The sequence below is a fragment of the Moschus berezovskii genome, chromosome 28 (genome assembly GCF_049115385.1).
Source record: "Moschus berezovskii isolate FMDL1 chromosome 28, NW_MosBer_1.0, whole genome shotgun sequence".
NCBI classification, from domain to species: domain Eukaryota; kingdom Metazoa; phylum Chordata; class Mammalia; order Artiodactyla; family Moschidae; genus Moschus; species Moschus berezovskii.
Genome location: NC_142487.1, coordinates 13,616,779 through 13,688,867, shown reverse-complemented (window position 1 = coordinate 13,688,867; position 72,089 = coordinate 13,616,779).

Below are 72,089 nucleotides of genomic sequence, written 5' to 3'. Positions count from 1 at the left end.
TTCCCTAGTCTGAAGGTAGCCTGTAGTAGGATCAGAGATCTTAACACATCTAAGGCTAAAATCTCTAAATCTTAGTTTATTGTCTCTCACATTGCCCACAGACCCATTTCCCTCTTCTACCAATAAAAATAATAAGAGATAGCATTTACTGAGCATATTCCATGAGCAAAACACTCCTCTTAGCACTATATGAAAAGTGAAAGTGAAGTATATGTGTAAATGTATATGTGAAAAGTGAAAGTGAAGTCACTCAGTTGTATCTGACTCTTTTTGATCCCAGGGACTGCCAGGCTCCTCGGTCCGTGGGATTCTCCAGGCAAGAATACTGGAGTAGGTTGCCATTTCCTTCTAAAAAGGGAGTCTTCCCAATCCAAGGATTGAACCCGGGTCTCCTGCATTGCAGGTAGACTGTTTACCATCTGAGCCACTAGGGAATATATGTCTCACCCAACATGATTTTACAAATGAACCAAGCAAAGTACAGAAATATTAATTGAGTCCCCTATTGTCACACAACATGTATATAATGGAGCAGGACTTGGAATGGGAGCCCACCTGTGAACCACTAAGGTGCACTCAGTATCATAAGGACTTTGTCACTCCCTAAGTGTTCCCTTGGAGAAGGCAATGGCACCCCACTGCAGTACTCATGCCTGGAAAATCCCACGGATGGAGGAGCCTGGTAGGCTGCAATCCTTGGGGTCGCTAAGAGCTGGACACGACTGAGCGACTTCACTTTCACTCTTCACTATCATGCACTGGAGAAGGAAATGGCAACCCACTCCAGCGTTCTTGCCTGGAGAATCCCAGGGACGGGGGAGCCTGGTGGGCTTCCATCTGTGGGGTCTCACAGAGTCGGACACGACTGAAGCGACTTAGCAGCAGCAGCAAGTATTCCCTATTTGAAGACATCCATGATTCGTTTTACATATCCCTAGCTGGTCTCCAGCATCAATGGCTTATTTCATTTCTGTTCCCTTCTTCAGGCCCAATCCCTCCTTTCCTGAGACTTGGCCTCTGAACAGTCTGCCGCTGTCTCCCCACCTCAGCTTTCTCGACTTTCTTAGTCCCTTGCTAGGCACAATGGCCAGATCAGTTCTGCTAAAATACTGCTTTGCTTGTGACACTTCCTCATGCAAACATTCAACCTTGGGATTGTTGTTGGGCTTAATCAGAAAATCCTAATAGTTCCTAATGCTGAGAGCAGTGACTGTCAGCCAGATGTGTGCACATCAGATTTACCCAAAGAGTCATTCACATGCATGGAATCTGAATATTCAGTGTGAGGCCAGGCATTGAGATTTAAAAAAGAAAACACCACAAACTATGAGTCTTTCACTAATCTTTACTCAGCAATCCCCAGATCCTATATGGCAGAGTGGTTAGGAGTCCAGAAACTGTAGACACCCTGCTGAGGTCCAAAGCCTGACTGCCACTTATTTGCTGGAAGATTTGGGGCAAGTCTCCTAACCTCTTTGTGCCCCGTTCCCTCTTCCATAAAATGGCGATAAGCATATGGGGATAATTGAGATAAAGTATTTAGGGTTCAGTTCAATTCAGTTCAGTCGCTTAGTCGTGTCCGACTCTCCGCGACCCCATGAATCACAGCACGCCAGGCCTCCCTGTCCATCACCAACTCCCGGAGTTCACTCAAACTCATGTCCACAGAGTCAGTGATGCCATCCAGCCATCTCATTCTCAGTCGTCCCCTTCTCCTCCCGCCCCCAACCTTTCCCAGCATCAGAGTCTTTTCCAGTGAGTCAACTCGTTGCATGAGGTTGCCAAAATATTGCAGTTTCAGCTTTAGCATCTAAATCACAAACTGTGTAAATGTCCTGACACTGTTACCAGGTGATGTTTCAGTTCCTTTGCTTGGCACTCGAGGTTCCCTACCACTGGTTCTGACTTTTTACTTCAATTTTCAGTGTTGCTACTCACCACCGTGGACCTTCCACCATATATTTACTTCTACTTTTTAATTCCATGGGGTCACAAAAGAATCAGGTGTGACTTAGGGACTAAACAACAATAAACAAAAAGTCCAGCACCTACAATGCTTTTTCACTTTTCTTGCTCTAGCTTTCTGTGCATGCATGCATGCTAAGTCACTTCAATCGTGTCTGACTCTTTGGACGGTAGCCTGCCAGGCTCCTCTGTCCATGGCATTCTCCAGGCAAGATACTGGAGTGGGTTGCTGTGCCCTCTTCCAGGGCATCTTCCCAACCCAGGGATCGAAACTGTATCTCTATGTCTCTTGCACTGGCAGATGGGTTCTTTACCATTAGTACCCCTAACTTTCTGAGTAGACACCAAATCTGAGTCTTCTATATGTTTTCTCAATACCTTCCAAGTGTCTGAAGCTGGCAGACACATAGCAATAATCTGTTCAAACCTCACATGTGGGCTTGTGGACTTCCCCTTCTGGGTCAGTAGCCATCGCCCCAGATCTCCCTAAGCTAACATGCAGTGCCAAGGAAAAGACCACTGTCTCTTTCATGCTATGTGTTTATGAAAGTCAAAGTGTTAGTTGCTCCATTGTGTCTGACTCTTTGCCACTCCATGGACTTTAGCCCACCAGGCTCACCTGTCCACAGAGTTCTCCAGGCAAGAATACTGGAGTGGTTTTCATGCCCTTCTCCAAGGCATCTTCCCAACACAGGGACTGAACCTGGGTCTCCTGCATGGCAGGCAGATTCTTTACCAGCTGAACCACCCCTGGTGTGGAATTCCATGTGCCTATAAGCCTCCTCAATGGAACCCTCAAGTCAACTTGCTGGTAATCAGCCTACTGGATTCTACTATCCTCTTTGATTCTTCCTGCAAGAGCTGACCTTCCTCTGCTTTAATAACTGCCTGAGTATAGTATCATGTCATCTGCAAACAGTGACAGTTTTTATTCCTCTTTTCCAATTTGGATTCCTTTCTCTTCTTTTTCTTCTCTGATTGCCATGGCCAGGACTCCCACAACTATGTTGAATAATGGCGGTAAGAGTGGAGGAACTTGTCTTGTTTCTGATCTTAGAGGAAGTGCTTTCATTTTTTTGCCATTGAGAATTATGTTTGTTGTGGGTTTGTTGTATATGGCCTTTATTACGTTGAGGTAGGTTCCCTCTGTGCCCACTTTCTGGAGAGTTTTTATCATAAATGATTGTTGCCTTTTGTTAAAACTATTTCTGCATCTTACATCATATTGATAGATTTAAATATGTTGAAAAATCCTTGCATCCCTGGGATAAATCCCACCTGATCATAGTAGATGACTATTTTAATGTGCTATTGAGTTTGGTTTGCTAGTATTTTGTTGAGGATTTTTGTGCCTATATTCATTAATGATATTGGCCTGTAATTTTCTTTTTTGTGTTATTTTTGTCTGGTTTAGGTACCAGGTGGCCGCATAGAATGAGGTTGGGAGTGTTCCTAGGACCTAACTAAACTTAAAACTTTTGCACAGCAAAGGAAACCATAAAGTAGAAAAAAAGACAGCCCTTAGAATGATAGAAAATATTTACAAATGAAGCAACTAACAAGGAATTAATCTCCAAAAATATGCAAACAATTCATGAATCTCAATATAAAAAAAAGAAAAAACTTATAACCCAATCAAAACATGGGTAGAAGACCTAAGTAGACATTTCTTGAAAGAAGACATACAAGTGGCCAACAGACACATGAAAGGATGCTTAACATCACTAATTATTAGACAAATGGAAATCAAAACTACAATGAGTTATTACCTCACTTCAGTCAAAATGCCCACCATCAAAAAAATCTACAAATGATAAATGGAGGAGAGGGCACAGAGAAAAGGGAAACCTCCTAAATAGACACTTTGCTAAATAGTAGAAACTGACAAAGCAGTGTAAAGCAAGGCTACTCTAATAAAAAATATAAATAACTGCCTGACCCTCTCCGACTGGCAAATCTTTAGATCCTTACCCAGGTCTTTTTGTCACCCCCAGGTCAGCAGGACACTTCTCTGCACACATCTTCAAAGTGGAGTTGGCTTTCTATTTCTATGACTTGAACTCTAGCAACAGTCTTTACACTCCCTCCGAGCTACTGCTGTGGTCATCCCATGCTCCACAGCAGTCTCCTTGAGTGTGGAGGTTGTTCCCTTCCAGAGAACTATATGATCACATTTCTTACTGTTACATGCAGGGACACAGTGCACATGTCAGTTATATCTACATATGTTAAGTTATTGATTATATTCTTTTAGTATGTATGTCTGAGGTATTTCATTTAGAATGAGTAAACGATAAAATAAAAACAAATGCTCTGAGCACCTCTATTATCAGGTTCTCTGCATGAGCAGATACTTGGCTGCAAAGAAAAGAGCGCTGGACAGGGAGCAACCCCTCACTGGGCTATGAAGAACCCAGAGATTGATGCTGAACACCTGGGTTCATCCACCTTCGTATCGGTCTCCTCACCTGTACAGTGGGAATCATGGCGTCCCCCGTATTCACAGGGTGGCTATGAAAATCAGATGAGATGAGAATTCTTAAAGTGCTTCTGAGAATTATGGTCACCCGTGTTAAGAGGAGCCTGGAGGCCAGTGGGAGGAGAGAGGTTTGAAAGTGTCCATTTGGAGAGGCATTTCAAGGAATAGAGGATGTTCCTTCTGGAATAAGGAAGCCTCCAAAATGACGTGATCATGGTTTCAAAATTTTGGAACATCTGTTCACGTCACATACCTTATTCTGTGTCGGTCCAGAGGGCAGAACCTGGACACAGGGGTAGATGTTTCTGGTTGGAGAAATTCATTGACATATGGAGGGAGGAAGAAATTCCTACTAAAAAAAAAAATCTCTCAACCACTTGATCAGGAAGCTCCAAAATGTATGCTGAACTCTACCTGTCAGAAAAAAGTACTTGGAGAACAGGCCAGGGTGAAGTACATGACCTCTAAGTGCCTTGCAAATCAGTCCCTTGTTCAGTGGTCCTAACACTCTGAAATGCCTCCTTGTGTGATCACAGTTATAGAAACCCTAAAATAACCGAACCACTCAAATGACGTCAAGAACTGATAGGAAACAAACAGATGGCCTCGGTGGCATTTTAAAGTGTTGTGTTTTTGCTATGTTCAGAACTAGGGAAAAAATTCTGAGTATAAATCATAAATATTAGCTTGAGTTAACTAATTATTTTTATAATGAAATTATTATTTGGCCATCTGGATGAAATGCTACTGCAAGGGATGTCAAGGTAACCTGAGAGAAAGAGGAGGCGGCAGAAGCAACAGCTCGAAGGAAGATCACCTCCCAGATTCCAGCACGCGAGTGCCCTCCCTCTTGGCAACCTGTGAATAAGGAAAGAAAGGCACGTGACCGGAGAGACAACCTCCCCAGAGACAAGATGTGTGGCAGCTACGCAGCATGTATGACACAGTGGTGCGTGAAGCCCTTTCAAACACTTTCCTTCTTCCTCTATCGATTCCCCAAATGTCCCCATTCCAGAGACAGTATAATGGAAGAGTGACAGCTCTACACTCAGACTACATGGGTTCAAATCGCCAGTTAATAGGTGATCTTCTTGGCCAAGTTACTAATATTCTTTTAGCCTTTATTTCTTCATCTGCAAAATGGGGGTTTTAGGTGGGAAAACACTCACATACATGTGTATGTGCAAACACACACACAGAGCTCAGCAGATAGTAAGGCCCCGTTAAGCATTTGCTATAATGATCAAAGCCCAATTCCTCCAGCTTTCTCCAGTGTTACAAGTTTTCAACAACTGTCCTTATTCCAACATGAATGATCAAAGGATGTCCTTATCCTGAGGGTAGGTTTTCACAGGAAGTAGACTATGAAGGGCCTTCCTAAGTGGTGCTAGTGGTAAAGAATCCACCTGCCAACGCAGCATTCGCAGGAGATGTGATTGGATCCCTGGGTTGGGAAGATCCCCTGGAGTAGGAAATGGCAACCCACTCCAGTATTCTTACCTGGAAAATTCCATGGACAGAGGAGCCTAGTGGGTTACAGTCCATGGAGTTGCAAGAGTTGGACACGACTGAGTGACTAAACCACCATCACCATCAGACTATGAAGGGACAGACCTGGTTGAGGAAGGGAGAGAGAATCAAAGTGGGAGGCTGGAAGAAGCTGGGTCCTCTTGACAGCCTGAATATAGCTGAAGTTCAGCCCTTGGAAGGGCTGTTGTGTTGTTTGCTTCTGATTTTATGAACTTCTCCCAGGGTCAGCCCTCCTTGGATGGGTTTTCAGGATGAGGATTCTGAAACTTGCAAGAGAATGGAGTCAAAGAAAGCAAAAGAAGAAATATTTTCCGTTGCAACCAAATCCAGAAGGAATCTCTTATCTCCCAAAGTACGGACCATGAGCCCAGAACATTCTTGATCTGGCCTGGTGGCTTTTGTTCTCCTTCCATTTAGCCTTCCAGTGGTAGAGAGGGGTTACTTAAGAAGCAAGAAGAACATGAGAACAGATGGCTCTTGGGGCCTCTAGAAACAAGTATATGAGCAAGTTCCTGCTATGGAAGAAATCACTTATCCTTAGAAAAAGATCTTAGATGCCATTCAGACCAAACTTTTATTTTATATGTGAAAATCTGGTTCCCAAGAGGGTGCAGTGGCTTTTCTGCAAGTCTCTCACTAACCTTGTGGCAGAGCTAGAATGAGACCCTGGGGCCCCTTACCCTCAGGTCTGTACTATTTCTACTGAAGAAATGTTGGCAAACTATGGCCATTGGCCAAATCACAAGCTAAGAATTGTTCTTACACTTTTTAATGGTTGAAAAATTAAAATAGTACTTCATGTCATGTTAAAATTATATGAAATTCAAATTTCCACATCCATCAATAAGTTCTATTGGAACACAGCCACCAGTCCATCTATGGATTGCTTGCAGCTGCTTTTGTGCTCTAAGAGCAGGACTGAGCTGCTGGGACAGAGGCTGAAGGGCCCACCATCACCTGAAATATTTAGCACTCGGCCCTTTACAGGATATGTTTGCAGGTATCTGCACTAATGCATGCCATTCCTATGCATCGGGAATTGGATTAGAGTTGAAAAGAGGAAAAGAAAATATTTTTAAAGTACATCGTTTTAGAAGTTCCTCCGTGTCCTGTGGACTAGTTTGTTCAGAAAATCTCCACTGTGCTTCTTGCTCATTCCAGTGGGGCAGCTACTATAGTAATGAAAGTGTTCATTGTGTTCATGACCAGGGCCTCGTGATGGGCACAGAAAGGCTGGAAGGAAGATACGACTGTCCTTATGGCCAGGGAAAACCGAGGATCCTGAAAGCCCCAGGCCCTTTTTCGCTGAAAGGATCCTGATCAAATGTTATTGGATATTAAATATGCATTACTGAAAGCATTAATTGAGGATTTAATATGCTCCTTAATTAAAATTTGGTAGAGAGAAGTTCATCATATTTAGAAACACAATATTAAGAATCCTCAGAAACTTAATAAAATTATAAATCGGAATATCTTCTCTGAAATTAATGAGCCAAAATATTATCGCCAAGCAGGAGTTAGCTGTGTCTAAAATTCTGAAGGTCACATGGAGTCATAAAAATGCAGTTTTCAGTTTTACGGTTTCTGAACAATAATAAGGTTGAGGGGAAAGCTGGCAGGAAAAAAAAATCATCTCGGCGACACACAGCAATTAATATAATAAGAAACCCTAAGCTGGTGACTTAGGCAGAGAAGCGGGCATAATTTAGAGTTCTAAATTTCAAGTAGTGGGTGTAAGTGTGTTAAGTGCTGGGGTCAGGTAGGTCTGGAGCAGTGCATGGTCGGTTGGAGGGAGAAGGTTGTGATGGACGAGGGAGACCTTGAGAAGAGAGAGCATCAGAAAGTCGGGGGGAGAAAGCCCTGATAATGAAACACATCCAGAGAGGAACAAGGGCTTCAGGAAGCAGTGGCTTCTCAGTCGCTAGAAGAATTCAAGTCGAGGCTACTTAGAATCTTGAGGTAGAGATTCCTACCATGGGTGGAAGTAAGACTAGATGACATCCAAGTGCACCTCAAGAGTAAGAGTCTGAAATTCTGTGACCTTTGAAGAACACGTTCAGCTGGGAAGCGGTGATGACATTAAATAGTCTGCCGACCTGACAGCCTGGAGTGCCCTGAGGAGGGGCAGGGACCTCAGACACCTTCCTTACCGCATGCTCACTAACCACTGCAGCCTGTCTCCCCACCTCCATGCTCTTTCCTGCCCCTCACTCAGACCTTGCTGTTGCTCCTGAAATGCTTTGGCCTCCTCCACTCCATCCCTCCCTGGAGCCACTTCTGTCTCCAGCAGATCAGCCCTTTCCCAGCTCCTGTGCCAGGTCAGGTGGGAAGTATTTGACCATGAAGACTATTTGTGAAATGACTCCCAGGGGTGGTTTCTGCCTCTCAGTCTCTGCCTGACTCCCCGAGGGCCAGGAAACACACGTGTTCTCTAACAGGGCATGCCTTGGTCCGTGATAGTGTGCTAATGAGTGTGCTAATCCACATTCCTAAATGAAATAAGGAACAGGAGCCTTTACCCAGAGGTGGTTCTTGAACTTCGTGAGCCTCAGAGTCCTTCTCTTCAGCAACTGAATCCACTGAGACCCTATCCTAAGTGTCACCTATGGCTCAGGGGCCCAGGGGAGCACCTGTAGTGAAGCCACTCTCTTTCCTTCGGCACTCAGCACCCTGTCTCCTCATTGGCTCCCAACACCAAGTATAGATTTTTCATTTACTGCCTGAAGAATGATCACCCCCTTCCAACATGCAGACCAACTATCACCGAAGGTTTGCATTTTAAGAAAAGTTCCAAAGCCATAAGCTAAATGCCGCTGAAGGGTGCTTTCCTGGCAGTCCAGTGGTTGAGACTCCATCCTTCCAATATTTGATCTTTGGTCAGAGAGCTAAGATCCCACATGCCACACAGTGTGGCCAAAAAATAATGAAAAATAATAAAATAAAATACAGCTTCCAGAAGATTTGTTCAATCATTGACTAACTCACCAAACATTTTAATAAATAAATAGGGATTTCCCTGGTGGTCCAGTGGTTAGGGCTATGCTTCCACTGCAGGGAAATGGGTTTGATCCCTGGTTGGGGAACTAAGATCCTGCATGCCTTGGAGCCAATAAACAAATAAATAAATATACTAAAATAAATAAAAATAACAAAAATAAATGCTGTGAAAATGGCAGAGTAGTTGGAAGAGCCCAAATAATACTATTTGTACTTTTCTCCCCACTCCAGTACTCTTGCCTGGAAAATGCCATGGATGGAGGAGCCTGGTAGGCTGCAGTCCATGGGGTTGCTAAGAGTTGGACACGACTGAGCGACTTCACTTTCACTTTTCACTTTCATGCATTGGAGAAGGAAATGGCAACCCACTCCAGTGTTCTTGCCTGGAGAATCCCAGGGACAGGGGAGCCTGGTGAGCTGACGTCTATGGGGTCGCACAGAGTCGGACATGACTGAAGTGACTTAGCAGTAGCAGTAGCAGCATGTGTTTGTGAAGAAAATATTTATGTACATATTGAAATCTCCTTGAAATAACTCCTCCATCTTCCCAGGGGTCAGTGGCCCACAGGTTGAAAAGCTATTCTGCATCATTAAATTTTCATTTGCAGAGAAAAATAAAACCCCGAATAATCTGATCTCTGGGTCATCTTTTCCGTGGGTCAGGATGTCAAGTAATTAGAAAAGCATTTCAGTTATTAAATAATTATCACGTCTTCTTAATTCTGCAGTTTGCAAGAAACTGGGCTACCTGCTGGAGGAGCAGGGAGATTACAAGTGTAAGACACAGGCCTTGGTGGAAACCCAGCCAGACACACCTACAGCATAAACCAAATGCATCTATGGGGAGGGACAAAAGACCAGCACTGGAGAAACTGTGCTGTTCAGAGGTCATGTGAGGCCGTCCCTGCTGACCAGAAAGAGCAGAGAAGGCGCCCTAGAGGCTCTGAGAGGACAGTCTTCTGATGTAATTAGCATATTTTATACATTACTGATAAAAGGGGAAAGAAAAAGGAAAAGCATCCCAAGTTCTGAAGAGGTGGGTTTCTTCAACCCTGTTTTTTTTTTTTCAAATTGTTTACCAAATAGGCATTTTAAATTATAATAACCATAGTCAAACTGGTATGTCATCAGCATCTTTGAACAGACAGGGCCAATGTGTCTATTGCTATAGCACATGGAAGGCTTTCAAGGACAATGCACATTTACTGTCATGTGCGTGGGGATGGATATAGCATGAACTGGTGGGGACAGCCAAACCTTACTCCAACATGAGTGTGATGGACTACCTTTTTGGTATAAAATGGAATCTTGATCTTTTAGGGAAAGGGAAGAAAAAAGAAACAATAATCGCACACTGGGAACAGATACATTTATTAAAGCAGCACTGTCTGTTAAAAACACACACTATTCAACTAACCTATAAACTGATTTGCCACAGTAGTTCTGCAGTGGCAAATGCAGAACTATGACATTCCACATCCATCGGTAAAAGGACACAAGGAATTATGGAAGAGGACAGAGCTGTCCCCTCATTTGGCACATCCTGGATGCAAATCTAGGCTGTATACATACCATGGTGATGCGAGCATCAGCCAGCATTGATGGTCTCCAGAAACATCCCCTGCCTCTCCCAAGATCTCTATCCTTGGGAACTTTAATGAAAGTCCCTTGATCCACAGTGACCTTGGATCCTGGCTTTGTTATCTGCCAACCAAAGTTGGCTTTTATCCGTAGTTACCCAGGGCTGACTCCTATAGGAAAGGTCTTTCTGAGGAACTATTTTTGTAATTTGCTTGACCAGTTAATGCAGACAGGACATTGATCGCTTACTGCTTTATACTTGTGATAACAGTTTCATCCATATGTATTTTATAAGTAAAGATTGCTTCTAAAATATCTTAGGCTTCCCACTGTGGCTTGTACTAGGATGAGCATATGAGGTTACAATGAATATTATTTTCTTTCAATCATAGAAGTTGAGTTTCTTTAGGCTATAGAAAGAAAACCTTAACTGAGGATTGATAACCAAAGAATGGATAACTAAAGAAGAAATAAAGGATGTCTCTATCCTTAGACAATGTCAGGAAGCCAGACATCTTATAAGGATTAGGTATTGTGATGGGAAAAGAGCCCTGGGACTCAGACAAGGAAACTTGGGACCTCAGTTTATAACTTTCTAAGAGAATTTGAACAAAGATACTGTCCCTCTTTGGGCTACAAAATCCTCATCAGTTGAATGAAATCAGGGGAAAAGCTGTCCAATAAGGTTTATACTACTGGTGATCTGATAATTCTGATACCCAGCTGCCTCCAAGCAGCAGTCTAGACCAACCCTTTACTTATTGGAACTCTTGGCAGCTAGAGACGTTGCCATTTAAAAACAAGCCTGCTAGGGATCAACCAAACTATCTCCAGTCAGTTCCCTACCCTGGCCGCATTCAGGATGGAGAGCCCAGAGTGAAGTGACATTTCTCAGAGACGCCAAGCATGGACTTGATCTTCTCCCTGGAACCCCATCTCCTGCGTAGATCAAGAGATGGCAGACACAAACACAGATGATAAGCATACTGGGCAGAGAGAGGAAATACCAAATGGGGTGGCTTTGCAAGAACTGCAGGAACCCAAGGCAGGGAAAGAGACCTCAGGGCTGGCACTGAGAGAAAGTCTTCAGAGGCAGGAGGCCATGAATTCAGAGGAGGGCCTGACCTGGAAAAAGCAGAGGCTGACTGTAGGATGGGAAAACATTATAAGTAAGAGTAAATTCTCATGGTGATGAGAATGTTTGCAGCACATTCAGGGAGTAGTAAACTGACCAATTTGGCTCGAACAGAAATTTCTAGGGAGGAGGAGTGGGAGACTATTCACGGTACAAAATCATTCCAACCAACCACTTGGCATTATGGAGCTGAAGCAACCTGGTCTTTGAATTACATTTTCCTCTTTTGAAGCTGTTGTTTTGGCTTATAGCTTCACCACACAAACCAGTTTGATTGAATGAAGTGAAAGCAAAATTTCTGAAATCAGTCATAAATTCTCTGAGCCAAGTGCAGGCACAAATGTAGAGGTCTTTGATGCCAAGAACCAGTTTATCCTAGTTTATCTCAACAACTCCCTCCCTGAAAATAGGTTAGTTGGGCCTCTGGGCAGACGTGCCTGGTTCTGTGGATGGGAGAGCCTTTGGTTCTTCCAGATAGGACAAGTAGGACAGCCTGCTTTTGCTACCTCCGGGAAACCTGAGTTGTTTTCATTCAAGAATAGTGACCTCCTTACCACCCAGCATGAAACTCACTGGGGACAAGACAGGTCAGGTGCAGCAAATAATTTTCTTGAGATAGAGATGGGAACCATGGGGTCAGTATTAAGGGTTCCAGTCCTGACTCTTCTACTGACACTAGTACGTGACCCTGGGCAAGTCCATTCACTTCACTGAGACCCTGCTTCCCACTCTCTAAAATGGGATAATATTATTCATCCTGCCTACCTTACAAAATTTTGAAGATGTTTTATAAATCGTGAAGTATACTAGGAATAATGATCATTGAGCCCAGCCATCAGACAGAGGATTTGCTTATGAAGGAAATCACATTACCTACCTGTCATTGATCCCAATTCCTATTTATCCTTCAAGGCCCAGATAATAAACCACCCACAACAGCATAACCTCCCCTTTCTGTTGGTCATGCAGTGCTTGCTCTGTTACAGCAGAGATGTTCAGGCACACACCTGTCTCCTTTACCGGGGTGTCAGACTTGAAAGAGAGAAGCCTGAGGTGGAGAGGACAGGCTGAGTCAGAAAGCGTTCAGATCTTGGGTCTGCCTTGCACTAGCTGTGTAATTTTAAAGGAAGGCACTAACTTGTCTATGCCTCCTTTTTGCCATCTGTAAAACGGGAATAATAATAGTACTTAGTGCAGAGATGCTCTGAGAATTCACCATATTCATGTATATAAAATGTTTAAAACAGTGCCTGGTCCATAGGGCAAAAATAATGTTGGCTATTAACTGTTCTTACTTATTAAAGGAAGGGAGAATTGTGTTTTGTTTTAATCTTCATCTCTTCTGTGCCATCAAGACTAATTTGATGTTATCAGGAAGTGGAGTCTTTAGGAGGTGATTCGGCCATCTTCCTGGTGGCTCAGATGGTAAAGCGCTGTCTACAATGCGGGACACCCCGGTTTGATCCCTGGGTGGCGAAGATGTCCTGGAGAAGGAAATGGCAACCCACTTCAGTATTCTTGCCAGGAAGATCCCATGGATGGAGGAGCCTGGTAGATAATGTAAGGTCAAAACGACCCCATGATGTTAGGTAAAAACGACTCAGGCACCAGGAAGATGGCATAGCAGGCTTTTAATGGCGAAGCACTTTTGGGCGGGGTTCCCAGACCCAAGCAAGAGAGGTCGAGGAAGTCCGCGCCCAAACAAAGACAAAAGACAATTTATATAGCTTTACAGTAGGAAATAGCAAAGTATTTCCCGAGTAAGGCAAAGTTTGGAATAGTGGTCCCTCATAGGTCAATTAGCTGGGGTGGCAAGACCGGGTTGGTTGCCCGATCTGCTCAAGGTTGTGCTGACACAGTGGAATAGTTCTTGCTGTTTCTGGGCAGGATGCTGTTTCTGGACAGGAGGTTAGGAGGGGGAGGTTAGGAGAGGGTTGATTTCTGCCAGGGACCAGTATATCAAAGACACTCCAGCAGTGGGGGAGGGAATGAGGGAACAGAGCACAATAGTCAGAGTTCTGCCGGGACTTTTCCCCGCCAGCGGGAAAGGCGGGGGAGGAGGAGAGGCCAAATGGCCACGGAGGCCCGACCTTACAGGTTATACAGTCCATGGGGTGGCAGAGAGTCCATGACTGAGCTTTCACTTTCACTTTCCAGGCCATAAGGGTGGAGTCCTTGGGAATAGAATTAGTGACCTTGTAAAAGTGTCTGCAGAAGCTCTCCAGTCCCTTCTACTTTGTGAGGACACAGCAAGAAGGTGCTGGCTATGGGCGGGTAGCAGAACATTTCACCCCCAAATATACTGCTTTGATATATGGATTATTTTATCTGTTGGCTCTTGAAAAGCGGTAAATACAGGGAGTATTTGTATTCCAAAAAATTTCCTTTAATCCACCTAAAGACTAATCCTCCTAAAGGAACTCAGTTGTCATAGATACCACCCCAGGAATTCCATCAACCAGGGAGGATGTATCCTATCACAGGGAAAGAGACTAGAAGTCAATGCCACACCCAGACACACTGTCACAAACTATCACACCTCCTATCACTTCTTCTGAGGGCCCATTCATCTTTCCTAAAAAGCATTTACTCTCGCCTAAGACACCTACATCTCCCTTCCTCCTTCCCTATTAAGATGCTATTTAATTCTGAATTCTAAGCCACCTGGGGAGCTACTCATTTTTCCCTGAGTATCTCCCATGTATATGCAAGATACACATGGCAATAACTTTTGTTTGTTTTTCACTTGTTAATCTGTCTTTTATTACAGGGTCTCAGCCAAGAACTCAGAAGATAGAGGGAAATTACATTTCCTCGCGTATTCTATGAACCAGGAAGAGGTCCCTCACTCCCCTATGCTGGCACCTTGACCTTGAACTTCTCAGCCTCCAGAAGCATGAGCAATAAATTCTTGTTTATAAGCCACTGGTCTGGGGTATTTTGTTACCACAGCCTGAATGGACTAAGGCCAGTAATGAATAAACATTTTGTGATTAAATAATGAATGACTAAGCACAGTACTATCATTAGTTTCTGATTAAATGGGAAAGAAATTATATAGTTTCTTGTGACTTGAATTTAGGAGGGTTCAGTAGAACAAAATATTGGTTAGTTTCAGAGATCTAGAGACAGATACAGGAGACTCTGCCAGTTAACTTGCTGTGCAAACTTGAGCAAAGTACTTAACCTCTCTGGGCCTTAGTCCCCTCAGCTGGGAAATGAATATACCACAGTCCTTAATTCACTAGTTACATTGAAAATGGAAGGAGAAAGTAACCTACAACACACAGGAAGCTGCAGGTCCTCAGAAAGGGTCCTTGCAATGAGACAAGGACAACAGCGAGAGGAACAAAGCAAGGCCACACAGGACTATCTTGTCTCTTCACACCACAGTGCTGGCTTCTCAAATGTGTGCAGGTCAAAACCTTGAGAGCCTGGCCTCCAAAGGAACTCTCATTAGGATTATGTACTTACCTTTCTTCCTCTTGAAAATACATTAAGCAAAACTACAAACCTAATTACCAGCGAAATAGCTAAACTTAGCTAAAGATAGTTAAACCAAGAAACCATTCCCTACACAGCTTTATGCAAGCCTCAAGCATTAGCAGGCACTGGGACTGACTCAGAAGACAGGCCATGGACAAAAGTATTGCAAAAAAGCCTCTCTTTGGCTAGGACTTTAGACAAGAAAAAGGCAGTAGAGGGGATTTTGCACTGCTGCCTTTTTCCTCAGCTACATTTTAGAGTAGAGTGTGTGCTCATATGCGAGTGTGTATGTGTGTATGTGTGCACACGCACACACATGGGCATCCCTGACTTTCTTGCAATCTAATCTAATCATAATAATAGTGAAGACCACAAGAAGACGACGGTCAGCCTGGCTTGCAAAGAGCTGCTTCCTAATTCCCTGTCTCTATAAAGAATATTAGGCATTTGCACAGAATGCTGGAAACCCTCTACAGAGAAAGTGCTTCTCTTGTACTTGTGGCAGCTTGATGTCACCAGCCCGGCCAGGAGCACTCCACTGTATTTGCTGGTGTCTGTATTGAGAACCGAGAAATCTCCCAGTGATCATGGTCTTTTCAGAAGCTAGGCTGAATGCTTTATCTCTTTTACTGAATTTCTAATGTGTCAAAGAATCCAATTTTCAAAACAAAGCTACCTTGTAGCCTGAAGGCTTATCTGGGGCTTCATCAGTCACTCTGGTTTTTTATAACTAAACAATGTGTCTTCAACCAACAGGTCAAGTAACTTAGATTCAAGGCTGTGTCTTTTAAAACTTGGAGGATTGTTTTTGAGTTGAGATTGAGAAAGACATCATTGTATAAAAAGCAAGGAAACCTGGTTGTCAGGGTATAAGATCCCCCACTCCTTCTGTGGAATTAGGTCAGAGAATACCTTCTCCTTCTCTCCCAGAGAACCACACAAGAGACTGACTTTGGGAGAGATTTAAATTGGGCATTTTTATTTAAATTTTAGTTTTCATAATTAAAATGCTGTTAAAATACAATCAAACATTTATGTGATGTTTGATCACGTGCTAATCTCCTTTGAAAGCCAGCAGGCAAATGGTCTGTGATCAGGTTTACTATCTAAACAAGAGGAAGATAACTGAAGCTACAAGGGATAAGGGCTGGGGAATAGAAGGTGGAGCAGGAAATGGCAACCCACTCCAGTGTTTTTGCCTGGAGAATCAAAGGGATGGGGGAGCCTGGTGGGCTTCCATCTATGGGGTCGCACAGAGTCGGACACGACTGGTGACTTAGCAGCAGCAGCAGCAGGCCTCAGGAAATGAAAATTCTATTTAAAATTGTTTGGTCAGTAGAGAACAAACGGGTCTTAACATCATACTTGCTCTTGATGTTGCCCTTGGGTAAGTACAGCCCAGACTCCCGGGTAGATTTCTGCACACTATGCTGTCATATTTCTATCAGGAGGAAAACAAAACAAACAAACCACTTTAAATAAATGGGTATTTCATTAGCCTTTCCTCGAAGTAACAGTAACAAGCAATGCTCTGGGTGACCTGCTTTCACAGGGCTGCTCCACCAATTACAGGGACGTCTCCACAGACAAATGGTTCTAGGACATATCTCCCTAAATCTTAAATGATCTCTCCTGCTACTTTATAGAGAATGATGTGAGGAATAAAAGAAATGATGCATATGTCCAGTTAAATCAATAAATATTCAGTAGATATTATATTATGATTATAGGTTTTTCATGCCTCTAACTGTGGCTTAAGTAAATTTATCTTTGAAGGATTTTCCCACTTTTAAAATGGAGACACAGGCATAGAGTATAAAATGCCTCTTTGTCTTTAAAGTGAACTTGTTTTGACCTTTTGAATGAGTGGCTTGTCACATTTTATCTGTGTCCTAAATGGGATTGTAAACTCTTTCCTTCAGGGTGATGCTCAGGCCCAGCAACCACACCATCCAGTCAGTCCCATGAACTGAGCACCTGTTATACACAGAAACTCTTAACCTGGACTCCTAACCTGAGCCAAGATGGAGCTATTTGTCCAGTAAGAGGGTGTCTCTGATCTTTTGGGGGGCTGACACTAACATGTAATTAACAAAGTTTACAAAATGTACCTTTGTGGGCAACCCCATTGTATACTTCCAAATAGTACTGTTGGGTCAAGAGAGTAGCTAATTTTACTCCCATTTCATAGATAAAACAACTGAGACTCAAGAAAGTTCAGTTCAGTTCAGTTCAGTCACTCAGTCGTGTCCAACTCTTTGCGACCCCATGAACTGTAGCACGCCAGGCCTCCCTGTCCATCACCAACTCCCGGAGTTTTCCTTCTGCCCTGTCTTTCCCAGCATTAGGGTCTTTTCCAATGAGTTAGCTCTTCTCATCAGGTGACCAAAGTATTGGCGTTTTGGCTTCAACATCAGTCCTTCCAATGAACACCCAGGACTGATCTCCTTTAGGATGGACTGGTTGGATCTCCTTGCAGTCCAAGGGACTCTCAGGAGTCTTCTCCAACACCACAGTCCAAAAGCATCAATTCTTTGGCTCTCAGCTTTCTTCACAGTCCAACTCTCACATCCATACATGACTACTGGAAAAACCACAGCCTTGACTAGATGGACCTTTGTTGACAAAGTAATGTCTCTGCTTTTTAATATGCTGTCTAGGTTGGTCATAACTTTCCTTCCAAGGAGTAAGCGTCTTTTAATTGCATGGCTGCAATCACCAGTGACCTATCCCAAATCCATAGCAAGCAGGTAATGGAGCAGGAAGTAGAATAAAGCCTTCCTTGAACCCAGCTGTCTCTCCCACTGTAGGTAACTTCCACATGAAACACACTGGCCTGATGTACTGCCCTGATCATGGTTACCAACAAAACAGTCGAATCCACGTTCATCTTTAGAGAATGCAGGATTCAAATGCCATCCTGGCTAAGAATCCTACTAAAGGATGCTGATCAAATCTGCCCTGAGTTGATGTCAGCTCTTCAGCTGATCTCAATTATGAAGCTAAGCTGTAATTAATACATAAAAGGTGATGACTACACTGAATTAGACAACATATCAAGAGAAAACACTGTTTTAGACTGTCTTTAAGTAGCTGATGCACCTTTAAGAAATACAACCTTCTATCAAGGCATTATTATTGGGTTACTGGACTATCTAAATGTCACTCATGGTCCCTGGCATTGATTGTTATTGCCCGATATCATTCTTCTTTCCCTTTCCAATGAAACCATTTCCTATTCATCTTTCCACATTCTTTTCTTCTTCCAGTGCTGTAGTTGCATTGTTTTCTTCCATAGGGGAGCCTGTAACTTTAAATCAAAATAAGAGGCAGAATAATAGAGGGTCTCACATCTGCCTTCCTTAGAATCAAAATATCTTACAAGGTCTCAAAAAGAAGCTATCAAAAAGGCATCAAGGAAACAATAAACATGAAAAGAACAATAGGATATTTGAAAAGGAGAAAAATATCTCAGCCAACAGAGACGGACACTTTTATGATGATTCCCTTGGGAAAAATACATTCAGAAAAGAAGTTGTCTTAGGTCTCTCTCTAAACTGAGGAAAGGGGGGCCTCCACTTTTCAGAAGCACCGCTCCCTCACAGCCCCTGAACACAGAGCCTGGAGACCATCTCCTGCTATTGATGGGTCCAGAGAGGCGGTCAGAGCAGCTGAGCAGGCGACGCGGCCACTGGCACTGATGGACCCAAGAGCGGGATCTCAGTGGTGAGCCGACTACCTGCTCCGCGCGCAGTTCGCGGTGGCCACCCAGAAGCGCGGCGGGGCCGAGACACGGGCTGAACCAGTCCTGAGACGCCAGACGAAACCCTCCTGACTGATGCTCTAGGTAGTTAGCTGCTTCTCTCAACTGGCTGTCTAATTACACCACAAGTTAACTGCCTCTGTTCAGCAACAAAGTTACAGGATCCTTGGAAGACAAAGATTGTTTTCCCCATGTTTATCCACGCTTACTCCTTGGAAGGAAAGTTATGACCAACCTTGATAGTATATTAAAAAGCAGAGACATTACTTTGCCAACCAAGGTCCGTCTAGTCAAGGCTATGGTTTTTCCTGTGGTCATGTATGATGTGAGAGTTGGACTGTGAAGAAAGCTGATTGCCGAAGAATTGATGCTTTTGAACTGTGGTGCTGGAGAAGACTCTTGAAAGTCCCTTGGACTGCAAGGAGATCCAACCAGTCCATCCTAAAGGAAATCAGTCCTGGGTGTTTATTGGAAGGACTGATGCTAAAGCTGAAACTCTAATACTTTGGCCACCTCATGTGACGAGTTGACTCACTGGAAAAGATTCTGATGCTGGGAGGGATTGGGGGTGGGAGGAGAAGGGGACGACAGAGAATGAGATGGCTGGATGGCATCACCGACTTGGATGTGAGTTTGAGTGAACTCTGGGAGTTGGTGATGGACAGGGAGGCCTGGCATGCTGTGATTCATGGGTTCGCAAAGAGTCGGACACGACTGAGCGACTGAACTGAACTGAACTGATCCCTATCCCACCCAAACCCAGAACCTAACATGGGACTGAACACATAGTGAACCCTGAGGTCTTGACTCTACAGCGCTGCTCTTGGAGGCAAGATTCCTTCCTAATTACCTTTATTCTCCTAGAGCCCTGAGCAAAGCCTTGCGCTTAATGGGCATTTAACAAATATTTGCTGAATGACCTGTCTAGTGCTTACTAAAGCCTTGTTCAATTCAAACAGAAGGTGAGACTTCAAAAATTAATTCCAAACCTGCCTCTGATAAACAGTGTTTAAGAAATAGTACAACAGCTTACATTTTTTCAGTACTTAACTTCATGCTAGACTTTCCTCTGTTACCTTATTTATACTCTCAAAAGCCCCCTGAGATCAATATTACCTATTCCCATTCTGCAGATGGGCAATCTTAGAGATGAACTTCATAGCTCATGGTTATATAGCTAAAGTCAGGACCTAACACAGTGTTTTTATGATAAAACACACCAGAGAGGAAAGGTGTAAATCTGGTGTTTCCGTCTCTCCACTGGTCCCTCAAGATAGTTCCCATGACCAACACGATTGATGGTGCAGAAATCAGTTATCAAGGCAAAAAGGCAGGCTGCAGATAGATAAGGCCTGTAAAAACGGACAGAACACGACATGCCTCACTGGGAGGACTGATGGAAAGGATTGGGATTGCGTCCGAGAAGTGTGCTGATTCTTATCCCACAGTGATCGTGTTCTGACCTTTTCTAAGGAAACAAATCTAGGAAAGTGTTTGTAACGGACTCTCTCCTAGTTCTCTTCAGACGTAGGAAGCTGCAGCTATGGAAAGGATGCACAGTTTCTTGAAGATAATCTTGCAAAGCTGCTTAACAACAATCTGCTAGTGTACCCACCCTGGGCACACTTGAAATCATTCTCAACTTACCTCTATTAACATTTGAAAAATTCCTCTGCAGAAGCCTTTAGCTTACTAGGCACTTCAGAATTTCATAGGATCAAGGCATTCTGTGTTGCATGTTAGTTACCTTTCAGACATTCCTTCCAGAAATTTCTACAATATCTATATAGCTCTACATGATGATTGAAGAGAATGCAAAACAAGTAACAGCTTGTTCCGGTCCCCAAACATCTTACAATTGCAGAGGAATGGTCACTCTAGTATTCAGTTCAATTCAGTTCAGTCGCTCAGTCGTGTCCGACTCTCCGCGACCCCATGAATCACAGCACGCCAGGCCTCCCTGTTCATCACCAACTCCCGGAGTTCACTCAGACTCATGTCCACACAGTCGGTGATGCCATCCAGCCATCTCATTCTCGGTCGTCCCCTTCTCCTCCCGCCCCCAACCTTTCCCAGCATCAGAGTCTTTTCCAGTGAGTCAACTTGTTGCATGAGGTGGCCACAGTATTGCAGTTTCAGCTTTAGCATCAGTCCTTCCAATGAACACCCAGGATTGATCTCCTTTAGAATGGACTGGTTGGATCTCCTTGCCGTCCAAGGGACTCTCAAGAGTATTAAGAGTACTAATATAAATCCACATCCTGCCTTAGCAAAAGATAGGAAAAGTGCATGGTGAGTTCGGTAGAAAGAAATGGTATTTGGAAGTAAAGAAAAACAAATTAGGCCATATCCTATGGCATAGAATAGAAGTTTCTTCCTTGAGTAAATATCTAGTAACTTCTTGATGACTCACTTAGGTGGACAGAAGGAAAAAAAAAAACCAGGAATGATTTTTGAGGTTTTGACAAATGTTTAAATTTCTGAAAAATGTGAGGATTCTCATTCTATGTGGTGGCATTCTTTGATAAATAATTGCTTATCTGGAAATGGTAAACACAATGACCCTTTGGGGACTAGGACAGCATCTGTTTCTTCCACCAAAGATGCAGCTGAGGGTAAACTTGTTCCTCGATCAGACTCACTTTCTTTAAATTCCTTCATCCCAGCAAACCCCTCTGGCCTCAGCACCTCACCTGGGCTTCCTCTTGGCCTCCCCTAGCTTGCAACTCCTCCCACCAGTCTCAGATTGAATGGCCGTCTCCAGAGGGCTGTGCTTGATCCTTCCAGTCTAAATCAGGCACTTCCCTTGTCTCTCTCATCATTTCTGAGCATTATAATTGCATATAAATACTTAAAAATATGTCTTTCCCATTAGATTAGGCTTCATGAAGACAGGGGCCATGTCTATTATGTTAATCACTTTATCCCTACCACCTAGAATACTTCCTGGTATACTCAGTAAATATTTGATGAATGAACACATTAATGAATAAATAAATGGACAGATAAAAATTAGAATACCAAACTAAAAACTGAGATGTGGTTATAAACTTATACACCTGAATTCACGCTTTTAAGTGCCCTGTCTGTCAAAAAATTTTCACCATGGGAAATTGTCTGTTAAATAATGTAATCACTGCTTAAAATATGTTTGATGCGGGTGGTTTAGTTGCTAAGTCGTGTCTGACTCTTTGCAACCCCACAGACTGAAACCCACCAGGCTCCTCTGTCCATGGGATTTCCCAGGCAAGATCCTGGAGTGGTTTGCCATTTCCTTCTTCAGAGGCTCTTCCCAACCTAGGGATTGATCCCAGGTCTCCTGCATTGTAGGCAGATTCTTAATCGACTAAAGCATCAGGAAACCCTAAAATACTTTTAGAATTCCACTTTTGGAAGAGTGCTTCATGCCTGATTCAGGGTGCCTGACTTCATGAAACAGCCAAAAATTGTTCAGAACTAACTCTGGAGAGCTTGGAGGAAATGGAGTCATATGTTGGGGAATAAGTATCAAAGCTCATCATTTGGTTTTAAAGACTATTTTCAAACTGGAAATTCACTAATACCACACATCATATTATCATTGGGATCCTTGAGGGACCACTGGGGATGTTGATTAAAGGGGCGATGTTAACTTGAATATTGATTTAAAAAATGAATCCAATGGCTTTAAAATTTTACTTCCTAATTACGAGGTTAATGAAACAACATAAAAAAAAAAAAAAAGATAACTGACTCAACTGAGGAGAAACCACCCAACGTCCTCAATGGTTTCTAACTGCACAGGCAACAAGTAGGCTAATCCAGCATGTCCCATCACCAACAAGGTTTCTTAAAGTCATTGTTCCAAGGGAGTTGTCAATATCCCTTAGAACTAATTTGGGGGACCTTATTTCAGGATAGAGAATAATGATTGAATGGCATAATGGAGATTCATCTGGTTCAGTACAATTGCCCCCACAACCCGCTCCTTTCTTGCCCCATAATGAGATCGTGTGAAAGCCTAAATTATGTAAATGAAAAGGCTCCACTAAGACCGCTGAAATATTCCTGGAGTGTTACACTTGACAACCTCAAAGTACATTTCACACTGCTAATGACTTCATCACTAACACAACTGCCATGAGTCAAGCAGTTTCCATGGCAACGCCCTAGTACAGCTGTTTACCCATATAAAGTATTGCACCTACTTAGTTACATATACAGACAGATCACTAGATTCCTAGGTACTGAAATTGAAATAATTCAATTTTCAATGTCTCTCTTTATGAAGTGATTCTGCCAGCTATAGGGATTAGCATATCAATGTGACTTTGACAGGGGTTGCTGCAAAAGACATATTTTGCAGGCACTTCATGTCAATTAGAGCCCTAACTGTTTCATGGAATAATCATTCCTGCCAGATTAAGGTCGGGCTGCAAGGTAATTTAATTGGTGCCATTATATGTAGAAAAAAATGCTCTAATAGAGTGCATACACTGTCTCTGCCAGGAAAGGGGAGGGCTACACAAAGCAAATGACTGAAAAGAATTGCCTTCTTAGCCATTTAGAGAGGATTTAAAAACGCCACACACACCAAGATGGGAACCTCTGAGATGCTATTTCCTGAATTAGCTGGGAGGAGAACTTTGAAGGGGAAAGGAGACATTGGCCAGTTTGTGGTTTTCTCCAAAGGTTTCCCCACCCCACCCCAGAATAGCAGAATGGTTCAATTGATTCATCACCCAGGTGACCTCCCTGAATCCTGCAGTCGTGTCTGCTGAGGAGGCATGGTCCCTGGGTAGGGCAAGGGGGAAAGGAAGGTTACAAAGCAGACAGGGAGTTGCCCAATGTGCTAAGGAGTGATGCTGAGCTACTGCTTCTTCCCTTTCCTTGAAGAGAGAAAGACGCTTATACTTTACCATCCTCTTCTGCCAGAATTCTCTAATATAATACCCTTTGCTTCAGAGAAACTCATATCATCTCTAGCTCCCCATAGCTGAAGCTCTGGAGAAATGGCTGAGGTTCTGAGTAACCAGGCATAACAGGTAGCACTATTCTAGTTTTCCAATCTTGGTGGAAAAAAATAGGGAAACTATTCTTAGAAGGGAAGACAATAGTTCAGGAAATATCCTCTGTTTACCTTTAAGTCCCTCATGTTCACTCATCATTCCTCACAATCATCAAGCAATCATTTAGGGGAGAATGAAAATCACTAGCCTTACTTTATTGTGTTCTCACTGTTACCCTCACTAGAAAGAGTCTCCTGGTTTGAAATGCTCTCAACCAGTTAAAGCCTTACTTACACATCCTATATTATGAGAATGAATTTACAGTTGATCACCTCTGATTTTATATCATTACTGCTTGTTTTGTGTTTCTAAGTCTCATGTCTTCCTCACCAGCACTTCCTGCTTTAGGACAGGACTTTTGTTTCTTCATCTGTTTAGCACCTGGATACCAATACACTTAACCCACATGCCATGTTTTTATACAACAAGTTTTCAACATTCATTGATGATGCAGGTAAGTCAGTTTTTAAATATTATAAAAAAGGAGGCAGTAACCTTGGAAGACTGTGCATGCAGGGAAATTACTAGTTGTCAGAAGTGCTCTCGACTGCATCTTTTTTTTAATAATTAGGAAAGCTCAGGTTTGTCTGGGGCAACTCTGTCCCATAGACATTTAATGTGAGCCACGTGTGAAGTTTTACATTTTCTAGTAGCCAATTAAAAAAGTAAAATTATACAGATAACATTAATAATATATTTCGTTTAACTCAAATTTATCCAAAGCAGTATCATTTCAGTATGTGGTCAATATAAAATTTATTGAGCTCTTTTAGAGTCTTTTTTTTTTTTAATATCTACTAAGTCTTTGAACCCAGCGTATATTCTACACTAAGAGCAGATCTCAGTTCAGACTGGCTGCACTGTCAGAATTCAGTGGCCACATGGGGCTGGTGGCTGCTGTGTTGAACAGAGCAGTCCTAAGGCCTCACTGTCACTTCGTCACAGAACAGCAGCAGAACTCACATCTCCTGACCCTCTGGCCAGTGTTCTTTCCACTACATGAAGCAGAAGCAAGGAAATCCAGGGTACTGATTTCCCTTCTCTCAGATGCCCTGCAAAACAGTGGACTCAGCCAGGAGCTGAATTGTAACAAATACCTTTGAGAAGCTCATAGCCACACAAAATGGAGAAATTCCAGAAGGAACTAAGTTTGCCTTACTTTCAACAATGTGAACTTACAATAGCGTGGTAAAAACTTTTAAAGGCTGGTAGGAGCAGGGAAGACCAGCCACAGATGGGATCTTGGCAGTTGAAGGCCCGTCAAAGTTATTATCAAGAAGCTATTGAATCTGTCCATTTTGTCAGCAGGGAAGGCCTTGCCCTATGTATTTTATTTTTCCCTTTCAATGTGAACAACTCATTAATTAGGCTATAGAGTGATCCCTTCAGGTTCTTCAGGTCTTGCCTTGACTTTGATAGTGACCACTGAAATCACGTTAAAAGAAACACATACCCCTACCTTGCTTGGCAGCTGGAACCTCTTAGCAGAGAAAAGGCTCCTCTACTGTTCCAACCTGGAGAACAGAGACCACTTCTCCTCTGCTCAGCCCTGGGGAAGGATATTTTAGGGGAAATTGACAGGCCCAGGCTAGACAGGGATCAAAGATAATGTGGAAGAGTTTTTCATTTGAGGATATAGATTATATTCCAGAAATTTAGCCAAATTGTACCAAAAGACTCCCAGGTGTGCTGGCCAGGGGATAGAGGAAAGTTAATAACACTGTTCTATGATTCATTACAGTTTATCAGCTTTGTTGGGGGGGTAAAATTAGAACTGCCACCTCATTATAATAATGGGTAGATTTTTGTGTCACGGGAATCCCCAAGGTATTTGCATTAAATTCTAGCTTTCAGGGCTGTCTGAAGGACCACTATGGAAGTGTTTGAAGGTTGGTGAGTTGCTTAAGTCTTTTAGTATCATCTTTGCTGCTCCCTTCTTGGGTTGATGGGACTTGTCTACCAAGAAAAAACATGAAAAAGATTTTTCAAATATGATAATAAATTAAGCAATAAAATGTAAGGAAAGAGAGATGGGTGTAACGATTAAAGCAGATGATGAGCAGTGTACCAAGTTCCTGCTCACACTTCCCCAGGTGTTATTTTTAAGGGGGCTGACAACGGCCAGCTGGCATCCTGGGCACCTGCTCCTGCAGGGGTTGGGTCCACCTTGAAGGTCTCCAAGCCTGCACAGGCCAGGGAGATCTGCATCATCGAGCCCCAGGACTCATTTATGTTTTGCATGAGATGGTAAAATATGCTCTTACTGTGAGCAGGTGGGTTCATTCCCACAAGAACCACAGGTAGAATTGGGGACATCCCAATCCAGTTCTCAGTCTCCATATATTTTGATCAGTGACACCATCAAGTTATGTCAGTTACTTAAGAATGGTCTCAGCTGGTGGTCAAAATTGTCATGAGGGGAGTTCTATCATTCTCCCCCTTTCTGCATCTTCCTTGTAGACATGGGTTTTGATTTCCTTAAACATCTGGTCTCTTTTGGCATTGGCATGTACTGTGTATCTGGCAACTTCTGCCACAAAAAGAAGCTAGAAACTGTGGGTGAAGCAATCACACATGTCCCACCTCACTTTGGAAGTTGGTTGGGCCTAGAACAGATGTGTCTGGAGGGGCAGGGACCCAGCCCACGGACACCTCTGAGCATGTGCATTGCTCTCCCTGCCCTCCTAGCCAGCTGGGGTGGAGCAGGGGATGAGGAATGACAGCTACACATCCATGAGGCTAGAGTAGGTGGCTAACATGTAGCACTGATCTCAGAACACAGAGTTAATCACTGGGAGGATCCCAGGGTTTGGTGTGGGTTTTTTGTCATCTCGCCTTACTCCTAAACACACCAGATACCCAAAAAAACATGCCTGAGAGAAGACAGATCTGAACTAACAAATGCTGCCACTTGCCCTGGGAAGAGCTTCGTCTCTTCAGGGTTCTTTCCTTTTCTTCTCATTTTTACCTCCCAGCAGACCTGACAGCTAAGTATTTCTGTGGCAAAGGGTTGCTGTTTCTACAGTGTGCCCTGTTTGGAAAGGGGAAATGGGAGATTTTAGAATGACAGCAACTTGCTCAAAGCCTCTGGACAAGAGGCCAAAGGAGGCAGGACTGGAGGGCCGTCATCCCACCTGTAGCAGGCTGGGGAGCAGGGAGGACACGCACAGGACTGTCGGGGGCCCCAGAGTGCAGGTTGGCTGGAGACAGCTGTGCTGTGTGGGTCCCGTGGGGCCCAGGGAGGCTGTATTTATCTACTGCTTCTCTGAGGCTGCCCTCCTGGCATCAGGGCAAGGAGAGCGCCAGCAGGGAGGAGAGAGTCAGGAGGAGAGACAAAGGTCAGAGAGCAGAGAAGATGCAAGGCTAGAGCAGCCAGTGATGCAGATGCCAGGAGGACAAGTGGGCCAGGTTGAGGTGTGGTCATTGGTTTCTTGTGGCTTCCTTTCCTGAAACCCAGTGCCAGAATTGGAAAGAGTAAAGCTGGCAGGCCGTGAAGTCCCCAAGAGACCCCCGGCCTCCCTTGGCCCCTGAACTTCCCCAGTCTCATGATGATGCGTTCCCTTCCCATGGCCGTGACCGTGAAGTATTGCTCCCCAGATGTCTGTGTGGCAGCTCTCCTGCAGGGTCCTGACTGCACAGGCCTCTACCCCAAGTCCTACCAGCCCCTTTTGTTCCTCCAAGGAGATGAGCGTGAGAGTCAGCAAGCTATTCCTCCAGGTTGCAGCCATTTCTCCCCTGCAACATTTACTAGCGTCCACCTCTTTCTAATTTAACGTCGACAGGTAATCCCTCCTCCCGCAAGGAACCAATTCCCTCTCCTGAGCAGGTACCCAGCCATCCTTCATCCACGATGGCTTAGACACAGGCAAACAGGAGGAACACGCGCTGCCTTCCAGAGGCTAGAAAGGAAAAGGTCTTTCTGTTTTCTTTTAAATCTCTGTGGGGTTGGTTTGTTTGTTTTAAATGAGACAGCGTGTAAATGGCTCTCCTTAGGAGAAGGGTGTTCTAATGAACAAGCCTGGCCCATTTTCCACTGGGTAATGAGAGCACCCAGGTAGCTGCTGGGAACAGTGATGTATTCAGTTGTCACCCTGATTTTACACTGGGGCTGGGTGGCCTGTTTAATACAAGAACATAAATCTATCAGCTGTTTTTACAGGTTCCCATTTGGAAAGCCACAGTCTTCGAATAATGCATGCTCTGTGTTTGTGAGATTGGCACAGCCCTTCCATCATTTCCATAACATCGGCAAGCACTTGCAGGTATTGTATATTATAGACCCTAACACTCCTACACACACACACACAGCTATGTGGACATCAGGACTGTGGATGCCAATAAAAAGAGAGAGATTTGTGTATCCTGGAAACCTCTCAGCTTCTGAAAAGAAGAGGGAGGGCATGAGATAAATGAAGGCAGTTCTCAATCTGGGGTTAGAGCACCCTCCCTCATCTCCGATAAAAGGAGGCAATCGTTGTTTCTTAGCTTTTCATCACCAAATCCTCGGATTCTAAGATTTGGAACAAAATGTAAATGAGAAATTGTGAATCACATTTTTAATAAAGGCGAGGCAAGAGACTACAATGTGATGGGAGCTTTGGACATGTGTGTCTATGACACATACTAAATGGCTCTGAATGAAGAGGCTGGGGGTGGCAAAGATGCCATCACACGCTGACACACTTCTGAACCCAGAGAATTCAGGGCATCCAATCAAGGCTGTGTGACTACATGAGCAAAAATGCAGATAATGGGCCACGGTAAAGAGGAGACACTCGTGGTGTGCTAACAGTGATAAAGCCAGATGGGCAGTGCCAGATGACAGCGTGTTTCCAAGGATGTCAGGAAGACCAGTCTCAGAAGGGCTCCTGACCAAACACAGCACACATGGAAAGTCACACTCAGATCAGCTGTCGGCTCCCCAGAACAGCTGCGGGAATGGTTAAGTCACATGTGCCAATGCGTTGAGCTACTGTTTGGTCCAGGTCTGTTTCTCACCCTTGGCCAGATGTTAGAAATACCTGGGAGCATTTTAAAAATCCCTATATTCAGGCTACAGACCAGAGCAACTAGATGAGAACCTAGAGCTTTGATCGAGGCAGATTTCAAGCCCCCTCGGTGACTCAAACAGGCAACCAAGGCTGAAAACAGCTGCTGATTCCCCATCCTGGTGGCCTGATTTATGCCCCAGAGAAGAAGCCTGTACAGACCTGGCCTTTAGGGATGTCCTGCGTGAAACTGACCGAGGCTTCCTCTCTCAGGAGGTAAGTCCATCAGCTGGACAACAACGTGGTGGCTGTCAGAACAATCCTCAGGTTTCAAGGAAGACTCATTCAGCTCTATTCTCAATTCTTCCACTAACAAGCTACGTGGCCCCTGTCCATCATTGTAGTTCAGTGTCTGGATTGTAATTTATATTTGGTGGGTGAATAAAAGTCAGCAAGCTCCCCTAGACACTGGATTTCTTACTTCTTAAAATGAAAATATCACATCGCAGATCTCCACACCCCTTCAAATTTTAAACTTTGGAAACCGCTATAGATCCTCTATAATTTGCTTCTATTCTACCTGTAGAACTTACTACCCTCCATATTTAAATAAACTTTCCAAAGTACCATAGTTATGTGAAGTATTGACATCAGGATAAGGAGACTATGAGAAATCTATGTAATATCTTTGCAACTTTTCTGTACATCTTGGATGTCTCAAATTATTCTAAAATTAAAAGTTTATTCCATAAGAAATCTTCCCATCCGATCAGGTGGTTTATTCTCTATCTTCTGTTCTTTCCCTGTACTTTCATTTCCTTCTACTACCATTCCCATTTAAGTTCTACACATTTAACTGAAAAGATGCATACGATCACTTTTGAAGTCCTTCCAGCCTGCAGACCCTTGTTTTGTATTCTGTCATCTCCTCCAACTCTTGCTGATCCTGGTATTCAGGAGAATTTGTGACATAAGTATCAAACAATAAAAAGCCAAATAGGAAAGAATGAGACTGTGATTAAAACAGCAGGAAGCCACTCCCTCCAGGCTGAAAGGATGAGGCTGAAGGTAATGTTACCAGCAAGGGGAGGGGAGGGTTCAGATACCCCTCTACCTGGTTGGAGTTGGAGCCTCTCTAGTAGGAACCCTGGGCACGGAGGGGACAGCACCTGCCAAAACACTGCCCGAACCTCAGAGGGAAAAACACATCAGTTTCCCTTTCCTTCTCACCCACCAACCTCCTAATAGTGTCTCCCCAGTGAAATCCAGGCAAAAGTCAAATGTGATAGAAACTTGGAAAACGGACCTTGTAGGAGGCAGCCACCTGTGATGCAAAGTGGGAACAAGATAGGGAATGGGTTTGAAGACAAAAGGCCAAAACCCTACACTATACTTAAAACTTTTATAATAATCTAAAGCTTGATTGTATCAAGTCTTTGATACTCTAAGCAGAGTATTCAGTAGAAATATAATAAAAGCCATGAAATGTGGACCCCGTATGCCATTTTAAATTTTCTAGTAGCCAAATTAAAACAGAAAGAAATTTAATAATATATTTTATTTCACTCAATATATTCAAACTATTGGTCATTTTAACATGTAATCAGTATTATCAGGTTTAGTGAGATATTTTACATTTTTTTCATACTAAGGCTTGGAAATCCAGTGTGTATTTTATACTTGAAAAGTGAAAGTTGCTCAGTAATGTCCGACTCTGTGACCCCATGGACTATATAGTCCATGGACTTCTTCAGACCAGAATACTGGAGTGGGTAGCCTTTCCCTTCTCCAGGGGATCTTCACAACCCAGGGATCAAACCCAGATTTCACCAGCTGAGCCACAAGGGAAGCCCAAGAATACTGGAGAGGGTAGCCCTTCTCCAGCGGATCTTCCTGACCTAGGAATCGAACCAGGGTCTCCTGCATTGCAGGCGGATTCTTTAACAACTGAGCTATCAGGGAAGCCCATTTTATACTTACAGCACATTTTAATCTGGACAGTTTAAGTGCTCAGTAGTCACATGTGGCTAGGGTTTCCCTACTGGAGTTTCAAGTGATTTTGTATGGATTCCAAGTTTTGAAAGAGTGTAAGGCAAGAATCTGCTGAGAAGGGCATCTCCATACCTAGAGAGACCTCACATGTGTGAAAGTTCCAACAAATTCTTATTGAACCCAGAATTATAAGGGGAAGCCTAAAACATAACAGACACCTGTTGAACGTTGACATGACAGGTCTGAGAAAGGCAGTGTGTGCCAGATTCATAACATTTCACGCATCACAAGAAGTCACTTCAGAATCACGGGCTGCATTATTGATGTGTGTGTTTCTTTTGGATGACGTTGGATGGTGATACATTAGTTTTAAGAGCCTCCACTTTCATTAATAAGAAGAAGACTATGTTCAGAAGTGGTCAGAAACTTCTGTCCTGTGATCATCTCAAAGTCGGAGGGAAATTTTCCTTACAGAAGGAAATGCCTCCGTATCTGGGGAACTCTGGGCTTACAAGTTTCAGTGGCCCTTGAGAACCACAAGTCAGACACACACCTCGCGGAATGAAGGTTAGTTCTGGTGGCGGGGCGTGGGGAGAATGAGATAGGAGTTTCCAGTTGTGAACATGGCCTGTTTCTTGCACTCAGCGTTGATTGCATTGCCAGTCTTCACAGCCTACAGGTGTTTTAGAATGCTTTTATAGCCTTTTGACATTCAGCAAAATGACAAATGGTACTCACACAAAGCACACGACGTGAATGAGGAAGACAGAAGAGAGGAAGGAAAGGAGGGAGGGAGGAAGGAAGGAAACGTGGAAGGAAGACGGAGCAAACAGTGAGGGGAAACTGAAAGAAAGCAGAGTCCGCAGCTACTGCGAACTGACCCTGCCCAGAGCACGCTGGCCTGGGAGGTGTCCTGCTGCACTTGGAAATCGCATCTTTACATTTTGCCCAACTGTCCACCTTCACACCCTTGAGGCAGGTGTCTCCTAGGTGTGGGGGCGTATCCCAGGGTGGATGGGCCTGGGCCTTGGCTTCTCCCTCTGGCAAAAGTCAAAATTTTTTTTTTCTCTCTTGACAATCCTGTGTCTTCCAGGAGATGATTCTTTGAGAGCAAAAAGCAGTGGTTGGCTTTTAGGAGCCAGAAGTAAAGACACCTGATTTGCAGACTTAGGGAAGTGCTGGTGAGGTGGCAGAGGACAGCATGGGCCCCACTGCCAGATCAGCCTGCAACAGATCAGGTCCATCCCTAGCTCCTGGAATAACTCCATACTAGAAGAAAAGAAGCTATGGCGTTAAGCAGGGGTCTGAATAACTAAAGGATCTCACGTTCCTAACAGAAGCACCTTGGCTGCTGGGTCTTCTCTCATCATACTGGCCCTACATGCCATTCGTAGCCAGACCAGGGTGCACTCTCTTCTGAAGCTGGCACCAGCTCTCAGACTTCATCTCTGAAACCTTGCCCTAGGTGCAGTGTGTCAGCATCTCATTCTGTCTACACTGACCTGGAGGTGCTGACATCTTGACCCAAAGGTCCTCACGGCCACAGAGGCTTGACCTGCACCCACATGGAGCCAACCAGCAACCAGTATTCCACAGATTCAAGGGGGAAGGAAGACTTGGGTTTGGCAGGAGAGCAGCTAGGTGGGCAAGGAGCAGGCAACAAGCAGGGGCCAGGTGAGAGATGCTCGGAGAGTCTGGTAGGTGTCAGCTTCCAACCGCTCGAGCCACTCACTGGAGCTCTGGTGAGCAAGGCTTACGGTGGATGCTAGAGCTGAGACTGTTTAGCCCTTCTCTATTTTATACTCTCAGTTGCATGTCAGTATCATTGGCCCTAGAAGTGTTGAACAGTGACAGAAGAGGTGTCAGATTAGGAGGGAGCCCTGCGCCTGAAAGAGGGAGGATTACTTCACCCTCCCTGCTGTCAAATGATCTTGTTTCTCCTAATAAGTAGAGAAATGATGTGTGTGCTTTATTTACCAAGAAATACTTCTAAATTCCCCCTAGCATCTAAGAGAGGCAAGAGACAATGATGGCAAGAATTCTCGACATATTTCAACTGACAAATCACATAATTAAATTTTGATTGGAAAGGGCCTGAAGAAACAAAAAATATCTAAAGTAGTCCATATTCCCCCCTCCCCCAATAATTTGAATGGTCTTTGAAAGCATGATGACCCCAGACATTTTGTTGGTGAAACATACAGACTGGTGATAACCCAGCATGATGCTTATGGCAGTCATGGTGTGGGGAAGATAATAGTCCTATGTCTGCACGTGCACCTGCGTTGTGTTCAGATGCACATTTGCGTGTGTGCAAGTGTGTATATATGTATGATTGTAGAAGCATATAAATAAGGTGACTGAGTTGGAGAAGTAGTGAGTAAACTCCAAGAATAGTAGGGACACTGTTAACCCCAGAAAAATGATTTGGAATTTAAATAGCAAGTGTTCGGAAGTGATAGGCAAAATAAACCTGGGAGACTGTTTGGGGTACAGATGGGATCCGATGCTCTCCGAGCAGGCGGAAGCGCTGTCAGTGTTTTGACAGAGACAGACTGATGTTCAGGACAGAGCCAAGGAGGTGCTGGGGGTGGGGGCGGAACTGGAGACCTCCGCGACAGATTGACAAGCAGAGCAGGAATTCTCCTCCACGCAGAGGGAGGGGAAAGAGGGGAGAGAAGATAAAGACCCACGAGGCCAGGATGCTAGCGGTGTGGTGAGCTGAGAAGGGCAGAACCGCATTTACTGCCTCTGTCTCTTTGGGGATTATTAAGGAGGTAAAGGCAGGGGCCAAAAGCCAGACCACGGGGGGATAAGCATCACTTCCCAGAGCTTTATTTCTCTTTGCAGTGTGTGAAGCTGGCAGGCCTGCTTAGAGCTCCAGGCAGGGAAACCCCGATGACAAATGCCTCCCAGGAGGGCTGAGGGTCAGAGAGCAGAACTCAACCAGCAGCAACCATACAGAGAGTGTTTCTTTCCTAGCACCAGCACAATGTTCCCCAAAAGGGAAACCGGAGCCTAGCTGGGTATAAAAGCACTCTAAACCGTGGCCAGTGAGGCAGGAGACCCACGGACAGACTTAAATCATCATGATGGAAATACTACCCTCTGACTGCATAACCTTAACCAACTCGGACCGACCCATCCCCTTGGCCCTCCCAGGCCCCTCGGAAGCCTCTCACACCCTGGAACCCAGGTCTCCTGGTTCCTACTCTGCTCTCTTCTGTGACCCCCTTGCCTGCACTGGGACCCCCTCTCTCTTATGACCCAACTTCCCCACGTGGGTGCAGCATCCTTGTTCTGATTTTCCCTAGTGAGCTCCCTGGGAGCTCAGCCTCCAGGAGGCAGAGTGGTGGTGTGGTCGCAACACCCCCTGAAGTCAGGAGGCTGCACTCAAGTCTTGCCTCCATCCCTCATCTGCCTTGTGTTCCCGAGCAAGTGTGTTACTCTCTTGGAGCCTGTTTCCTGGAATGTAGAGTAAGAATCACTTAGTATGCCTGGTAGACTTGTTTGCACCTAGATCAGTGATTCTCAACCAGGTTGTCCCCTAGACATTTGGCAATGTCTGCAGGCATATTTGCTTGTCACAATTGTAGGGGGTGGAGGGCAGGGAGTGTTAATTCTGGCTCCAGCAAGTAGAGGCTAGGCCTGTTGCTTAATGTTTTAAATATGCGGGATAGTCCCCACAACAGAGAATCATTCAGCCTCAAGATCAGCTGTGCTGAGGTTGCTTACAAACTGTCTCTCAACATCACATGGGTTTTTTTAAAAATTGAACTTTTAATTTGTGTTGCAGTGTAGTTTATTAACAATATTGTACTAGTTTCAGGTGTACATTACAGTGATTCAGATTGTTTCCTTTCCTCCTTTCCTTCCTTCTTTCTCTTTCTTTCTTTCCATGTATGTGTTTGGGGGAAGATTGCAAGCTCCTTGAGGGGAGGCAGAGGCTGTATCTAAAACCTCTTTGCTTTGCATTCAGAGCCTTGCACAGTGAAAAACCTCACAAGTCATCAGCCAATTGGTAAAAGGAATCACAGAAGTGACTTCCACTCTCCTGGCAAAAGGATAAATCTGCTTTTGTATTGATGGGTTTATCTGTTCATGGTGTGAGACAGAAGTAAAGTCACCTGTTATGCTGTCCCCAAACCCGTCTAAAATATTAGAAGATCCTGCTAAAACCACATCCAGATCACTTGAAAACGGTCCTGAAGAGAAAAATATATTCAACTCACTGCTTTCCAACCCGTTGACAACAAACAAAAGGCTGATTGACTAAATTCATCCCCACGGAGGGGAAGGTGGTACAAAGCCAAGCTGTCCTCATTGGGAAAAATCCACAATGTCAGACTGTTCATGTAAATGTTTTAAAAGTTCAGGAGGTGGGGAAAATTAAGGCTTCTTTAAAAAGAGAAGGAGAAAGAATGGGGACTTTTTGGTTCCTTGCACACTTTTGTGTTCTTCGAAGGACTGATGCTAAAGCTGAAACTCCAATACTTTGGCCAGCTCATGTGATGAGTTGACTCACTGGAAAAGACTATGATGCTGGGAGGGATTGGGGGCAGGAGGAGAAGGGGACGACAGAGGATGAGATGGCTGGATGGCATCACCGACTCGATGGACGTGAGTTTGAGTGAACTCTGGGAGTTGGTGATGGACAGGGAGGCCTGGCGTGCTGTGAATCATGGGGTCACAAAGAGTCGGACACGACTGAGCAACTGAACTGAATTGAATATATCAGATCCTATGTTACATATGTTATTGCATTTATCATCAAAACAACCCATTAAGTAAGAACTGAGCTTTAGAAAAATTAATTGCATTTTATAGATTTTAAAACAAATACATTTTTTCACATTTTATATTCTGAAATGCACATGCATCTTAAAGTTGATGTCATCTAATAATCAGTGCTCACTTCCCGCTCCCACCTTCTCTGTCTCTCTCTTGCGTTTTAATATACCTGAGTAAGGATGCATCCACAGTCTTTAGCTACTTAGATTCCTAAAAATAAGGTCACTTACCCAGATCACACAGTATGACAGGGCTGGCAATCATAAGATACTAGCTGTTATTTATTTCTAATCCAGCAAGGAAATTCAAGTGCTGCATAACAGAGTTCTTGCAAAGTCCACCAAGTGCTTTTTCCTAAGATGACTTGGACGGCGCCAGTGAGAAGTTAAGGAAGATGATACATTTGTGTTACTGTACTTTTTTTACATTTTCATTTTTTTCCAGTGTTATGGAGAACTAATTTACATGCATCACTGTATAAATTCAGGGTACACAGAGGATGGTGTGATTTATCAATATTGTGAAATGATTAATGATTACCATAATAGCTTTAGTGAACAAACATCATCTCGTATACCTTCAATAAAAATAAAAATGTCCTTCTTGTGATGAGAACTCTTTAAGGATCTATTCTCTGAACAACCTTCCTGTATATCATACAGCAATATTAACTATAGACATCATGTTGTCCATTACTTTCCTAGTACTTATTTATCTTATAACTGGAAGTTTATACCTTTTGACCATCTACTGCCAATCTCCTTGCACCCTGCCCACCACCTTTGATTTGTTTTAAATTAGAGGGGGAGAGGTTTCCCTGTTGGCTCAGATGGCAAAGAATCCATCTGCAACGAGGGAGACCTGGGTTCGATCCCAGCTTGGAGAGATCCCCTAGAGGAGGGCATGGCAGCCCACTCCAGTATTCTTGCCTGGAAAATCTCCGTGGACAGAAGAGCCTGGAGGGCCACAGGCCATGGAGTCACAAAGAGTAGGACATGACTGCGTGACTAAGAACACACAGCACAGAGGGAAAGAATAAAGAAAACAAGGGCTGAATGTTTGAGATTGCTAATGACATAAAAAATGAGAGACTGGATTTAAATGTAACAGAGAAGACAAGCAATTAATGTGTGTGTGCGCGCGCATATATACACACATACACATATGCATACATTTGCACATATATGCATATTTATGTAAAGTTACATCACCAGCAGAAGCAGTCAGGGTCACAGTGGGAGGTCAGGTCTAGCCATCAACATTTATGCCCTGGGTTTTCTTGAAACCCGAGACAGGAATTCAGCCTTGCATAGGAGGTTACAGATCAATAGAATAAAGTTTAAATTATGAGTGCTTGATGACAATTCAGTTGTTCAGATGGCACCAATCTATGCCTAAAAATAGAATTTATTTTCAACTTGTTACTAATAGTATTCTAACTCAATGTTAACATAGGTCGGTGAAGGGTACTAGATTCTTCTTGAATTTAACAATGTTTGGGAAAAAAAAGAATCTTGGGCTGGATAGTGGGCTTCCTCTGTCCTGTAGACACTGCCTGTGTCCATGAACTTGTCATGCTCACTGCTGCTGTTTCGCTTACCTGACGTGTTTATCGTACCTCACTTCCTCCTCATGTTTTTGTCTGCCTAGAAAACTTCTACTCATCCTTCACTTCTCAAAGCTGAGCTTTTAGGAGCTTGTCTTGATTTCCTCAGACTTCAGAGTCTCTCATCTGCACTTTGTGCCTGCACATCTGTTGTGAAAGCCATCGAAACCACATTGAGAGCTTTGAAGTGCCCTTTGGCCTGGTCCTGGTGGACTGTCTTATCTTTTAGGATTCATGGGTACAGCTCCTGATCTTTATGTGGTAGTGAACTTGTCCATAGGATGGATAAATGAAGTATGCACGCCCTGGGACAGCTCCTTATCACGGCACAGAAGGCTCTCACCAAAGTGCCCCAGTTCCTCCCAGACTCCATTTCCCAACACTCTCCACCTCACACAGTCACCCAGACCCACTGGTCTCATTGTCACCAAATAGCAGGTCTCGGGGCCTCACACGGCCTGGTACGGTCATCTGCCTCACTTTTACTCCAGATATATGTCATATCCCACTTCTTCTCAAGATCTAGGTCTCTGCTGAACTATCTCCACAAAGATTTGTTCTAACCACATTGTCGGAAACAGCAGCTTTCTTCTTTAGTGTCTCTATTCTTACCTGCCTAATTTTTCTTCTTAGCCCTTACCGATAACCTACATATTTTGTACTTCCTTACTTTTTAAAACTTTGTCAATCTTCCCCACAGAGAGATGAACTCAGTGGAGAAGGGGATTTTAATCTACAAATAATAAACAAATAATCACTTGGCAATAAAGGAATAATGAGTCTATCACTATCTTTGATGAGATTACTTTCACCTGATGGTGAAAAGCAGAATGGCAGTCATAGAACTGCCTCTAGAGGAAACCACTTTTTTGGATCATCTAACAGCCAAGTTTGTGTGTGTGCACGCGTGCTCAGTCGTGTCCAACTCTTTGTGACCCCATGAACTGTAGCCTGCTAAGCTCCTCCATCCATGGAATTTTCTGGGCAAGAATACTGCAGTGGGTTGCCATTTCCTACTTTAGGGAATCTTCCCAACCCAAGGATTGAACCCACATCTGTTATATCTCCTGCATTGGCAGGCAGATTCTTTACCACTGTACCACCTGGGAAGCCCATTTTAATGCACCATTTTAATTTCTTTAAATGTATTAGCTCATTCATTACTCACAAAAGCCCAAGCATATTGGTATTATCACCCTCATTTTAAAAGAGGAAGCAATTGCAGTTCTTCCAATTCCCATAGACTTTTTTTTTATACTCATCTTTACACTATCACATTTTTGCAAATCCATCTATTCCATTACCTGTATTCAATAATGCAATCAGTACTTGTTGAGTTTAATCCATATGTATCTATTACAATAAAAGTATACAAGATTTCCCCATAGGAGTTTAGTAAATATGATACTTCCTGGCTGTTTCCAAGGTAGTAGAGATACGTTCCGTTCCGTTCTGTCGCTCAGTCGTGTCCGACTCTTTGCGACCCCGTGGACTGTAGCCTACCAGGCTTCTCCGTCCATGGGATTCTCCAGGCAAGAATACTGGAGTGGGTTACCGTTTTCTTCTCCAGGGGATCTTCCCGACCCAGGGATCGAACCCGGGTCTCCCGCATTGGAGGCAGATGCTTTAACCTCTGAGCCACCATACGTTACAAACTAACAAACAAACCATAACCTAAGAAAATTTAAAAGTATTTGCTTCTTTTCCTCATTATTTATACATATTCTTTCACTGTTACTTTCATCCAACAGCAAAGTCACTAAGGATGGGGAACATCTACCATATATTCTGTGAAATACATGGTAGAACCACAGTGCTCTACCTGTCCCCACCTACTGCCCCACTTTCCAGGCCCTAACTTCTGTAATGTTTGGTTTAAATAAAGTATTGCCAAGAAACATAATCTTAACATAAGAAAAGGAAAGAGCATGGTAAAGGAAGGAGTTTAAAAGATACTTCAATTAATAAATCGCTACAGCTTCTCCCTTGAAGAGACCTGCAAGTGCACTCACCAGACTGAGAATCAAGTCTGGAAAAACTGCCCTTGGAAGAGCTATGCTTGAGAACTCACACCAAGATTAAACATTCTCAAGGGAATTTGGGCGTGTTCAACAAGACATAAATGATGTTATTAGAGGACTAGTGATTTGTCAAGGAATTGCAGAGAATTGTGGAACAGACTCACTGGGCAAGGCCAGAAACACTGCTATAGAAGTAAATGTAAATTTGGTCTTGAGGACATTGTCCTAACTCTTTGGGGCTATGATGGTTCCCCCTGAGACATCTGACTGGGCAATAACCTGCCCTGAAAAAAATATGAATTTGTTAGAGCAAAGATTTCTTACTCTATGGATGACTGAAAGGACAAAACACATTGCATTCCTAATTGTGGAGAAATCGTACATTTGGAAACCTGGCTCTGTGAATGCTGGGCCTACGACTCTGAACAAAGGTAATAAAAGATTTATAGGTGGGTCTTAGCCCTGGAAAACAATGACTAAAGCATCACTTAACTCTAGAGATTTCCAATAATATAAGAGAAAAAGGACTTCAATTTAGTAAAATGTTTAAGTTCTGCTATTTAGCCAAGTAGCAGACTAAAATACTCTCTTTAGGCCAGACGTTTAATCTCACTAGTGAGAACAATACACATCTTGCCTGAATTGACCTGGGAAAGGTCACTATGGGTTACAGCATCCAGCCAACTTGCACCTGATCACTTTGGTCTCACCCCGAGTGCTATTCTAAAGGTCTCAGAGTTGTGGGTGCCCCTGTTGGTCAGTTAGGTTGTACTATCATCAATACAAAGGACTCCTGGCAAGCCTACATAAGGGGGAATCCAAAATTATAAGAAGGTAGCAGTAAATTACATTACATTTTCTTAAAGGAGGTATTTCTTATAATAGGCAATTCTCATTAGTCCTGCCTTGGAATTGTAATTTGAAATAAAAGTTATTGAACATTAAATATGATATAAATTTGTGGCATAATGAAACTGGGATGATCTAAATCTTCTTTACTATTTGGTTCCATTTTACAGATAATTACACCAAGTCCAGAGAAGAAAATTGTCTTATAGGAGTCACATTCAAGTTTCAATTTCCAAAAGAAAAGAGGTTTTGGTTTCAATCAAAGGACAATCTGTGCCAACACAGAACCTGGTTTGTTCTCCTACTTTGCCTGTATCTTGCCTCTGAGTTCCTTGTTAATGCTTTTTTTAATAGACTGTCAGAAATTTGCTCACTTGTTTGTTCCTGGTCCTCCTCTTTGCCACTCCAGACCACAAATACACACACACACATTTTCAGAGAAAACGCTGAATCTAGAGTGTTCTAATGTTAGATGGTTGTATTGCATACCACTCATTCCCTCTTGATCTCTTTTCCTCTGAGAAACGCTCTTCTGAGAAAAGCTCTTCCAGTTCAGTCTCCATAATTTGGTGGTATCTTGATTCTATTCCCTCGTTCAGGGAAAGAAATGCTGTTCAGACCTGACTAATCACAGCATCCCGTTGCTCTGACCTCAGAGATTGGTTCAAGGAGGAGAATATGACCCAGTTAGGCCCAAAAAAGGTAGTCACAAGACTTCCGATGGGAGCACCCACAAGAGAGGCATTCTCTCTCTCTTCAGATATAAGCTGAACTTAGAGCTATGAGGATATAGCCTGAAACAACTGGATGGTCATTTTACTTCTGCAATGTCTGGAACTACTGAAAATGAGACCAATGCACAGCAAAACAGAGTGAAAAGAAGGAGAAAAACCTATTCTGCTGATATTATTAGAACTCCTTGATCCATCTGAGCTTCAGATTCTTAGACATTTCAGTTATAAGAACAAAAAATAACCCTTTTACTTAAGCCAGTTGGGTCTATTATTCTGACACTTGAAATTGCAAGATTCCTGACCGTTTCTGCAGTGTATAGTTTGTCTAATGTCTAGGCTCACCTAGAAGGGTTTCACTTGCTGGCTTGGGTAGCCTTTTACTAACGCGTGTTTTGTTGATACGATTAAAGTCACTTCTCAGTTGCTGCGTTCAATAGTTTTTCACAATGGCATGTATTACTGTTAACCATCAGACTGGATTTTCATTCAAGTCAAGAATTTCCTAATTTTTCTAGGATCTGGGCTAGGAAGATCTTTCAGACTTTAGAATCACCTCTCAAAGGAAAAAAGAAATACAAGCCCTGCCAGGGAGAGCTAAAACTGGACTGACCCAACCACTAAGATGTCTAAAACAAAAGGCATTTTCTCTGGGGAAGTGCTGGCTTGATCTGATAAGAACCACTTACCCCTCTGCTCTTATAACTTGGTTAAGCCTTGCAAATGCAGCTTGCTTTTCAAGTTGAGGCATCACTAACTTTCTTTACTTGGACGTGGGTCTTGCCTATGGAGGGGAGTACGGTAAGAGTTGGGGAAGTGGGCACTGGCACCATTAGGCTATACTCCCATCTGTCAGTAGCTGCCCTCTACTTTGGGCCTTGCCTGGATAGCTTTGAAGAATGCTTTCATTGATGTATGAAAGACAACTTACAGCTTGTTGTGTTCTCCTATATGGCACATCTGTTTTAAAATAGTCTTATATCAAAGAAAAGACCCTTAGGCATCAGCCACAAACAAAGAAGAAGAACTTTCCTAGCACATCTGAAATTCTACCCATTAATTCTGCTTTTGGGCATAGAAGGCCCTTAGTAATGGAAATGAAAGGGCAGAGCCTTGGGAATCAGGTTCAAGTCATTCTCAAAGTGTTATCTTGATTTGGCACTATAAAGCTGGACTCATTTAGGTCTCTTTCTGGAAGCAGAACTCACTCTCCAGGCTTTCCCTCCTTTTGTCAACAACAATTACTAATGATCTAGTAATTGGGAATTCCCTGGTAGCCCAGTTGGTAAAGAATATGCCTGCAGTTGAGGAGACCCAGGTTCAATCCCTGGGTCAGGAAGGTCCCCGGAGATGGAAATGGTAACCCACTTCAGTATTCTTGCCTGTAAAATCCCATGGACAGAGGAGCCTGGCGGGCTACAGACCATGAGGCCGCAAGAGTCAGACATGACTTAGTGACTAAACCACCAGTGAACTCAGCCTCCTCCTCGTCCATTTTGCTCACACACACACAAACACACACACACAAGAGTATTCAGTGAAACAAACTGATAATGAAGAGTTTCTTTTCCCAGAACACCCATCGGTGCCTCCGCTTTTGTCTGGTTACTGCTATTGCTCTAATGTGCGTAACTCTGGGCCTTTCCAATCACTCTCATGGGCTGTGCTTGACTGTCCAGTGTCACCTGTCAAGGGATTTCAACCTCTAGCCAACCTGATCCATGGTGGTTACCAACTCCCTATGCATGGTCACACAATCAGATAAATTGGATGCCTAAAGTCTGGACTTGTAACCACCCACTTGCTGCTCTGAAGCTGGTACATACTGCTCACAATTCGATATACATGCTGCCAGATCTGTCACATGCCATGTGCTTAGACTTCACACAATTATGTTGCTACCCTAGAGAGACCACAGAACAAAAGAGGGGAAAATAAATGGGAGCACTGCTGTTCACCGTGGATAAGAAATAGTCTGTCATTTCAAACCCAACCCTTTATGAAACAACAAACTCACAGCAGTTGGACCTATCATACTATAACTTTCATTTCATGTATATCAGAGATTGCTTTTGATATCTTCTATATTATGTGTTAGTGTTCATCATTTCTATTTAACATTTATATGGACATTTGACTACTTGTGATTTTTTTCCCCCAGTTTTCTCATACCTTAAAGAAAAGATGTATATATATCCCCTAGATCCTGGCATGGGGCTTAAACATATATTTGTATTAAATAAACCCATAGTTTATCGATACATATTTATTGAACACTTGGTATTTGCTTCAACTTTGTTCCAGTTACTGTGGGGTTTTGCAGAGGAAAACTGTAATACTCTCCCTATCCTGGAGATTATGCAGTTTGGGAGGGGAGTAAGATGAAGGCAATGGCAAGCCACTCCAGTACTCTTGCCTAGAAAACCCCATGGATGGAGGAGCCTGGTAGGCTGCAGTCTGTGGGGTCGCTAAGGGTCGGACACGACTGAGCGACTTCACTTTCACTTTTCACTTTCACACATTGGAGAAGGAAATGGCAACCCACTCCAGTGTTCTTGCCTGGAGAATCCCAGGGACGGGGGAGCCTGGTGGGCATCCGTCTATGGGGTCACACAGAGTCGGACACGACTGAAGTGACTTAGCAGCAGCAGCAGCAAGATGAATGAGCATGAAACAAATAGAGACAAATGCAAGATATTTTGCGGTAAAGTGGTGCATTGTGAGAACTGGGCTATGTTTGCTATAAGATTTTTAAAAATAAACAAATATTTCTGAGAAAGAAAACTTTTACAGTCATAGATTTGAGGTGGAAGAATACAAAACAGGCCTACCCTTCAGTCCATGCCAGGCTTCTCCCTACAATTTATCTCTTCGGAGTTCTGTTTAGTCTAGAATGAATGCCACTAGTGATCCGGTTTCTATCACAGTCACTGGGAAACACCTTTGCAATCTAAGTGTTCTTTGTCTGGGAAAGTATTTTTCCAGCACTCAAGTTTTATTTCTCTACCTCTTACTGCCTTTCAGTTTCATTTCATCGTTTCTCCAGCCATGGCGTGTCTCCTGGTACCTTCGTTTTCCATCTCCTTTGTGTTGATTGGCCCAGTACTTCACATATCTCATCTCCCCTGTCTTTCAGCCTTTGGTTTCTTTCCTTTATATTTCCTATAACAATGACAATCATATTCCTGCCGTGGAATGTTCTCTATAATAAATGGTTATAGTGTGACTCACAAGATGCAGAGTACTTTAGAAACAACAACTCTAACATTGATGTCAAAACATTTTCAATCCATGGTTGTATCTCAGTGCCTAGCCCTGGCACATAGGAGGTCTTCAGTGATGGTTGCTGGGTGCAGATCAGCTCACCCGCCTGAAAGTAACTTGTTCTCCCAAAAATGGACCTTAGGGGACCTCCTGTCCAACTTTCTGTGCTGAGTTGCTTCAGTCATGTCTGACTCTGTGTGACCCTAAGGACTGTAGTCCACCAGGCTCCTCTGTCCATGGGATTCTCCAGTAAAGAATACTGGAGTGGGCTGCCATGCCCTCCTCCAGGGGAAACTTCCCTACCCTCTAACAAAAGTTTCCAGCAATGAGGATTCATAATTCTGTATGTTGTTCCATTCATTTGTTGGGCCGTTCTATTAGAACCTAAATTCCTCCTTGCATTTAATGAAAATTAGCTTCTTCTTAAATTCTACTCATTGTTCTTGGTTTGCGATGTGGAGTTAGAAAAAGTATAATTCTTATTTCACGTGAAAGAACTCACAAGCTTGAAGAAAATTATTATGGCCTCACTCCAATTTCTAATCTAGCCTCAATAATTATAGATATTTGTTGCACACAGGTCATTTGTTATGTGCCCCGAATCACTGTTTTCAACGGTAAGGTGGACTGACCAGTGATGGTTGAATGAATACATGAATGCGTGCAAGGAGATGGCTTACTCATTGGTTCATGGACACACTGATTTTAGATTCCTTGCCCCATTGGCTATCCTCTTCTGGATGCTCTCTGCTTTCCTGATATCACTGTTAAAGTGAAGTTTCTAAAATATAACGCTTCAACAGAAATGTGGCCCATGCAGAGAACAGCACAACTGAGAGCTAAAATGTGAATATTTGTTTTTTAAAACTCCAAAACCACCTTGTGAGGCAAAAGATATATGGATAGATCAATAGATAGAGGGATACAGATATAGTTAGTAACTTTGTTTATCAAAAAATATGGGTTAGGAATTCTGAAACAATTTTATGTGTATTCTGGTTTAGAACAAATAACTGAATATATTGTGGATAGCAAACAGTAACAGAAGCCAAGTTGGAGAAACCTAAACAACTTATTTTTTTTTAAAGTCTGCTCTTTTTCACTGTGGGAAGATGAAATCATGAATAAGGAAAGAGAAAAGAGAAGAATGAACCCTGTGGTTTAGGATTAGAATCAGAGGTATTGAATGTGAACTAATGGCTTTTTAATATAGATTCAAATAGAAAGATATGGAAATAGGTATAGATGTAGCTATATGCATGGATTAATGTCTATTCACATATTTGTAAGTTCTGCTGAGAGGAATTAGGAGCAATGACATTGCAGTAGCAGTGATCACAGCTGGTGCCCAGATCTTGGCTTGTAAATGCCATTCTCCAATAAAAAGAGTCAGGACTCCTTGGAGAAGACTTTTTGATTTTAAAACTAGAAGAGAAAATATGAAATGAGACTGTTTAATATTGTGGTGCCAAAAAGAAAGGAATGTTTTAAAAAGAATGTGGATATGTCAGAATGGTGCAGGAACCAGCCTGAAGGAACTCCCAATAACAAAATCTGGAACCACAAGATAAAATTAATATCCTATGAGTATTCAATATTTAATATGAGTTGATATTTAATAAATGTGGGAGAGGGAAAACTTTTCATTCTAGAATAATTTTACTTAAAAAATAAAAAATTAAGGAAATGGAAAATCATCATTAAAATACTACGTTAGAACTGTTACCAGCAAGATTCCCCAAGCACGCTAAAAATAGTGGGGGAAAGTTTGGGGAGAAACAGAATATTTTATAACCTCAATATGATTCCATAAAATATTTATAAATTTAAAAGGGAAAAATAGAAATTCACTTTGAGGCAACTCATCAAACAACAGCTTATTCAATGATCAAAGTTATTATCACCAGTAAATAGATATATCAATATCATGTTACATCTGACTGATGTACTGAAAAGAACACATCACCTCCTTAGTAAATATCTTACTAAAAAATACATAATCACAATCTAATTGTGAAAAAACCTAAGACAACTCCAGATTGAGGGATAGTCTGCAAAATGAATGACCAGTGCTCTTCGAGAGTTTCACGGCCATGAAAGATGAAGATCAGGAATTGCCACTGACTGGAGGAAATTCAGAAGCGTGTGTGTGATCAGTCGTCCGATTCTTTGTGACCCCACGGACTGCAGCCCTCGTCTCTCCGTGGGATTTTCCAGGCAAGAATACCAGAGTGGGTTGCCATTTCCTACTCCAGGGAATACTTCTGCACCCAGGGATCGAATCCACATCTCCCGCATTGGCAGGCAGGTTCTTTACCACTAGTGCCACCTGGGAAGTCTGATTCAGGAGTGATGGGTACTAAACATGATGCAGGTTGCTGGATCAGCTCTTGGAACAGAAAAAGGACACTGGTAGAAAAGAGGATGAAATCTAAAGAAAATCAATAGTTAGTTAATAGTATTGCACCAATATTAATCACTTAGTTTGGGTATTTGTTCTATGGTTATAGATGATGTTCATGTTTGGGAAAGCTGGACGAAGGATGTATGGGATTCTCTATACTAGTTCTGTAACTTTTCTGTAAGTCTAAAATTATTTCAAAATATAAAGTTTAAAACAAACACAGATGTTTCAAATGTTGACCATTATTTTTTTTTTAATTTCTCACACTGGTATTACCTTTGCTCCATCTTCTTGATGTTCAGCCTATAGCAATGTGCTCAGTCACTGCCGTGGAAGGAAAGTACAATGGTAAAGTAGGAAGTAGTCAGGAGTGGGCCATGTGTCTGTACTAAAAAGTGGTACAGTTTCCCCCAGAGTTGGAATCTCTGACTAGCAGTAAGGAGACCTTAATTCTAGTTCTGGCTTCACCTAATTGATGTTCTTGGTCATATGACCTTGAGAAAGTTGTTCGATCATTTCTACCATAAAAATGAACATAGTGACCTGCCCTCCCTTCCTCACAGAACTATTGATGGACTCAAAGACCACAGTAAGAGGCTGGACCAAAGCAGTGACAAAGCATCACCTTACTCAAGAATTCCCACTGCACTTATTGCCTGTCTAATTCATTTACCTTTCACTGTGGGCAGTGTTGTTTTATACAGGGTAGCCTGTGCAGTGGTTAAGACCACAGGCTCTGGGTTTATATTGCCTGGTTCTTCCTCTAATGCCACATGTCATAGTTTTCTCAGCTATAAAATAAGAGTAGTAACAGAACCTACTCCATACAGTTGTTGCAAGGATTAAAGGAAGTGATATTTGGAAAGCTTTAAAAAATGTCTTGCAACATGGTAACTGCTATATAGTATTAGATCATAACATTACTGTTTTTCTGCTGCTTTGAGGCATTATTCAGGGAACTATTTTACTCCTCTGGGTACAGCAGCTGGTGCCTTCCCAACAGTAGGTTGTTTGAGGGCAGGGGTGGAGATGATTGTGAAGCTGGAGCCTCAGCCTTCCCCAGCATAGTGCCGTGTGCAGAGGAGGTGCTCGGTAAATAGCTGGTGATTGATTGATTCATAAGGCCCTAAAGCCAATGTTCTCTACTTCACAATTTTGCTTCAGGCCAACTTGTCAACTGTGTATATTTAAACAAACTTGGAAAATAAAAAAATTCTCCTGTGCTAGAAATGGGCTTTCCTGAACTCTGTCAGAGTTTGCTATGGAAATTGTTAGCTTTTTGACATCTCTTCCTCCCATCCCCCCACCAAAAATCATTCTGTCAGCACCATATTTGAGGAGACGAACTCAGAAATAGCATACCCTGACACTCAATATTTGACTGTACTCTGCCCTTCTCTTTCCTCTTGTCTGGAAGTTAAAAAAAAAAAAAATCCTCCCATCCACTTTCCCAGATTCTCTCTTTATGTTTCTTTTGTTCCTTTTCTAAGAATACATCTTCAGAGTCAAGCTCAGCGTCAAAGCTTGGCAATTACTAAAGAAGTAAAATATTACCCTCCTTGTTAAGCATATGGCCACATTCTTCCTGGTGCTTCCATTTTCGATACCTCAAGTGCAGCCCTCCTTCGGTGCCCTTGGAGATGTGCTTGTTTCCTTACTGAATGCATTATTTCAGAGAAGAAAAAATATCATCTTTCAATTTATGAATCACTCTTATCTTTACTCTTCACCTTTCCTTCTCTTTATGTCTCTTCCACTTACGTACTTCTAAATTATTCCTGCCCTAACATGAGGCAGCCAAGTTGGAATTCTGGGTCTGTCACTATTGTTATCATCATTCCTTTGGTGCCATTTGGATGAAATGAAGTCCCTCAGATTCAGGGCATGCTGAAACTCTTCATTTTTGCACACAGCAGTGATTGTACTTGAGAATTATCCAAAAGCTGCCCCTCTCTCCTGACCCTATTTTTCATTTCTCTCCAACATGTTGTTTTCTCCTATTTTTGCCTCTATGACTCGACAGTGGAAATATTTCATGATTCCAAGAAGTTTTACTGTTCTCTGATCCTGAAGAGTGTTCCGGAATGGCAGGAGTCCTTTCTCATCCTCCAGGAGGGGAGATGAAGACTAAAACACTAGCACCAATGGCAGTCAAACCTCCCTTCCTTCCTTTCTTTGCTGACTTCTGTCAGGACAAAGCCATTGGCTTTTTTCTTGGGAAGAGAAAGTGTGGGAGCTTAGATGGCAACATAGCGTGAGATACACCCATGCGTACGCAAACAGACACTTGTGAAGGCACACTCGGAAGAGAATGGCAGTGCCTGAAGGAGATCCTCCAGTCTCTGCAGTGACATGGAGACCAGGCAGCCAAGGGAAGCCCAAGAAGACCCTACACTGAGTCTCATTTTATTACCTTCAAATTGTATGCTATGACCGTGATCAAATTACACACCTGATGGCCTTTGGAAAGAGGAGAAGAAACCCACAGCTTTCTCAATGGCCCTGGTCAAAGCATACACAAAGTGAAAAAGTCCATATGGGTGGCATTATTCAAAAATATTTTTTATAGCAATGAATGAAAGGGTAGTTATTAGCATGGCCATTCAAATCAGTTGATCAATGACTTGTCCTATTACATCGGCAAGAAGTATTAAATAAGGTCTTTGCCCGCAGAAACTTAAAGTTCAGTTGAGAAGACAAAACTTGCACAGCTCATCCAGGCTTACACAGCAGAATCCATGAGAAAGCAGACAAAATCTGTTTCTAAATTGTGTGTTGTAGGGTATTCTGCAAAGATGCTAAAATTTCAGAGGTTTAAATGCTTCAGTTAGGAAATAATATTGACCATATTCTCCTGCTTCTAAGCCCTGGTAGTTCTTCAATTAGACTGCAGTAGGGGGTGATATGTGAGATACAGGATCCATCCAGGCATCCAAACTCCTTACTCAGTGGGACTCAGGCTCTTGGACTGGGTATTCTTCTACCATTGTCAACATCCCATCACAGAAAAAAGAGGTAGAAACAACACAAGGGTGGAGAGTATAAGTTAAAGGGTATTCCAGCCTTGTTCAAATCATACCTCCAAAAGGTAACATTTGCTGACCCTGGATAAGTTATTTAAGCCCTTTAGGACTTGGGTGCTATAACTGTACTTATCATAGGATGGTGTGAGGATGATAGGGTGATACATGTCAAGGACAAAGAACAGCGTTTGGCTTATTGCTATTGTTGTTGTGCAGTTGCTAAGTCATTTCTGACTCTTTGAGATCCAATGAACTGTAGCCTGCCAGGCTTCCTGTCCTTCACTGTTTCCTGGAGTGTGCTCAAACTCATGTCCACTGAGTTGGTGAAGCCATGCAACCATCACATCCTCTGATGTCCACTTCTCCTCCTGTCCTCAACTTTTCCCAGCATTAGGGTCTTTTCAAATGAGTCGGCTCTTTGCATCAGGTGGCCAAAGTATTGAAATTGCAGTTTCAGCATCAATCCTTGCAATGAATGTTCAGGGTTGCTTCCCTTTAGGATTGGCTGGTTGGATCTCCTTTCTGTCCAGGGGACTCTCAAGAGTCTTCTCCAACACCACAGTTTGAAAGCATCAGTTCTTTTGTGTTCAGCCTTCTTTATGGTCCAACTCTCACATCCATACATAACTACTAGAAAAACCATAGCTTTGACCATACAGATCTTTGTTGGCAAAGTAATGTCTCTGCTTTTTAATATGCTGTCTAGATTGGTCATAGCTTTCCTTCCAAGGAGCAAGCATCTTTTAATTTCCTAGCTGCAGTCACAGTTTGCAGTAACTTTGGAGCCCAAGAAAATAAAATATATCAGTGCTTCCACTTTTTCCTCTTCTATTTGCTATGAAGTGATGGGACTGAATGCCATGATCTTAGTTTTTTGAATGTTGAGTTTTAAGCCAGGTTTTTCACTCTCCTCTTTCATCCTCGTCAAGAGGCCCTTTAGTTCCTCTTCACTTTAGTTCCACTTCACTAGAAAGTAAAGTGGCATCATCTGCATATCTGAGGTTGTTGATATTCCTCCCAGCAATCTTGATTCCAGCTTGTGATGCTTGGTGTTTTGCATGATGTACTCTGCATAGAAGTTCAATAAGCAGGGTGACAATATACAGCTTTGATGTACTCCCTTCCTAAGTTTGAACTGTCCGTTGTTCCATATCTGATTCTAACTGATGTTTCTTAATCTGCATACAGGTTTCTCAGAAGACAGGTAAGATGGTCTGGTATTCCTGTCTCTTTAAGAATTTTCCACAAGTTCTTGTGATCCACACAGTCGAAGGCTTTAGCATAGTCAATGAAGTTGAAGTGGATGTTTTCCTGGAATTCCCTTGCTTTCTCTATGATCCAACAAATGTTGCCAATTTGGTTTCTGGTTCCTCTGCCTTTTCTAAATCCAGCTTGTACATCTGGAAGTTCTTGGTTCATGTACTTCTGAAGCCTAGCTTGAAGGATTTTAAACATTACCTTGCTAGCATGCGAAAGGAGTGCAAGTGTACATTAGTTTGAACATTCTTTGGCATTGACCTTCTTTGGGATTGGAATGAAAACTAACACTTTATAGCTTAGTAAATGCTGGTTATATTTGCAGCTCTTGTCACTGTTATTATTAAGTAGCATTTCCCAAAGTGTGTTTAGAGGACAGTAATCCTATAAGATATTCCTCACAGAAGGGTTCTGTGGTTCATGTATGTGGTGATTTTTGCATTTTACATTAAAAAAATGCAAAGTACTGAAGCATAGAATTCCTTAAAGACCTGTAACTTTAATCAACCCAGGTTATCAAAACATATTTGGTTTCATCCTAATGCCAATGATCTTAGACTTCCTCTGAGAGTGCTCTTTAAGGAACTTACTTCGGGGGGTGAAAAAATGGGGGAAATCTCCAATTTATAAATATTTTAATCTCAATAAAGGGCTACATAGACCTTGGAAATCAGTTTTCTAAGGAAATCAATTGAAAATATTAACTGCATTATGAGTGATTTTTTAAGTTGTCAAATAAATAGTTTACATATCTTTATGTAATCATTAGCTCTTTATCTGACACATTAAAATTGAATGAAATATTGACTTTTCTCTCTAGCTAACAACTGATCTGCAATTTTATTAAGAAAGGAATTTTAACCTTGTGTCACTTTAAATTAAAAGATGCTAGCCTCTTGGAAGAAAAGTTACAACCAACCTAGGCAGCATATTAAAAAGCAGAGACATTACTTTGCCAACAAAGGTCCGTCTAGTCAAGGCTACGGTTTTTCCAGGAGTCACGTATGGATGTGAGAGTTGGACTATAAAGAAAGCTGAGCGCCGAAGAATTGATGCTTTTGAACTGTGGTGCTGGAGAAGACTCTTGAGAGTCCCTTGGACTGCAAAGAGATCCAACCAGTCCATTCTAAAGGAGATCAATTCTGGGTGTTCATTGGAAGGACTGATGCTGAAGCTGAAACGCCAATACTTTGGCCACCTGATGCAAAGGACTGACTTATTTGAACAGATTCTGATCCTGGGAAAGAGGGTGGGAGGAGAAGGGGACAACAGAGGATGAGACGGTTGAATGTCATCACTGACTCAGTGGACATGAGTTTGAATAAACTCCAGGAGCTGGTGATGGACAGGGAAGCCTGATGTGCTGCAGTCCATGAGGTCGCAAAGATTCAGAATGACTAAGCGACTGAACTGAACTGATGCTGGGAAAGATTGAAGGCAGAGGGATAAGGGGACAACAGAGGATGAGATGGTTGGATGGCGTCACCAACTCAATGGACATAAGCTTGAGTAGGCTCTGGGAGTTGGTGATGGACAGGGAAGCATGATGTGCTGCAGTCCATGGGGTTGCAAAGAGTCAGAATGACTGAGCGACTGAACTGAACTCAACCTTGTGTCAGTCTGAAGGATGACACAAAGGGCACAAGGAAAATGTGGAAGAATGCACGTGCTTCACTCACTGACAAACACAAAAGTTAGAAATAACTCCCTAGGTAACGTAAGTCAACCTACTATGTATGAATTTATCTAAAACTTCTGCTTCTATCATCCCTGGAACAATTAATTTCATAAATCAAGCTGCCACTTTATAGGATAATTTTAAGGTCAATGTGTCTGGATACTGTGATCATCTTAATGTTCACCTTTCATTTCTTCCAAAAAATAATGTCAGCATTGCAGTCTCTGCACAGACCCACCTTGACTACATGTCACCTTTTCAGAAGATGTGACTGGTGGAGTGTGTGTGTGTATGAGGTATGAGAGTAAGCATCTGACAAAATTTAATTTCTGTTATTGTCTGTAGTGTGTAAGCAATTATATTTTTCCATATTTGAGCATATAATCAAAAGATAACAGCAACACTGGCTCATGTGAAGGATATACAGCCTTCACAAGGATTTGACAAATTGACAGCCCCAGGCTTTGAGGGACCCTGTAGTGTATATGTGAGGTTTGATCACCTTTCATTCAAGACTCCTCTGGTGGTGACATTCCAAGGCCCTAATTCATGTTGTACCTGTGGTTTAACCTTTTCCCCTTTCTTTCCTTAGTCAAGAAAAGCAGTTTTGATAAGTCAAAGCTGCTAACCATTAGGTTCTTATTTCAGTCATCAACTGGTAGAAAGTTTCCTGTTGAACTTGAACTTCCTACTCTCTTGTCAATAATAGTTCCACAATTGGTAACTCGGCCTTTGTTACAACGATTAGGATACCTTCACCTACTAGAGATGATCAGTTCCTTAGCAGAGACAAGCTAAGAGGGAATGAAACTGTGGACTTGTGGGATCACAGAGAAGGAGGAGCAGGGTGTAGAAAGCTATTCTTGACCCCATCAAAACATACCTATAGGGAGCTCTCTAGGCAGCTGGAAGAGCACAGAAAGATGACAGGTTCCACTGGAATTCAGATAGCTCAAAAGGATGGCTGAATTGGAGATGGTATAAAGCAGTCTTACCTTTTGCCCACACGTGTCTTTGGGCTTACCCCATCTTTGACACTTCATTCCTACTTAGCAGCCATGTTTAATTGTTTCTGTTCCTTTGTTTACCCAGTGAGAGACCAACAATCCAAACCCTTCAATAAGAATTTGTTCCACTCTCCTCTGTCAAAAATCTAACACCGATATTTTAGATAGGAGTTACCATCAGCCTCTTCATCAAGAAAATCAAGGACCTTGAGGGGTGGGCATGGGCGTCTGTTCAGGCAAGCCTGGATAGAACTGTTTCTCAGCTCTTCAATGGGTGAGACCAAACCAGGTGCCAAGATACAAAAGTGAAATGAATGCCCAAGTGTGAAAGGCTAGAATCAATTCGAAGGGCTTAGGCTTGTAAGATCTCTGAAAAGCAGACATCTGGGCCTTCCTACCCTTTCTGTGTCTGCAGGCATCTGAGAATTGAGGGGCAGAGGAGCTGCCCATGAGACTCTGCCAGGGACACCGCTGAGTGAAGTTTGGGGGCTGGTGGCATATGTGTTTTTCTTTTAAATATATATATATTTTTTCATCTTGGTTAAAACCACAAGTATTTGAAATACTCCCAAAGGAACGAAATCTCAGACCTGTGGAATGTCAGTCGTGGAAATTAAATGGCCACCACGTGACCTAGCAAACGCCACTGTGGAAAATAAACATATGATGCTGTGCAGACCTGCTGTTTACTCTAACATTTTGAGATGACAGGCAATCACTTTCCAAAACCACGGCCAGAGGTAGAGCTCTCAGAAAGCTTAAATCAAGAGTCTTTTAAAGCAAATTGACTATTCGGCTGTGATTCTCAAGCAAATTAAGATCTGCTCTTGAATGCTGGACAATGAAAGCCCAGACAAAGCTACTAAACACACACAAGCACACTCTTCCTTTCTGGGCACAAAAGACCATACTAAGTACTGTGTTGCTCAATCCTGCCTGCAGCTGTGCAAAACCAAGATCTCTTTAAAGGAGCAAAGACTGTAGCTTTAACTGTGATGTGATGCTGTAGGGAACGTGAGCCAGGGATGGATGAGAAAACCGCCAAGGGAGAGAAGGAGGAAGGATGGGGGATAGAAAGGAAGAGGCGGGAAGATGCGGAGAAAGAGGGAGCGGCTGGCACAGCGTTTAGGCAAAACAGAAAGAGAACGGGGTGTGGCAAAAGTGAAAACAGGAGAGAGAAAAATAGAGAAAAGAGAGAGAAGGAAGGAAGTGATGAGTGAGAATCAGGAAAATGGCTGAGGTGGAGGCGAGGGGAACACACAGAGGTGAGGGTGCCTCTTTTATGGATTCCTCCTTTCCCTGCAGATTGCATTACAAAGGCTGGAGTCTTGGCCGGCCTGGCATGGCACAGCTGGAATCAATCGAAGTGAACTGTGGGCGGCTCCAGGCCTGCCCCAGGAAGCAGCAGGGAGCCCCTCCCTCTGGTTTGGCCGAGTCTGGCTCAAGCCTGCCAGAATCCTCGGCCTCTTTGGGGCAGAAGGCTTGGCCAACTCCAGCCTTCAGGAGAACAGAAACCCAGGCCCCAGCAAAAAGCTCAGGCCCCAACTGCATTCTCACTTGGATTGCTGGGATAGATCCTATAGGGTATTTCTCTCCTCAAAGGGAGAGATGTAGCAGTATGAGTCCTTCCCAGAGAAAAACCAAAATCCAGTCAGCTGCCTTCAAGCTTTCAAAGCCTTAAAATTGAGGTCCAGTTGTTCACAGAATACGGAAACAAAATCCTGGCCAAATCGCACAGTTGAATGGCTTTTATTTGTACCTCTCTCCTCCTCGCCTCAGGGTCTTTCTCCAAATTTTAAGCCTCTTAGTTCATTTGATTAAAATATGTGTGAGGCCTACAATGTGCTTGGTCCCCGGCTCCATTTAGGGAAACCGCGAGTGACTAACACATGCCCGGAGCTTGCCTTCAGGCTGCTTATAGGCTTTTTCACATTCCTGTGTCTCTCCCAGAATCCCAGGAGTTGAGTCAAAACGTCCTGCAGAGCAGGACAGGACAGTCTGCCCAGCTAGCAACTCCAGGATTCTGAGGAGACAACCTGCTTTGTAGTCTCAGGAAACACACTGCCTGGCTGTGACCTTGACCACAAGGATTCCCACCTGTAAAATGAAACCATGGGACAAGCTGAACTGTAGGGTGCCTTCTAGTGTCCCAGTTTTCTGATTCTCCCATAAAACTTACTCACTTTCCCCTAGGGCCCACTTCCACCAATTTCCAAAGAGCCTTAGAATCAAATAAGGTACCATTTTCCCAGATTTCTTTTTAGGCATGGAATAAAATTTCCTCACCCATTAAGGGACATGAGAAGTCTGATGAAAATTTAGGTGGGGCGGGGGTGGGGGGGAAACTATTCACTATGAAAATTTAATTCAGGAAATATGAACTAAATCAAATATTTCTAAAGTCACTTTAACAAGTTTACAAAATTGAAGCAAATTTATTTGTTCTCTAAAGATAAGACCTGGTGCTAGAGGTTCATTTTCATCTTTCAAATGGCTTGGGGTGTGGGTGAGGGAGAGGGAAAGTACTATATTCATATCTGAAAATGATTAAATGAAAATTTAATCCTTAATTATCCTCCTAACAGCTGCTGATGGAAAATCATGTGTGTGCACAAAATTTTAAAGTGCCTGGGTTCTGTGCTTTCAAATTAAGATTTTTTTATGCAGTCATTTGATTTTTAAAGTTATAATGAATGTCTGTTTTCAAAGCATCCAGCATAATGCAGACAGCAAATACTTTAAGAAGTATTGTGTAAAAGTAATCTGCTCATTTTCCCAAATCCAAGGATCTGTCTGAACCCTCCTTGAGCTATTTCTTGGTCTGCATTCTGTCTTCTCTCCATTGTGCTCAGTCATCACATTTGCACTCTTCTGGCTTTCGATACTGGGCCACGGGGCATACCCTTCTTATTAGAGGTGTAGGAGCGAAGGTTCTCCAAGTGTGGCCCTCTAGCCAGCAACACCAGCATCCTCTGGGAACTCGTCAGCAATGCTAATTATTAGGCCCCATTCTGACCAGTGAAATCGGAAACTCTGCATATGTGGCCCAGCAACCCCTTTTAGCAAGCCTTCCAGGTGACTTTTGCTCAAGACAGAATTTGAGGTTAAAGGAAGGATTAGAAACTGAAGCAGAAGGTTGTAGAGTGAAGAGTTCATGCTTTTCGATTTTATCAACCACTGGTCTGCTTCCTGACCAGCCCAATTCCCATCCTCTTGAATAGCTTTCCTTATTTTATCTCTCTATGTGTTTAGTCACTCAGTCCTGTCTAACTCTTGAAGCCCCATTAGCTATAGCCCACCAGGCTTCTCTGTCCATGGGATTTTTCCAGGCAAGAATACTGGAACGGGTTGCCACTTCCTTCTCTAGGGGATCTTCCTGACCCAGGAATTAAACCTGGCTCTCCTGCATTGCAGTTTACCAACTGAGCTACCAGGGAAGTCCTAGAATGTCCAAATTTTGTATTTAAATATGCCAAGGGAGGAAATGTGCACTCAATCATATTTCCTAATTCCTTTTGACTCCGCTCCATTGAACTCTCTTATCTGTAAAAAGAGTTCCATGCCAAAATTGCTATAAGTATGTTGGCATGAAGGAAAAAAACCCAAATGATAATATTTAACTTTGATTTTAATGTTTCTCAAATTGGGTTTGTGGAGCGTCTGAACATACTCCAGTTTGAATAACATTGATCTAAAAGACTGAGGCTCTCAAGCCCTAGTCTGCAGACTGCTGATTCATGACTAAGCTTTTGTTAGAATGAGGTGAGATGTTTAAGTGAGGAGGTGTTTTGTTTTTGTACTGCTTGTTTTGTTTTTTTACTTGTTTCTTAATAAACCCAGATATTCCATTTAAATGAGTATGATTCTTTTAGGTCTGAGATTACATCCTTCACATTTTTTGTTGTTAGTATGTCCTTTTTTATTTTTAATCCCTATATTTAGCACAACAAAAACTAGAAACCCTAAGTGACACCCCAGTTTTAAAAAAATTGGTGATATTAATAAAGTGAGAAAAATCTAGGAAACACATTGTAGAGCATTTCTCAGGTTTCTATATGCTTTCAAACTTCTGTGGTCTCATCTTCATCTTTGTACTACCCCAATATTGGGTAAAAATGAATTTCAAATTTTCTAAAGATTTATTTTATGATAGAATTGATTCTTGTTTTTTTTCTCCCATGAATAAAATGAAAGTCTGTGGTTCCAATATAGCTGTTCAGAGGGCAGAGTCTGTCCAATCAAGAGTTTCGAATATGGTTCAGGTCACCCCTGGTATAATTTTCATTGCTAGTAGCAATGGGGACGAAGGGCTTTCTAGCACAGAACCAGCTTTTATCAGTAGCAGAGACTTCAGAGGAAGTTTGTTGCATTAAAGCAAAGGATGTAAGAGACATATGTTCTAAGATCATGATTCTATAAGTGAATGTTTTTCTGTTCCTTCAAGTTCCAGACCAAGAGAGACTCTGCCATCATAGTTAGGTGGAGGCTTCCATTAGCAGAGACACTCTATTCACTATCCATTAGAGGTTATATTGAAGCCCCTATTAGAATGTGACTGTACTTGGAGACAGAACCTTTATAGGGGTAATTAGGTTAAAATAGATCATTAAAGTGGGTCCTCATCCAATAGGACTGGTGTCCTTCAAAGAGAAAATTAGGACATAAATCCACACAGAGAGAGGGCTATGTAAAGACATAGGGAGAAAGTGATCATCTATAAGCCAAGGAGAGAAACTCAGAAGAAACCAACCCAGCTGATACCCTGTACTTTCAGCCTCCAGAATCATGAGAAAATAGATTTCTGCTCTTCAAGTCAAAAGAACAGAAGTTTCTTCAAACCATCTGGTCTACTCTACTTTGTGATGGCAGCCCCAGCAAACTAATATGCTACCCATTCTATGCATCAGAATACATCTAGCCTTTTCTGAGAGGGATGACGGTTGGAGTTCCTTGAATACAGTGGAAAATCTCTAAGCAAGATTCTTCTCTAATATCTATGACTGAATTATGAGACTTTCTCAACCTGATTTCACGGTAATCTTTTATATTCTGAATCATAAACACTCCTCCCTAGAATGATGGAGCCGAAGAGATTTAAGAGATCTGATCTTCCTGCCTTACCCACCATTTGTTTACAGAAAGAAAACTGAAGCCCTAAATGGTTAAGCAATTGTATTTGGGTCATTGGCTAGTTACAGGCATGAGCTTCCCAAGTGGCTCAGTGGTAAAGAATTTGCCTGCCATGCAGGAGACACAGGTTTGATCCTTGGATGGGGAAGACACCCTGGAGAAGGAAATGGCAACCCAATCCAGTGTTCTTGCCTGGGAAATCCCATGGATACAGGAGCCTGGTGGGCTACAGTCCATGGGGTCAGAGTTGGACATGACTTAGCAACTAAACCACAACCTGACAACCTGGTAACAAGCAGAGACAAAACTTGATCCAAAGTTTTGGTTCTAATCTTAGTTTTCTTCACCATGTCACGTGTATTTCTCTCTCTGCATATGTTTATTGAATTATTATATGCAAGGTGCTGTGATACAGGGTTGAGGTTAAGTATAATGTCTCTTAATCAAGAGTGTACAACAGAGGACACGGCAAAATTTTTCAAAATGTGGATACCAGTCATTTAACGCAGACCTACGGATTCCAAATCTGTTAGAGTATTTGACAAGTGGAGTATCAAAATCCTATGGTGAATGTATGGTAACTGCTGAACCATTAATGCATTAAGTTTCATTCCTATCAGCAGTGTATGGAAGTTTCACATCCCTAGCAACACTTGGAATGGTCAATCTTCTTAATTGCAGCCACTTGTATTGTAATATCACAATGTTTTAATGTCTATTTTATTTCATAGTATGAAGTATCATCATTTACCTTAACTGAGAACTTCTAGATATACAAGCTGGATTTAGAAAAGGCAGAGGAACCAGAGACCAAACTGCCAACATATGTTGGATCATAGAAAAAGTGACAGAATTCCAGAAAAACTACTTTTTCTGCTTCATTCAATTCAGTTCAGTTCAGTCGCTCAGTAGTATCCGACTCTTTGAGATCCCATGCACTGCAGCACGCCAGGCCTCCCTGTCCATCACCAACTCCCGGAGCTTACTTAAATTCATGTCCATTGAGTCCGTGATGCCATTCAACCATCTCATCCTCTGTTGTCCCTTTCTCCTCCCACCTTCAATCTTTTCCAGCATTAGGATCTTTTCAGATGAGTCAGCTCTTTAAATCAGGTGGCCAAAATATTGGAGTTTCAGCTTCAACATCAGTCCTTCCAATGAATATTCAGGATTGATTTCCTTTAGGATGGACTGGTTAGATCTCTTTGAAGTCCAAGGAACTCTCAAGAGTTTTCTCCAACACCACAGTTCAAAAGCATGTTCTTTGACACTCAGCTTTCTTTATAGTCCAACTCTCACATCCATACATGACTACTGGAAAAACCATAGCTTTGACTAGACGGACTTTTGTTGGTAAAGTAACATGTCTGCTTTTTAATATGCTGTCTAGGTTGGTCGTAAGTTTTCTTCCAAGGAGCAAGCGTGTTTTAATTTCATGGCTGCAGTCACCTTCTGCAGTGATTTTGGAACCTAAAAAAATAAAGTCTGCTTCATTGATTGCATGAAAGCCTTTGACTTGTGAATCACAACAAACTGTGGAAAACTCTTAAAGAGATGAGACTACCAGACCACCTTACTGCCTCCCGCAAAACCTGTATGCAGGTCTTTAGCAACAGTTAGGACCAGACATGGGATAACAGATTAGTTCAAACTTGGAAAGGAGTACATCAAGGCTGTATATTGTCACCTGGCTTATTTAACTTATATGCAGATTACATCATGCGAAATGTCAGACTGGATGAAGCCCAAGCTGGAATCAAGATTGCTGGGAGAAATATCAATAACCTCAGATATGCAGATGGCACCACTCTTGTGGCAAAAATTGAGGAGGAATTAAAGAGCCTCTTCATGAAGGTTAAAGAGGAGAGTGAAAAAGTTGGCTTAAAACTCAACATTCAAAACATTAAGATCATGGCATCTGGTCCCATCACTTCATGGCAAATAGATGGGGAAACAATGGAAACAAACAGTGACAGTCTTATTTTCTTGGGCTCCAAAATCCCTCCAAATTTAATTTCATGGTGACTGCAGCTATGAAATTAAAAACGAAGCTTCCTCCTTGGAAAAAAAGCTATCACAAACCTAGACAGTGTGTTAAAAAGCAGAGACGTTACTTTGCCAAAAAATGTCCACACGGTCCAAGCTATGGTTTTCCAGTAGTCTTGTATGGATGTGAGAGTTGGACCATAAAGAAGGCTGAGCACCAAAGAATTGATGTTTTTGAACTGTGGTATCAGAGAACACTCTTGAGAGTCCCTTGGATAGCAAAGATATCAAACCAGTCAATCCTTAAGGGAATCAACCCTGAATATTCATTGCAAGGACTGATGCTGAAACTAAAGCTTTGATCTTTTGGCCACCTGATGCGAAGAGATGACTCACTGGAGAAGACCCTGATGCTGGAAAAGATTGAAGGCAGGAGGAGAAGGGGATGACAGAGGATGAGATGGTTGGAAAGCATCTTGGACTCAATGAACATGAGTTTGACCACGCTCCAGGAGGTGGTGATGGACAGGGAAGCCTGGTATGCGGCAGTGCATGGGGTTGAAAAGAGTTGGACATGACTGTGTGACTGAACAACAATTGCTGGATATTTAGGTGATTTCAGTCTTTTGCTACGACACAATGTTGCCCAATCCTGTACATTCACTTTACATATTGAATCACTACATTGCAAATTTCCAGGAAATCATTATGCCCACTGTAGTGTATGTAAATAACACCCTACATGTCCATTCTAGCAGCCCAATTTTTAACAAGTAGGAAAAAATTCCTAAAAGAGCATGTTGCAACTTGCCAACATTCAGATATATCTGCACCAGTACATGGATTTTTTATCAGAAATATTAAAGCAGGAGCAAAAGTAGGTAGGTAAGATCAACTAGATATTATTTAAAAATTTGAAGGATAAGGAGAGATGATACCAAAAGACAGAACTAAGTGAAACACCAACATTCAAGGTTTAGACCAGGGAAAAAGGAAAGTCGGCAAAGGTGAGAGGCTGGAGGAGACGGAGATCACTATCAGTGAGTAATCCCACAGATACTAGGCTTCTTTCCCAAAAAGGGTGTCATTGTCAATATCATAACCGTCTCTTGTAATGCATTGTCAAACTTAGTCGGTTCAGGGCACCATGAGGTCAACTGGGATCTCAGTGATATTGGAACACCCTTGCTTTATCTTCTCCACCCTGGCTACAAGCATCTCTGTGTCTAAGACACCTATACTCCCACTTGACGTTGAAAGCACATCTCATCATCAATGATGAACCAGAAAGGTGGATACTCTCACAAGGTTGCATAGCTTGTGCCTGTTAGAGCAAGAGATACTAAAGAAATGAAACTTTCTGGAGAACATGAAGAAAAATATGGAGAAAGACAGAGAGACAAAGTAAGTTGCAAAAAGAATCCTGTCCCACCCTGATAGGGTATTGTCAGGTGTTGTCTTTGCTTTGCTTGCCTCCGTCTCCCATGAATACCTGGTGCTCTACAAACACTTGGACCTTGCAGCATTACTAAAATATTTTCCACACTGTAAACAAAGCATCTAAAACAATGTTGGATACATGGCCTGCGAGCTCCATGAGGTAGCTATTGTGGTCATTGTAGAATATTTTGACATGACCTGATTGTAGTGATAACTAGATGACCAGTTTCTTGAAGTGCTCTGTTCTATTGTATGGAAGACCACACAACTTCTAGCTACATGACCATTAGCTTTGACAACATCAGGACACGAAAGCTCATTCCTTAACCCCACCTCACTCACGGGCCTGACCTGAAGACGTCAAAAAGTCCAGAGTTGGAATTCAAACTGAGTTTCATGTAGCCTATATGCGTTTTAGGGAAGAGAGGTAGTTTTGCCACCAAGACTCAGAAGATGGCTCACAGCTATACAAATGGAGAGGGTGTGAGAGCAGAAGACAGATACAGAGAGACAAAGAGAGACAGACAAAAGGGATGTGGAGATGCAGACAGAAGCACAGAGAGAAAAGAGTGGGAACCTCAACTCAGAAAGACACGACAGCCTGTTTCTCTTAATTTCCTGGGGCTTGCCTGTGAAGCCTCACTCTCTAGTCTTCTGCTAAGCCTTTTCACTTCTCAGTCCCAAGCAGCAGCTTTCCCATGGGCAGTTCTGACTAAGCCCTGTCCATCTCACTTAGTGCTTTGGAGACAAGGGAAATGGGAAGGACATTTAGAAAGCAGGCAAAAGGGGAAATAGGTACAATAATACGCTTGGAGGAAAAAAAAACCTCATTTCCAGTGGGTGATGGAAAAAGAATAATAGAAAAATTAGGGCAAAGAATAGACAGGAAGAAAAGAAAAGTGAGAGTAGAAAGGAAGAAAAAACTAAAGAGGGAAAATCAGGCTACACCTGATGTGATAATAGAGCATTTTAAAGTGGCCATGGAATAAAAGCAAGATTAAAACTCAAATGAGGACTAATTAAAATGTGCCCTTATGTGGGCATGCACATGTGGGTATTTGGTATTGGTGTCCCTCATCTAAAACCCAAACATCAAATTGGAGCTAATGGTCTGAACAGAAAAACACAGTACTCCTTCAGTTCAGTTCAGTTCAGTTCAGTCGCTCAGTCGTGTCCGACTCTCCGCGACCCCATGAACCACAGCACGCCAGGCCTCCCTGTCCATCACCAACCCCCGGAGTTCACTCAAACTCATGTCCACAGAGTCGGTGATGCCATCCAGCCATCTCACACAGTACTCCTTAGCACCCGCCTAAATGCCTATAGTTGATTCTAGTCATGTGTTTCTTCAGATTGACCACACCTTCAGCAGAGTTATCAGAGTTTGTTGGTAGATCATGCTGTCTGAATTTCTGCCCATGCATTTATATTCCATTCCCTCCTACTTCAAAAACAGGATCTGGCCTTAGCGAGGATCCTCATTTTCTCGTGGTTACTTGGCCTGTTTGATATTTAGTCAATGTCTCTGATTTATGGAACGAATTCTATATTTTCTAAACAAATAATAACAGGTGTCGGGGGGCATTGTAGCTGGCTGGAAGGAGGCAGAGAAACCTTCCATTGTGCCCAAGAGGAGATGAAGCCCATTGAGGCCAGGTCACTTACAGGAGGCCACATGTGCCAGCTCTGCCTCTCGCTGGAGCTCAGACAAGTCACTCAACCTCTCTGAGCTCAGTTACATCTTCTCTAAAATGAGAGTTAAAATATTTGCTTCAAGATTTTTTGAGAAAATTAAGAGTGCTTAAAAGGTAAAATAGCATAAATTCAAAGTGGGTCGCAGCAAGTGTTAAGCGCATGTGGACACACATGCACAGTTAACAGGACCCGTCCCCTCCTTGCCTGTGCATGTGGAGCAGAGGAGAAACTAGGCTGGGGTGCTGACTGTGACCTTAAGGTCCTTGTTGCGGCCTCATGGGATGCAGCCAAGTCCAAACATAAGATAATTTGAAAAGAGTGAATGAATGAGCCAATTAAATAATTAGCTAATTAATTAATGAAAGAAAGTTACACCCCTCAGTTAAAAAAAATGCAAAAGTAGTTTTATAAAAGTCCTCAAAGAAGGAAGCAATTATTTCAAAGCTCACTTATGTAAAAATCCTCTCCTCTGTTGATACTGAAGCGAACACACCTAAATGGAATTATCAGTTGTTTCCAAGTGAAGGCTGCTTACATACATATATAGATACATGTATTTCATGGTCCTGTGCTCACTATTTTGAAGGCAACCCCCCCACAAAGAATGCTGATCTCTTTCTTCTATTTTCTTAAAAAGACACTAAAGGGAATTTAAAAGAGAAAAATTATGGAAAGTGGACAGCAATGAAAATATCACTTCACTCAGGTTCATAAATCATTAAAAAAAAATCTTCTTTCATTTCCCACAACCTAGCAGATTTATTGAAAATTTATCACTAGTCCTTTCAAGGAAGCTTTCCCTTGTTCAGAAGAGAGAGGATTTTGACCTAAATTGCCTAACAGCTAAGCTGGAATGCCATTGTAGTTCTGCGGCTCTATTTCAAAACTAGCCTGTATTTTACAGAATTTCAAACATTCAAGTCACTTCCAGTCACAGGAGCTAAAATTGGCCAGGGTGGAACTTGTGGCTGTCAGAACTGATAAACATTTCCTGAATGCCAATTGGTTGGGGAACCATGTCTCTGAATGCCATTAAAAGAGTCTGAAGTCTACCTCAACATGTAACCCCAACTTTCAATTGCTTGATGGGAAATTGAGACTTTGTTTGAACAAACTCAACCAGTTTTTTCAGTCCCTTGTTCTGTGGTAAAAAGGGTCTTATGAGTGCTGAGATCTCTGGAGGGAACAGGCCAAGTCTATTTTTCACTGGAAAGAGAATAATAAAGGTCAAATCCCTCGATCCTGGAAATCAGGGTTTTTCTGCATGAACTAGTAACTTTGATGGGCCACAGAAAGTGTTAAAGAGGAGAAATCAAAATTAAATCCAATATTTACTATGATAGGACAAAGTGGGATTGACAATGTCTAAGATCTTTCTCTGTATTGGAGGAGCTTTCTTCTCTAAGGCAGAGTTTTTCCTTGACCTCCCCTTCCAATCCTATGCAGTGACCCCTGCCAGCTAAGCACTTACTGCACAAAATCAGACAGGCTGTTAACATCTTCTCAAGATAGTATTTGATGAATATTCCTCTCTCCCCCAATCTCTTTGACAGAAGGGGTTCTCTCGTGTGTGTTTTTTTTCCAACACCACGAAGCAGCTGACTCAATTCTGACACTATCTAACTGGAGATAGCATCAGATCCCACAGTTAAGGGCTCAGTCCTACAATACTGTCACCCAAGACACCAACTGCTAATCCAGGGAGTCACCTGTGCTTCTAACTGATTAGCTGTAGCTTGCGGGTTCTCCAAATCCTTCCTCAGATTTGATTAACTTGCTAGAGTAGCTCACAGATCTCAGAGAAATGTTTGATTACTAGATTATCAGTTTATTATAAAAGGATATAACTCAGAAACAGCCAGATGGAAGAGATGCACGGGACAAAGTATGTGGGGATGCCATGGAGCTTCCACACTCTCTAAGCATGTTGTTTCCCAGCACCTCCACGTGTCAATCAATACAGAAACTCTTTGAACTATGTCCTTTGAGTCTTATGGAAACTTTGTTTCAATGGCATAATTCATTAAATCATTGGCTGTTATATATTGGCCAGTTAGAACCAGACATGGAACAATGGACTGGTTCAAAATTGGGAAAGGAGTACATCAAGGCTGTATATTGCCACCTTGCTTATTTAACTTATATGCAGAGTACATCAGATGAAATGCCAGACTGGATAAAACTCAGCTGGAATCAAGAGTACCAGGAGAAATATCAATAGCTTCAGATATGCAGATGATACCACCCTAATGCCAGAAAGTGAAAAGGAACTAAAGAGCCTCTTCACGAAGGTGAGAGAGGAGAGTAAAAAAGCAGGAGCTCAAATTTCAGAAAGCTCAACTTTCAAAAAACTAAGATCATGGCATCCAGTCCCATCACCTCATGGCAAATAGAAGGGGAAAAAAATGGAAACAGTGACAGACTTTATTTTCTTGATTTCCAAAATCACTGCACACAGTGACTGCAGCCATGAAATTAAAAGATGTTTGCTCCTTGGAAGAAAAGTTATGACCAACTTAGACAGCATATTAAAAAGCAGAGACATCACTTTGCCAACAAAGGTGTGGATAGTCAAAGCTATGGTTTATCCAGTAGTCATGAACATATGTGAGAGTTGGGCCATAAAGAAAGCTGAACGCCAAAGAACTGATGCTTTCGAACTGTGATGTTGGAGAAGACTCTTGAGAGTCCCTTGGACTGCAAGAAGATCCAACCAGTCAATCCTAAAGGAGATCAACCCTGAATATTCATTGAAAGGACAGATACTGAAGCTGAAGCTCTAATACTTTGACCACCTGATGTGAAGAGCCAACTCACTGGAAAAGACCCAGATGTTGAGAAAGATAGAAGGCAGGAGGAAAGGGGGACAACAAAGGATGAGAAAGTACGATGGCATTACTGGTTCAATGGACATGAGTTTGACCAAACTCTGCGAGATTGTGATGGACAGGGAAGCCTGGCATATTACAGTTCATGGGGTTGCAAAAAGTCAGACACGATTGAGTGACTGAATAATTGGTGATTGATTCAACCTCCAGGCCCCCTTCCCTCCCTGAAGGTCAGGGGGATAGGACTGAAATTTCAATTCTCTAATCACATGGTTGGTTCCCCTAGCATTCAGTCCCACCTTTTGGGGCTTCTAAAATTTACCTTATTAACATAAAGCATGGTATAATCGAAAGGGGTTTGTTATTAATATTAAAACACCTTTATCTCTCTATGACTTAGGAAATTCCGAGGGTTTTAGGAATTCTGTACCAGAAATGGGGATGGAAATCAAACTTATATTTCTCATGATAAATAACAATATCACAATGCCTTTTGCTTATAGTTGACAAACCCAATCTGAATTAGTTTAGGTACAAAGGGAACATGCTAAATCACCTGGCTGCTGGAAGAGCATGGTGTTCTGGGCCTCAAGGACACCTGAAGTCAGGGCTTATGATGCCACTACCTTCCTTTTTCTCTCCCACTCTTGCCTATGCTTCTCTCTGAGTAAGCTCCATTCTTTCTCACCATACACTGGCTTCTGCTGTAATGGGGAACATGACTGCCTCCAATTTCAATGCCTTATATCACTGGGGGGGGGGGGGGGTCTCTCCTCTTTTAGAGGCCAAATTTAAAAATGCAGAGGAAGGGCTTTGATTGGGTAAATGAGACACAACTGCCCAGAATAACCGACTGGTACCAGCAGAGTGAGGGTCTATAACTGGTCCCACTTATTCAGAGGGTGGATGTGTTAGAAAGTAGCAGCTTCCGTTTGGACTTGTTAAGGGAGAAGGAAAGAGGCGTATTTCTGGAAGGAGGAAGGTAGATAGAAAGGGTTAGACAAAGTTGTGCATGTTTATCAGAGAAATCCACAGATACTTGTCAACTAAATCTCTTGCTCACATTTAGGCCTTAACATAAATGAGTAGCTAAGGCCAGAATCTGAGGTGTTCAGGGCACAGACTCCAGGCTTCCATGGCCCATCAAAGGTGGCTACATGATGACTCCCCTCAACAGTATCTCTTCAGCAGTGCTTGCTTGATTCTAGCACAGTTACATCTTTTTCTTCACCATATTTGTTTATGGAATGTGTGTGTAAATCACTTTTTCTAAAGAAAGAGTGAAACTTTAAATGAACGAGGGGAATTTACTTCTTTAAAAATAATCTGTTTTGAAAAGTGATAATTCTGCTTAAAACGTTGACATAGGCTTAGAATTTACTTTGTGTTGGAATATAGATTTTTATATAGGGCTTACTTAAATTGGAAGGGAGTGGGGTCAGGAAGAGAAACACCTATACATTTCACTAGATGCTCTGTTAGATGATATGAAATATGTTTTTGGACTGCAGCATTTTTTTTTCCTGTCATTTGCAAGTAAAGCAGTCTTTTGTGAAAGCAGTTTCTTCTCTTTCTAACTGGATGATCTTAAACAAGTCATTTATCTCTGTTGGACCTCATCTGAAGAATGGGAATTATAGTAATAGTTACTTCTGCTTTATGATGTTAGTGAGAGGTTCAAAATGAGATAAAACAATGAAAAATTATTTTAAATTGTACATTATTGTGAGATACTAATACTAATTTAATATTTATTTATGTTTCTTATTACCTAGGACTATGTTACATGGTTTTTCCGGTGGTCATGTATGGATGTGAGAGTTGGACTGTGAAGAAAGCTGATCGCTGAAGAATTGATGCTTCTGAACTGTGGTGTTGGAGAAGACTCTTGAGAGTCCCTTGTACTGCAAGGAGATCCAACCAGTCCATTCTAAAAGAGATCAGTCCTGGGTGTTCATTGGAAGGACTGATGCTAAGGCTGAAACTGCAATACTTTGGCCACCTCATGCGACGAGTTGACCCACTGGCAAAGACTCTGATGCTGGGAAAGGTTGGGGGCGGGAGGAGAAGGGGACGATGGCTGGATGGCTGGATAGCATCACCGACTCTTTGGACATGAGTTTGAGTGAACTCCGGGAGTTGGTGATGGACAGGGAGGCCTGGCGTGCTGTGGTTCATGGGGTCGCAGAGAGTTGGACACTACTGAGTGACTGAACTGAACTGATGTTACATTAGGAGGCTTCCCCAGTGGTTCAGTGGAATAGAATCTGCCTGTGATGCAGAAGATGCAGGAGACCTGGATTGGATCCTTGGGTCATGAAGATCCCCTGGAGGAGGGCATGGAAGCCCACTCCAGTATTCTTGCTTAGAGAATCCCATGGATGGAGGACCCTGGCAGGCTACAATCCATAAGGGTCACAAAGAGTTGGACGTGACTGAAGTGACTGAGCATGCATGCTTGTTACATTATCCCTTCTTACCACCTGTCTTAGTTTGCTCAAGCTGTCAAAACTATAGCCAGAATATATATGTGTGTGTGTGTATAATCTCTGTATTCATGTTTATTTCAAAGCTGCATTAAATCAAAAGGCATCTGAAGTAGCTCATGTTTAAGGCACATCTAATGCCAAACAAATAAACAGTAACCAGAAGATGCAGGGTCATTACAAAAGAAAGCAGAGAAAATGATTAGTAAAAAATTGAATCCAGGGATTGAGGAAGGGCTCCAAGGCTTGTCTTCTTAACCACAGTACATTTTGCAGACCAGAGTCAGCCTCGCAGACTCAGAAACCTAACTTGGTCAGCACCCGAGGACTAGCCTGTTCAGGAACGGTCTTTAATTAACCTCAGAGATATTGTGTAAATCAGATTGCTTATTAATTAATTTATTCCAAACACTGTAACTCCTGTGCCAGTCACATTGGGTACAGCCAGCACATTTCAGCCTGTAGACAGACATACCTGGCCTGCCAAAACCAAACCAGAAGATTGTTTAGCCAGCATGGTATCAGAATAAGGAAATTTTGAGTTAATGGCTTCAGATTCAGATGTCAATAGAGCTGTGATGTGCAAAGCCTATGCTACGGTGCCCCATCTCTTGGACCCTGGTAGGTGGGCACTACCTATACCAATCTCTTTGATTCTCTTTTGGTCTGTGCTTCTGTTGCTAAGTAACACTCCTTCTGCCTTATCTATTTTCCCCAAAGATATCTCGAAATTCTCAATCTGCTTACAGTCAAGGTCTACTCATTTTAGGGCTTCCCTGGTGGCTCAGAGGTAAAGAATCTGCCTGCGAATGCAGGAGACATGGGTTTGATCTCTGATCCGGGAAGATACCACATGTTACAACTAAGCCCAGGTGCCATGACTACTGAGCCTGTGCTCTACAGCCTGGAGCCATAACTGCTGAAGCCCTACTGAAGCCTATGCACCCTAGAGCCCATGCTCTGCAATAAGAGAAGCTATGCATTGCAAATGGAGTGCACAGCCTGCAACTAAAGGAAAGCCTGTGAAGCAACAAAGACCCAGCACAGCCAAATTTAATTAATTAATACTTGAAAAAAAAATCTACTCATTTGAAAATTTTCTTCTCTGTAAGGAGATAGCTAATATCTGTTGTTTCCAAATTAACTTTCAAGTCCTATGACCACCCTATTTTTGTCCCCTTTAGGTAGTAGCTGAGAATGATGGTTCTAAAATCATAGAGTACCGGTTTCAAATTCCAGCTAGGTGAACACGGGTGAGTCACTTAACCTCTATGAGTCTGCTTTCTCATCTGTAAAATGGACATGAAAATAGCTAAGAAGACTATTTTTAAGATTAATTTATAGCAGTGTTTAGAAGCACTTAGCATACCTGCAAACTCTCACTCATAGTAGATAATAATAAAAGTGACTATTAGTCATTATCTCATATTCTGCCATTCAGCCATCCTTCACTGAGCACCCACTAAATGTGCTTAGCTACACGCTAGCCCAGGAATCTAGCACAGGGCAATTACTACAACTGAATATTAAATTTAGCTCTTAGCTTCCTGGCTGCCAAGGCCCAAAGGGCCATATTAATTATTGCTAAGATGTTTTCTTCCTGAGCTTAAGTTTATTTGATCTTATGATACTTATACAAGAAGCTTAGTACCAAAAGGTTTACCAGCTCTAAAGAAATGACTATCTAATTATGGACTTTCAGATACCGAGACAATTAGATGAGGACAGCATCTCCCTACTTGACAGGCTGAACATGGTGGTAGTGCAAATTAGCTATGTTGACAATACTCTATGCTTCCTTGTCCTTCTAGAAGAGCCTAAAAATTATAAACTAAACATGAAGGTGACTGCTGCAACATCTCACACTTTGAAAACAGTATTGGTTCTCTTGGCCAATGAGAAGCTTTAGTCAAACAGAGGTTTGACCATAGCTTTTAATTATTTCTTTATAATTTTAAGTACAGTGCTTAGGAAATGAACTCATATGTCTAAGATGCACACGTGCATTCATTTAGGCTGATCTTGAGTAATTCACATTAATAAGAAAGACACAGAGCCCCATCTCACCATATGTTGGCAGTCGCTTTACTGGACTCGAGATAGAATCAAAGTAATTGCTCCATAAAATAAAGCAGTTAGTAATAACTGAAACTCCAAAAGCCCTTTAATTTTCTGATTCATATCTTTAATCAATTTGCAACATGGAGCAATTGAGTTTTCCTTCTAGTTTCCCAATTGTTTGCTCAAAGGGCTGCTCTGCTGCCTTTGACTGACGTGACATTATTGCATTTATATTGACTTTTACGGCAGTTTTTACAACATTCGCGGTGCATAAGTTACATGAAAATGTAGCACGGGAACATTTCAGGATGAAAGAATGCCATAAAGAGAGTGCCCGGCTATAATGTTTGCAATTTACAGTGTGAGGACATTACAAATGGAGCAGAGCAAACTGGGTCTGGACTTGGCATCATCTGCTTCCAAACCCCTCCAGGAAATTATCTAAGTTACTTCTCTCAGAACCTGGACCAGGAATAGCTGGAGCTCTGTTGGTTGCTTTTGGATTTACTGTGCCATGAGGTGCTCTGAAATACTGCTTTTAGAAGAGAACCATCTTCTAGCTTCAAAGTTGGAAGAAAGGAGGACGCTGTTGAGGCAGGATTGTTTTAAAAATTAGGTAAGTTATTTGAAGTCTGAAGGAGGCCAGAGGACTGCTTGAAGATGTTGCTGCTACTGTGATGATTATTACCTGTTCTTGGGCTGCACACCAGTCTTCACCATTCATTTCCTACCAGGGTCTGTCCAGGAAGCAGAAACACATGGAAGGCTGTTTCTCACACACCAAGGTCTCTCTTCCACTGTCTTCTCAACTGTGATGACTCCAACTCAAGCCCCCAGAATCTCCTACCTCATGACCTCCTCCACC